This window comes from Cibotium barometz, chromosome 12 (assembly GCF_041138505.1).
Source record: "Cibotium barometz isolate CiBa-2024 chromosome 12, ASM4113850v1, whole genome shotgun sequence".
Classification (NCBI taxonomy): Eukaryota; Viridiplantae; Streptophyta; class Polypodiopsida; order Cyatheales; family Cibotiaceae; genus Cibotium; species Cibotium barometz.
Genome location: NC_141057.1, coordinates 25,362,205 through 25,434,293, shown reverse-complemented (window position 1 = coordinate 25,434,293; position 72,089 = coordinate 25,362,205). Strand labels below are relative to the sequence as shown.

Genomic DNA, 72,089 nt, shown 5'->3' with positions numbered 1-72,089 from the left:
ACAATTACTTGTTACCCCCGGGGCATGTTGTAGGGAGTTAATTCATGGAATATATATTCTCACATTTATCATTTTTTATAAATTGGAGTTAATATATGAAATATGTATTCTCACGTTTTCCATTTTTATAAATTCTCTTGGGATGCCTTTCTAAATCTACGATGATCGTAGTTTACTTGATGCATACGTAGGTGAATTTGTACATGTGTACATTGTCGTGATATTATAAGTGTAACCACTATGTGGATGGCATTATTTTGCTTTGGGATATTTTATTTTGGATGCGCCTTTTTATATCATCTACCAGGATTAATGCGCTTGATCAAGCTATGTGCACTGGTATAATGTCTACCAGGATTAATGTATTTAATTAGCTGTGTGCACTGGTATGATATAATCAAAATTAATGTGCTTAATAGGCTGTGTGCAGTGATGATGACTAATATTATTTTGGATGAAGGTAATGATTGAGTGACTGATTATGTGTTAATGGTGGAACATGTGTTGGACCACTATGAGATATTTTGGAAGACATGTGAACACCTTTTATGGTTTCATATTTTGTTATCAATATTTCTGTAAGGCTAAGGCTTCATACCTTTGTACATACCAAATAGTATTTTATGCCCAAGACTTTATATCATTGCTTGCTATATTTTTGTAGAGCTGGCATGCTCATAAACTCATAAGCACTTGTGCTTCCAATAGGCCTAAAATTACACAAAAATAACCAACAAAAGTTCTAAAAATTCCCCATAGCTCTTGCGACAAATTGGCCATGTTATAGACCACTTACACATGTTGGGTTAAATTCAAGTAACTATTTTTCATTATTTCTTTTTAAGCCTTACATATTTGTAACTTTATTTTTGCCAAAATATTTAGTACATAATCGCAATGACTCTTCCGTCGCCTCACAATCTATGACAACCATCCGAACTTCTACAACTCATGGCAGAATGTATGTGACTCGCTTATATATCCGCATGCAATGCACACTTAATCAAGGTATTGTTACACATATTTAACGACAGACCTGAAGACAAATGGTCAAAGATCTGGACGAACGATCATGAAGCATGTTTTGTCATAATCGCCATTGGAAACACTCACATATTTCCTCCTAATATTCAATTTTGTCAAGTCATGGAACAACACGGAATTATTCACGGATACAGAATCAAAGACGACACCACCATAGCCCATGAACCCTTTTTTTCTCACTTACATTTCCTTCAATCTCACTTACCCCCCCACCCCCTAAAAAGATATTTATCGTGATGCATACACATGTCTTTCGAAGATTATAGAATCACACTTTAATTTGTAGCACATCAACCACACATTTGAGATGATAACTCTTTTACTCCAATTTTCTTTTCACATATCATTATAGCATCAAACTAATTCATAATACTTATACATTCTTTTCTTGAATACATTTTTGAATTATTAACCTTTTTTTTAATAACTTTCAACAACAATAATAAAGGTAATATTTACCATTGGATATTTAATCAAGTATAAAGGCCACCCCATCAAAGATTCTTAATGGTTACCTCATCATGCCCTCGTCGCCACCTATCCATCCTTGATTCCATCTTATGTTCATACTAGCCCACACTACTACAAAAGATGCAAGCCATCCCATTGAACAAAACCTTTCAATGTCTTCATAATCTCTCGAGGAAAAACATCCATCGACTATGAACAACACCTCCTATAGCAACCTTGTTAACCACATGAACAAGTAGGTACAATTGAATGGTTAAGAAGCTTGTTGGAAAGAATTTCTTTGCCATTGTAAATGCTTCAATGGAGTTTAGACGAGCTGCTTCCAACGTATTTCTTATAATCTCCTTCTTTGATATCCATCGTACCACTGCACTAATCTTGTATATTGTCGCTCTTAGGTCTTCACCAAGGCAATCCTTAATGGCTATTGGCAGCACAAATTATAAGATCTGTGCCAGTCATGAGACTTCAAGCCACTAAGCTCTTCATCCTTTGTGAATGATCCCTTCAAGCAATGCATACAACTAGTGGGAGTACAAAACTCACTTATGCACTTCTTTACATTCCGCTGCTCTTCTTTCGTTAAGACCCAAGGTGCTCTAGGGAGAATCACTTTCCCATCAGGTCTGCTCCGCGGCCATAAGTGTTGCACATGCGATCCACCTCTTGTAGATCATCCCTTTGTGCCTTGCTCTCTTTAGCACCATTGATGGTTTTCCAAAGCATATCGGCTATGTTCTTGAAAATGTGCATAGGGTCAAGATGATGATTGACTAAAAGATCAATCCAGTGATGCAAGATGGATAGCCTTTTCATTTTGGGGGTGAACAACTTGGATCCACTTCCCATTCCCTCCTCCAATCACTTGGCTTTAGCACACGAGGAGGCCTCCCTAGAAATCTCTCTCTCGCAACTCATGGTTGTCGGGAAGATACTTTTTGTGGCCTTCGTAGACAACCTTCTTCAAAGCTATTGAGTATCAAGCCTCTAATCTAGGCCCACATAACCAGATATTGAAAGCCTTGCCAAACATGCTAATCATTATGATGAGATATGCAAATAATACAAAATGATTAAAATTGTAAAATTAAATCAGATCAAGAAATCTAAAAAAAAATTAACTTACCAAAGCACTCTCCATAGAGCTCAGCCAATCATGCATGGTCCACATAAGTATTCCTCGCACTGTTGCATCCCTGTATCCAAAACCCTTAGATGCATCATGTAATCAAACAAAATTTTTGTGGGCTATATTTTCAAAGCCTTGATGTGGTTCTATGCAGGAAGAGAGAGAGAGAGGGAGATTTTTCTCAGAGACTTTTTGCGATTCGGGCCGACCGGTACTGTTTACCCGTCGGATAGAGAACAAGATTGAAGCCCTCTAGAAACCATGTGGTAGAACCCAGAGAGTACGAGATCGAGAAGGAGGCATACCCGAGATAGCCGTGACATTAAGTGTGGACAAGCATCGGAGAAAGCCCTAGATTGGCTAGATTTTTTGTTGGTGATTAACTCTCTAGATTTGCATAATTGTATTAGCGATTATTATTATTTTTGGATTGATTAGACTTCGAAACAATCATAGATATTGGATAAATCTCTTCTTTCTTATAAAGTATGAAGTAATTTGTTAGATCTGGTCAGGTGCTATTATTTTTGAATATTTGATAAATATTATGAATTTTTATGATTAACTAAATGGAACAAAATATGGGATGTATTACATCTCAGCCCATTAAATACCAAAGGTAGAAGAAGAATCTAGAGTGGATAATATTACGGTGATATGTAGCTTTTCCACCATTGTTGAAATGAGTTAGAAAAGGTGTTCGGCTTCCCGCTCTCCTCTAATTGTGATAAATATAGAAATCATGTCATTTCCATTATAGGACCTACCTTGTAGAAGAAACGCCTAGAATCAAAGATGATTTTCTTAGATGTTCATAATCCACCACTGCTTTTACCACTCTTTTGCTTCTTAACCGTGAGTCGGCAGGTCCATACACACAAGAAGAGAATTCAAATAGGACAGGATTGTCCATTAATATGAGCATGGAAAGATGAAGAAATCCCATCATGTCGAGAATAAGAAACCATGGAATGGATAGGCAAAGCCCCATCATGTATAAAAACATCATGAAGATCGTCATGGACCATAATGGCATCATCAAGAAATATATCATGAAAATCAGCAACATGTGAATCATCAATATCGCATAAAAGAGCAGCATGTCAATGCTCATTGTGAGGTGAAAAAAAGAAAGAAAACCGGGCCTCTACAGCTCTTCCACCTCGCAAACTTGGAATAACACACATGAACGGGGGCACCACCAGCCACCGGCTGGAACACTCCTCACTCTTCACCACCCAACCCATGCCAGACAGACAGCACCAAACAGGGGCACAATAGACAAAGATAAACACCCAGCAATATATTTCCAGAAAACACTTCATACAAGCTTCTCCCGACACAGAGGCCTTACTCACACAACTCACAAACACTTACTCAGACCTGTCAGCCGAGGATACACCACATCCCCAATCACCACAAACCTCTCGCCTGCCTGCTGTACCAATCACACCAGAATGAACCTAGCCACTCACTCTAGAAGGCGCCCACACTAGCTACCTGTCAACTCTCTGCAGCCCATCTACTCTGCATGTGTCGTCAGCAGCAGCTCGACCATCATCTCTCTCTCTCTCTATGCTGATCCTCTGTCAACTCGCAACAAACCCACTTCCTCTTGCAGCTTATCTGCCCTGCTACTACCGGCCCACCACCAAGCAGCAACACTGTCCCCTCTGTGCTTTACTCGGCACCCTGCTCTATCCACAACCCTGTCTTCAGCACCTACCTGTGCTTTCGCATCCGGCTTCACCCATGCGGCCCTCTCTGCCTCTGCGTTGAAACCCTCTTCACTTACGCGGCCCACACCAGCCCCCGTAGATCACTTGTCCACAACCACACTTCCAGCTCATTCTCATCACCTCCAAGGCCTCCCAGTAGCTCTACGCCAGGCCACCCACTTACATGTCCTCTCTACTATCGCCTAGCCCCTTAGTGCTCGCCAGCAGCCATACACAAAAGCCTCCTGTCCTCTGGCAGCTCTCCCCGTGTCAGTCAGCTGCGCTACCCACTTCTCTTCTGCGCATCCAACTGCTGTTCTGCCCACAGTTTCCTTTGCTACCACAGACGACGCCCTGTGCAACTGACATACCCAGCCGCTGCAGCACCTCCTAGCCTGCTAAATCCAGGGCTCTAGTCACCAGCCGACGGCTCTCCACACTACCTCTTCTCTTGCGCTGGCAGCCACGCCATCCTCTGCAATTGTGAGCTCTCCAAGACCTAACACCTTCACCAGCCCACGCTCAGCTTCTCTGCGCACTCACTACAGTCACCTAGATGCCACCTTTCCCCTTCATCTCTGCGCCACCACAGACGCTAACCAGCCTTGCCTTCTCCTCTCGCACCTGCAGCAACAACTGTGCTGCTTTTTGACGTGCCAGCCGCCAGCCGCACCTTTCTCTGTCAGCAGCTACGCTGCTCTTCACACGGGAGGTCTCCAGCTGCTACACCTTCATACGGATAAATACCCATCTCCATCTACTTCATACGGATAAATACCCATCTTCATCTACTTCATACTCTTGCCTTCCTTTTCCCTAGCAACCCTAACTGCATCATCAAATGATCTGGGATTCTTTAACTCAACCCTGACCCTCAAATGAGGTAGCAGACCATCAATAAACAAGCTCTTCTTTAGAAACATAGGAGGAACTTCCTGCTTTAATGTCATACACCACTTATCCCACAAACATATAAATACCTTCACAAAATAATCCAGTGATTGCCCACGAACCTGCTTCAAGATGCTCAGCTCCTGCCAAAGCACACTAGGATCCTCCGCTTGCTGAAAATGCTCCAAAAGGGTTGGGTGGTGAAGAGTGAGGAGTGATCCTCCGCTTACTGGATTGAAGGAAGGCCTTTTGGAGCATTTTCAGCAAGCGGAGGATCCTAGTGTGCTTTGGCAAGAGCTGAGCATCTTGAAGCAGGTTCGTGGGCAATCACTGGATGATTTTGTGAAGGTATTTATATGTTTGTGGGATAAGTGGTGTATGACATTAAAGCAGGAAGTTCCTCCTATGTTTCTAAAGAAGAGCTTGTTTATTGATGGTCTGCTACCTCATTTGAGGGTCAGGGTTGAGTTAAAGAATCCCAGATCATTTGATGATGCAGTTAGGGTTGCTAGGGAAAAGGAAGGCAACAGTATGAAGTAGATGAAGATGGGTATTTATCCGTATGAAGTAGATGGAGATGGGTATTTATCCGTATGGAGGTGTTGTTTTCGTACATGGTAATCAAACAAAATTTTTGTGGGCTATATTTTCAAAGCCTTGATGTGGTTCTATGCAGGAGGAGAGAGAGAGAGGGAGATTTTGCTCAGAGACTTTTTGCGATTCGGGCCGACCGGTACTGTTTACCCGTCGGATAGAGAACAAGATTGAAGCCCTCTAGAAACCATGTGGTAGAACCCAGAGAGTACGAGATCGAGAAGGAGGCATACCCGAGATAGCCGTGACATTAAGTGTGGACAAGCATCGGAGAAAGCCCTAGATTGGCTAGATTTTTTGTTGGTGATTAACTCTCTAGATTTGCATAATTGTATTAGCGATTATTATTATTTTTGGATTGATTAGACTTCGAAACAATCATAGATATTGGATAAATCTCTTCTTTCTTATAAAGTATGAAGTAATTTGTTAGATCTGGTCAGGTGCTATTATTTTTGAATATTTGATAAATATTATGAATTTTTATGATTAACTAAATGGAACAAAATATGGGATGTATTACATCTCAGCCCATTAAATACCAAAGGTAGAAGAAGAATCTAGAGTGGATAATATTACGGTGATATGTAGCTTTTCCACCATTGTTGAAATGAGTTAGAAAAGGTGTTCGGCTTCCCGCTCTCCTCTAATTGTGATAAATATAGAAATCATGTCATTTCCATTATAGGACCTACCTTGTAGAAGAAACGCCTAGAATCAAAGATGATTTTCTTAGATGTTCATAATCCACCACTGCTTTTACCACTCTTTTGCTTCTTAACCGTGAGTCGGCAGGTCCACACACACAAGAAGAGAATTCAAATAGGACAGGATTGTCCATTAATATGAGCATGGAAAGATGAAGAAATCCCATCATGTCGAGAATAAGAAACCATGGAATGGATAGGCAAAGCCCCATCATGTATAAAAACATCATGAAGATCGTCATGGACCATAATGGCATCATCAAGAAATATATCATGAAAATCAGCAACATGTGAATCATCAATATCGCATAAAAGAGCAGCATGTCAATGCTCATTGTGAGGTGAAAAAAAGAAAGAAAACCGGGCCTCTACAGCTCTTCCACCTCGCAAACTTGGAATAACACACATGAACGGGGGCACCACCAGCCACCGGCTGGAACACTCCTCACTCTTCACCACCCAACCCATGCCAGACAGACAGCACCAAACAGGGGCACAATAGACAAAGATAAACACCCAGCAATATATTTCCAGAAAACACTTCATACAAGCTTCTCCCGACACAGAGGCCTTACTCACACAACTCACAAACACTTACTCAGACCTGTCAGCCGAGGATACACCACATCCCCAATCACCACAAACCTCTCGCCTGCCTGCTGTACCAATCACACCAGAATGAACCCAGCCACTCACTCTAGAAGGCGCCCACACTAGCTACCTGTCAACTCTCTGCAGCCCATCTACTCTGCATGTGTCGTCAGCAGCAGCTCGACCATCATCTCTCTCTCTCTCTGTGCTGATCCTCTGTCAGCTCGCAACAAACCCACTTCCTCTTGCAGCTTATCTGCCCTGCTACTACCGGCCCACCACCAAGCAGCAACACTGTCCCCTCTGTGCTTTACTCGGCACCCTGCTCTGTCCACAACCCTGTCTTCAGCACCTACCTGTGCTTTCGCATCCGGCTTCACCCATGCGGCCCTCTCTACCTCTGCGTTGAAACCCTCTTCACTTACGCGGCCCACACCAGCCCCCGTAGATCACTTGTCCACAACCACACTTCTAGCTCATTCTCATCACCTCCAAGGCCTCCCAGTAGCTCTACGCCAGGCCACCCACTTACATGTCCTCTCTACTATCGCCTAGCCCCTTAGTGCTCGCCAGCAGCCATACACAAAAGCCTCCTGTCCTCTGGCAGCTCTCCCCGTGTCAGTCAGCTGTGCTACCCACTTCTCTTCTGCGCATCCAACTGCTGTTCTGCCCACAGTTTCCTTTGCTACCACAGACGATGCCCTCTGCAACTGACGTACCCAGCCGCTGCAGCACCTCCTAGCCTGCTAAATCCAGGGCTCTAGTCACCAGCCGACGGCTCTCCACACTACCTCTTCTCTTGCGCTGGCAGCCACGCCATCCTCTGCAATTGTGAGCTCTCCAAGACCTAACACCTTCACTAGCCCACGCTCAGCTTCTCTGCGCACTCACTACAGTCACCTAGATGCCACCTTTCCCCTTCATCTCTGCGCCACCACAGACGCTAACCAGCCTTGCCTTCTCCTCTCGCACCTGCAGCAACTGTGCTGCTTTTTGACGTGCCAGCTGCCAGCCGCACCTTTCTCTGTCAGCAGCTACGCTGCTCTTCACACGGGAGGTCTCCAGCTGCTACACGAGACGGACACACACCCCAGCTGCGCCTGCTCTGCAACACCTGCAGTTGCGCCCAAGAGAGCCTCTTTTGCTCTGTCTTCTAGCCGCGCCCGAGAGCAGACCAAACAAGGCGACTTTTTATTTTCTGTCTTCGCCAGCTTTCCGCCAACTTCCAGAAGGTGCGCTGGCGGCCACTCTTTCCTCCACGTAGCTTTTCAATAATTAGCTATATTGATTATTTTATTATTATTTTTTTGTAAGGCCTAATGGATGGCCACCCTCACTCTCTTCACACCAATGCTAATGGTTGCATACACTGTTTCAAATGCAACTTAGTGCCCGCGGCCCTTGGACGCATACACATTTCAAGGCAACATTAATCCCCCATGCTTCCACATCTTCAAACACAACCAGGTGCCCATTGTATTTTGACGTGCCCACACATATCAAGCGGCCGAACAGCTGAAACCATCTCCATCGAACCATGTTCCGAACAGGCCTGCAACAAGCCCAAGACAAATCCTCGGGGGGGTCACTCGTATAAATATGTAAGTATCACATGGGTTCAACAGAAGGACATTTTAAATATTTAAAACTTACAGAAATATATTTACAGAGGGGATTTATTTATTGTATTTTAAAAAAAATTCACAGATTTGAATAGGAAAGGATACATTATATTCACTAAAAAATTCACAGATAAGGGACTTTTTAAATAGGCCTTGAATGCACGTGATATAGAGGATTTACATATAGTGACCCCCCCGAGGACAAATCCGTCCACCCTGTACACCTGGCAACCCCCTCCAAATCAAACTCTCCACACAAGCCATGCACACGTATGTACACAAGCCATTAAAACCACTCAAAAAAACGCCTGACATACTTTGCCACCCCCCCATCTGCTAGAGCATTCATGCTGAGCAGCAAAAGCATATGTCCAGTAGCTATCCACCAGGATCAAAAGGGAACATCTGCTCACCATCCCATTCCCCAGCATCTCTGAAACACCATGGCTTTTTCACTGTATACCATACATCAACCATAGCCACAAAATCATTTCCATTCATCATCATCAGCATTTACAGACTCTGACCACATCAAGCCTTTGCTCTTCACCCACAACCAACCTCCTCGTTTTCAAAACCTGTGGCATTCAAGCATCTAGCATCCCATCCATCAATACCAATGAAGGCCAGGTTCCAGCATCTTGACCTTTCTGCACACTAAAATCCACATCCTCTCCAATGGGAGTGTCCACCAGCACTTCCAGCTCCTGAAATTCAGGTATCTCTTCACAACCATACAGCTTAGCTGGTTCAGAATCCTTATCCTCCATGGACTTTGCTTTTAGCATCTCAGCAACCCGCAAAGAAGCCTTTGTCACACTCTCGACCATATTTGCATCCATCTCCACCTTTGGCTCCTGTTCATCAAGGCTAGCAACTTCCCAGATACCATCCTCAGGCACAATACTTTCCTCACAACGCCCTTCATCAGTCAAATCCACATGCATACCTTCTTGAGTGCTGCCAACCCCCCTGGTATCATCGTCCAAAGACTCCCCAGCACGTAATCCATCCACATCATCCATTCCAGCTGTCCAAGAAAATCCATAATGATAGGATCTTCCTCCACGCTCTCCACATCTGCATCACAAGCCATCTTCACTTCATCAGAAGTCTGTACCCCATCCTCCTCCCTTGCAGAATCTGGCAAAAAATCATACTCTAAGCATCCTATATCCAGCTCCTTTTCCTTCTCATCATCAGCCAATCCCAAGGCATCATCCCCTTTGCTTCCCTGTGCATGCATATCATCCAAGTCCAAATGCAAATGATCTTCAATAGAACCTTTCAAATCACTGTCCTGTACAGCTATGACCTCCCTATCCAGAGAAGAATCCACTGGCAACTTCTCATCTGTACTTTGCTCCTTCACCTGCTTTTCATCCACCTTCTTTTCATCCACCTGCACATGCTTAAAAAACTTTGGGAAAAAATCAGAAGGCACATAAAACATCCCCCTTTGCACCTGTATCGGCCTTTGAGGTTCCTGTCTAATCAGACGTTGCATAGGACTCTTATCCACCTCAACCAAATTTACCTGCATATCCCTTGCAGCAAACACAACACCTTCATACGGATAAATACCCATCTCCATCTACTTCATACGGATAAATACCCATCTTCATCTACTTCAAAATCTTGCCTTCCTTTTCCCTAGCAACCCTAACTGCATCATCAAATGATCTGGGATTCTTTAACTCAACCCTGACCCTCAAATGAGGTAGCAGACCATCAATAAACAAGCTCTTCTTTAGAAACATAGGACGAACTTCCTGCTTTAATGTCATACACCACTTATCCCACAAACATATAAATACCTTCACAAAATCATCCAGTGATTGCCCACGAACCTGCTTCAAGATGCTCAGCTCCTGCCAAAGCACACTAGGATCCTCCGCTTGCTGAAAATGCTCCAAAAGGCCTTCCTTCAATCTCTCCAAGGTCAAAACACCAGCATCCTGTGCTTCAAAATCCTTAAGCCAGCTTTGGGCATCTCCCTTCAAGAAAATCCTTATTAACTTCAGAACCTGCTCTTCATCTGTCACGTGGTTGCTAATGCATGCCAACTCCATCTGTTCCAAAAAGTCACACACATATTCAGCCTCCCTGCCATGAAACTCCGGATAGGACCACATCATGACAACCTGTAACAATCCCTGAGGCCTCCTTAGTGGAACACACGCCCTTCTTGGCAAAGAACAATGCCAGAGCAACTCCTTAGTGGGGGCACCAGAAGGATGTGAGGTGAAAAAAAGAAAGAAAACCAGGCCTCTACAGCTCTTCCACCTCGCAAACTTGGAATAACACACACGAACGGGGGCACCACCAGCCACCGGCTGGAACACTCCTCACTCTTCACCACCCAACCCACGCCAGACAGACAGCACCAAACAGGGGCACCATAGACAAAGATAAACACCCAGCAATATATTTCCAGAAAACACTTCATACAAGCTTCTCCCGACACAGAAGCCTTACTCACACAATTCACAAACACTTACTCAGACCTGTCAGCCAAGGATACACCACATCCCCAATCACCACAAACCTCTCGCCTGCCTGTTGTACCAATCACACCAGAATGAACCCGGCCACTCACTCTAGAAGGCGCCCACACCAGCTACCTGAACTCTCTGCAGCCCATCTACTCTGCATGTGTCGTCAGCAGCAGCTCGACCATCATCTCTCTCACAAACACTTACTCAGACCTGTCAGCCAAGGATACACCACATCCCCAATCACCACAAACCTCTCGCCTGCCTGCTGTACCAATCACACCAGAATGAACCTGGCCACTCACTCTAGAAGGTGCCCACACCAGCTACCTGTCACCAACTCTCTGCAGCCCATCTACTCTGCATGTGTCGTCAGCAGCAGCTCGACCATCATCTCTCTCTCTCTCTGTGTTGATCCTCTATCAGCTCGCAACAAACCCACTTCCTCTTGCAGCTTATCTGCCCTGCTACTGGCCCACCACCAAGCAGCAACACTGTCCCCTCTGTGCTTCACTCGGCACCCTGCTCTGTCCACAACCCTGTCTTCAGCACCTACCTGTGCTTTCGCATCCGGCTTCACCCATGCGGCCCTCTCTGCCTCTGCGTTGAAACCCTCTTCACTTACGCGGCCCACACCAGCCCTCGTAGATCACCTGTCCACAACCACACTTCCAGCTCATTCTCATCACCTCCAAGGCCTCCCAGTAGCTCTACGCCAGGCCACCCACTTACATGTCCTCTCTACTGTCGCCTAGCCCCTTAGTGCTCGCCAGCAGCCATACACAAAAGCCTCCTGTCCTCTGGCAGCTCTCCCCGTGTCAGTCAGCTGCGCTACCCACTTCTCTTCTGCGCATCCAATTGCTATTCTGCCCATAGTTGCCTTTGCTACCACACAGACAACGCCCTCTGCAAACAACTGACGTACCCAGCCGCCGCTGCAGCACCTCCTAGCCTGCTAAATCCAGGGCTCTAGTCACCAGCCGCGACTGCTCTCCACACTACCTCTTCTCTTACGCTGGCAGCCACACCATCCTCTGCAATTGTGAGCTCTCCAAGACCTAACACCTTCACCAGCCCACGCTCAGCTTCTCTGCGCACTCACTATAGTCACCTAGACGCCACCTTTCCCCTTCATCTATTGGCCACCACAGACGCTAACCAGCCTTGCCTTCTCCTCTCGCACCTGCAGCAGCTGTGCTGCTTTTTGATGTGCCAGCCGCCAGCCGCACCTTTCTCTGTCAGCAACTACGCTGCTCTTCACACAGGAGGTCTCCAGCTGCTACACGACGGCCACACACCCCAGCTGCGCCTGCTCTGCAACACCTGCAGTTGCGCCCAAGAGAGACTCTTTTGCTCTGTCTTCCAGCCGCCCGAGAGCAGACCAAACAAGGCGACTTTTTATTTTCTGTCTTCGCCAGCTTTCCGCCAACTTCCAGAAGGTGCGCTGGTAGCCACTCTTTCCTCCACGTAGCTTTTCAATAATTAGCTATATTGATTATTTTATTATTATTTTTTGTAAGGCCTAATGGATGGCCACCCTCACTCTCTTCACACCAATGCTAATAGTTGCATACACTGTTTCAAATGCAACTTAGTGCCCGCGGCCCTTGGACGCATACACATTTCAAGGCAACATTAATCCCCCATGCTTCCACATCTTCAAACACAACCAAGTGCCCATTGTATTTTGACGTGCCCACACATATCAAGCGGCCGAACAGCTGAAACCATCTCCATCGAACCATGTTCCAGATAGGCCTACAACAAGCCCAAGACAAATCCGTCCACCCTGTACACCTGGCAATGCCCTCCAAATCAAACTCTCCACACAAGCCATGCACACGTATGTACACAAGCCATAAAAACCACTCAGAAAAACGCCTGACACTCATCATCAATAGAAGTATCATTTTCACCACCACGATTATGAAGAGTATCATCAATAGAAGTATCATATTCACCACCATGATTATGAAGAGAATCCAAGAACTGCATAATCGTTGCATCATCATCTCACAAAAAAAAGAGCATCATGACAATGGTCATCATCAATAAGATATCATATTCACTAGTGATTATATCAAGAGAAGCTAAGAATTTCATAATCATCATGACAAAAAGAATCATCACAAGTAAGCACGTCATCCATGCACAATGCATGGTCTAGAAGAACACCATCAATATGATTAATATCATGAGAACCTAAAGAACCATCAAATAAGATCACACCAATGTGATCACCACCATCATGCATAGTAAGCTCACAACAACAAATGGAACCTCCAAATCTTGATCACAAGTAACTAGAACATCTACAAGACTCGTATATCTGCATCAATGCTAGCCAAAACTAGCTTCTTGAGATCATCATCAAGAAGCTTAATGAAATCTTCTACGGCATCATAACACTTCTCACTATACATGATCTCCTCATGTGTAAAAGCATCATTGTAAATATGAGAAGAAACATGGCTATCATCAACCACATCTAAAATACATCATGTGATGAAGTAGACTCAATCACATATGAGTCACACATAGCCTACTCCTCTCCGTGTAAATAATGTCACAAAGAGCTCTCCCACAAAAGACATGTGTGCTACCACAGTTTTGCACATCCATAAATTGGTTAAATTGAAACATGGATATGCCCTCCAATATGGACTCATGATACATGTCCTCATGTCCATGTGACATAGCATCATCACTCCCAACGTAGGAAGTAAAGCCATGCATGCTCATATCTGGACCATCCGCCAAACCTTGAGAATCAACTATTGCAAAGAGAGAGACATCGGAGAACTCTTCTTCCCTCTTGGTTCTCCCATGCACCCTCAACCTCCATCGTATCCATACCAACCGTATGGTAAGCAAGGTCAACATCGTTGTCTAACTTTGAGTCACTCCCATAAGTCTCCTCTAGTTCCTCTAGAGCTAATTGCAATATAGCTACGAAGGTCAACATCAATGTCTCAACTTTGAGTCACTCTCGTAAGTCTCCTCTAGTTCCTCTATAGCTAACTCCAATATAGCTATCCTCTTAAAATAGCTAGAATATAATTTGTGTCCACCCCCCTCATAATAGTCATAGGCATCATCTAGGGTATCTAAGAAACCCACCAATTTCTCTCTAGCTTTCTCCAATTTCTTGGATGATGAGGGTCTCTTTAGGGATTTGATAATGCTAATAAATCCACCATGCAAAAAATACTCACACTTGTCACCCTTTCAACAAGGCTCACACAAATATGAGCACACTTTTGTTTTACGATCCCTCTCTAAGAAAATGACACACCTCCTCTTCTTCTTCTTTCCCATCACACAAGACATTGAGATGCAAGGCTGTCACATCAATGCACCATGCTAACAAAAGACCAAGCATGCACATGACAAGGAGTGCTTGGCGCTATGCCAAGATCAATGCCATGCGCAGATATCCAATAATTAAAATGATGTAGCATGCTTATACACATCACTCCCATCTCTCCTCCCTTTAAAAAATTTAGCACTTGTCTATCTCCAACACATTAACCAAATAACTCTCTTTTTCATGTAAACTTTAGAAATTAAAGTATAAATTTGAAAGAACCTACAGACCTCGTGCTACTGGATGATCTGCTTGACAAAGAAGTTCAAGGCAATCTACATCCAGCTAATCAAGCAAGACGTGTTGCTCTATAAATGAGAATTCTACATTAGATAGTCTAGACCCCTTTCTCTATAGTCCTTCCAGTTATGGATGGATCCGGACAGCAAAATCATGATACCACCACCTTTTATTTTTGTTTCTTCGCTTTTTTTGCTGCTGTGTGGCAATTTCTTGCTTCTACAAGCAGGCATGCTTCATAATCTTTAGAGAAATTGCATAGCATCTTCATCAACCATATAGTGCCAAGCCAAAACCATCGTGCTAGGAATCGATGAAGCACGATTGTCGTGTTGACATAGAATTGTCAACATGAAGGATGCATATACACACGCTCAAAAAATTGTCAACATGAAGGATGCATATACACACACGATTGCTCCAAAAATTTTCATATCTTCTTGTATTACATGAGAGATAAATATTATATTACTTACCTCATCCTGAGAAGATAAGAGGTAGCTCATAGGTACACAGAGGTACCTGTGCTCTAAAAAAACACAATCAAAGGGTACATCTTCCTAAGGCTAAAACACTATACAAATGTGAATAGAATAAGATCAATGATGTCTTTAATAATATCTATGCTAATGTGCATGTGCATCCACTAACATTTGGGTATTCTGCAAAACGACTTCCATTTTCCATGTTCAAGCCTTTTATCTTACTCCTGTGTTGGCTATCTACCGAGATGGCATTTCCAGTGAGTGTTCTTTGTAACTTCTTCTACAGGTGGAGCACAACAACAATGACTCTTATTAAGCCCAACAATTGGTGTTTTAAACTTCATTTATGGCAACTAAGAGCGAGGTTCTTCTAGAGGTGGAGCACAACAATGACTCTTATTAAGCCAATGATTTGTGTTTTAAACTTCCTTTATGGTAGACTGAGAGTGAGGTTATAACACTCACCATGGGCATTGATGCCGTGCCACAGAAATGACTCACATTGGGAGCTATGTTTAGAGAATTTGTGGGAGGATGAGCTCATGAAAGAGGAATATCAAGGTGCTAAAGAAGAATATGAGCTAGAAGAAGAAGAGGATGAACTCATAGAAGATAAAGTCAGTGAGCATACTGAGGATAACTACCTACAGTCGGAGCCACCTTTAATTTCCTCGAAAGCAACTAGGAATCTCTTGTTTTTCAGCCTTCTAATTTTTGGATTAGGTGCATTTTTTCCTTTGCCACATCATGTAGTAGTGTTTGGCTTAGCCGGTCATGCAGCGATGCTCATCTACCAGCATCTTCAAGTCCAGTTGGCCTTACGAGTGTGTCATTACCTCAATAGTTATATCGATCGTATCCCTCAAGTACCCAAAGTTTCATGGTAAAAGGAAGAAGGATTTAAATACACGTCACAAATTTTGAAAACATCTGGCCTAGAAAATGGCATGTGTTAGCTACCCTTTAAGTTATATTTTCACATTAATGAACCATGGGAGATGTAATAAGACATACAGTATACATGTGCAAGGAACTCATATTGTAATAGAATATAACTACAGTTCTATAGTAATATAAACTATTTCTAGAATCAAACAACTATATCTTGGTTTTACAGTTCTACAGTAATACAGACTATTTCTAGAATCAAACAACTACATCTTGATGTTCTTTTGTGTAATGAGCTTTATCTTTGTTTTATGTGCAAACCTTAGTATATGTGTTGGCTGACCCCCAACACTTTTGGTGATCTTGTTATTACTTTCATTCTTCATAGTGGGCAATAATGTGGCTGCCCTCCTTATGATACAATGTTTCTATTTTTGGCTAATGGTAGTCATATCCCTGACACCCGCATCAATGCACCCTGATGAGGGAGGCACATGCCCCCTTCCATGCCTCCATGCATGTTTCCTATCTCCACTTTGCAAATCCCCAAGGTCACGTGGGGTGTGATGATGTAAACAATTCTACCAGTCTCACCACTCACTAATAACTATAAAGAAAAGGAAGAGGAGGAGATGAAGAGGGAGTTGGGGTTCTCTCTAGGAAGTATACATGATCCCTACCTAGAATTACAAGCCTTTTGTTCACTGTCACTATCTGCTGAGCTATTTGACTACCTTTCACTACATAAGTCTTCAAGTCAGCCACACTCACCTCACACCATAATACTCCAGCAACTCATTGTAAAAACATAAACAAGATGTGAGCCATGCCAACCATATGTTCATTCGTCTCATGAGATTCTACAATACATGAACTATCATCCTCCTAGCTCAAAGAGGAGATTCTACAATACATAAACTATCATCCTCCCAGCTCAAAGAGCAGATTCTACAATACATAAACTATCATCCTCCTAGCTCAAAGAGGAGATATAAACCACACAATATGCTAGGCCTATCTCTAGGGGTGGAGTCATTCGATAATACACACATTGTGCACTATATAGCTACAACCTCCTGGTAATTGCAATTGGTTGGCTCCTTGATGATCATTCAGTTCTTCATGGGCTGGGTTATTAGAATAGGCATAGATTGGGTGATTGCCATCTTTTGAGGGGCAATCAAAGGCTTGCCACCATGATGTACTACCTTTTTGTACTATATGAATATACAGAAACTCAACTATCTCACTCTCTTGTCTCCATCAATCTTGCTTGTGCTTCGCAGAGCAAGTTGTTCTAGGATGGTGTTTAGGGTTGAAAGAAGACTCCCAGAGCTTCCACATGTAACATCTTTCCAGGTGTGCCAAGAAGGCTTGCTTGTAGAGCAGATCCCTAAACCATCTACGTGCCTAGTGGGCTACCCACAATATTGCATATTAAGGGGTAGGCCTCCAAAGAAGCAAATATCAAATGAGGAGCTAGAGGTCTACTTCTAAAAAAGAGAGGCCAAGGGATGGCAGCCCCAATCAGGGATGATGGAGCGGCTACCATGGAGTCCTCTTGGGGGTTCAAGACTAGAAGATGCCAAGTCTTGCCACATAGAAAATTTCCCAAAATCTAAAAGCACCTACTGGGGAAGAGGGCAAGGAGGAGGGGAAGCAGATGGGAGTGTGGCTTACATATTTTTGGGATTCCAAGGCCCTGAATCCCCCTCTAATGCATGTACTCTATCAATGAGACCAACTCATAAGGTGTAATGATGTCCCAACCATCTCCATGGGTACCCCAATATCTTGTAATCTCTTTATCAGGACCATGTCAAAAGCTTTGCAAAAATCCACAAAGTAATAATAGATCCTCTGTCCATGGGCTTTTCCCTCCTTTATAATAGCCTAGAGTCTAAATATATGATCTAAGGTGGTGGAGTGCCCCATCTAAAGCCAACCTATCCTGGTGCTCTAAGCCTTTTCTCCTTAGCCCATCTACTGCTAACTTTATGCTCCAAGATAGATCTATAGATCTTGGCCAAAGTATGGCCAGTCTCATGATGTTCTTGTAATTACTGGGATCCATGGGGTCTCTCATTTTCAAAACGCACACTATAGTACTAGAGGACCAATTTGTGGGTAAGCCCTCACCTAGTGCTCCAAGATGCTATAATCTTGAACAAACCTTATTTGTGTATCATGCACTATCCTAGGAAGAAGTGGCTGCACTTAATCATTGATCACTATAACAAACCCCCCTTAGTGAGACGCGGCCAAAATGACACATTTTTCCAAACGCGTAGCTTAAGCGATGACAAACATCACTTAAGCGACGCATTTTAAATGTCAAAAAATGGCATCACATAGCCTATCGCAATATGGGTTGCATAAACAACAAATAATAATGCCTCATATAAGCGATGCTAGCAAACTGCATTACGTCGTGTAAGCGACGTCATTTATAGAGGTCCATCGCACTTACATGACACTCTGGGATTTTTTATTTTTATTTTAAACCAAAAGAGATGGCTCCTATGAATTCACAGGAGCCATCTCCTTTGTCTACATTGCTTCCCTCCACCTGCATCCAGATGTTTGCCAAGCCCATCGCCGATGCCCTTCTCCACCCATCCACACCCCCGGTTGCTTCGTCTATCCAGGTATGTCAATACTAAATATAGACATTCTCTCCTACTATTGGAGTTGAAAATGAGCATCTTGTTCCCATGTTGTCCCCTTGCTTGCATATCCCTCTCCCTTAACACAATGATGACTTCTTACTAGGGTTGATCAAGGCACCTAACTGAAGCTGCACATCCTATTCCGAAGAAGCCACTGAGGTACTCCTTTGAGGACCTAACTTTCATGGGTTAAAAGCTAAGGATTTACCTAATGCATGCTTGAACTTCCTAATGCTTCCTAAATTTGCAATTGTCTTGCTTCAATGCCCTTGTGGTGCAAGTATGATGCCCCTAATGTTGAGGATTCACCTAATCCATGCTTGACCTTTCTAATGCTTGTGTTTACCTTGCTTCAATGCCCTTGTGGTGCAAGTACGATGCCCCTAGGGTGGAGGTTGATCCTCATGCAATGAAGTAGGGTGGGTGCTGTGGCTACTAATCCTTGTAGGGATACTAGTCAAGGGTATTTGGGAACATCATTTTTTGATATATGCTTTATGGGACATGCAGTGCTCATCACGCGGCTACACCTGCTGCTCTGATACCAATGTGACATGGCAGAAGTCTTTGTGCCTTAATCGCAACCCTTAAGCACCCTATAGGTGTTGGAATGGGCAGCGAAAAATGAGAAACACCTAAGAGAAATGAAACACAGAAGTGTTGAGAGAGAAACATTGTATAAACTCTACTATTTACACTGTATATTGGGTACAAAACTAGTGTGGGGGGATGATGTGCTGTATATACATGTAGGAGCAACCAGTCAGCCAATAGGAACTAGGCTGACAGCCCTTGAATAGGCCCACGATTGGATAATATTGAGTCGGCCAGCAAAAGCCAGGCAGCTAGCCCACCATGAGCACCACCTAGTCGGCCCCATGACTGTGACATGCGAGGGATTGATCATAGTAAAACAATCTTAGGCTTCACTTAGAAACACTTAAGAGAAAGAAAATGGTTTCAACGCAAATGCAATACAGCTATATTAAATGTGATGTTTACAATAAGATCTATGTATAAATCTATCCTAAATGAGTATCCTTCTTAAGAAGAGAGAGATATGATAAATGGTGATGATGACTGACTGTTCCTTTCTCCAATGTTGAGGTCCACCCTTTTGATGTTGGTTTTCCTCTATGTAGGAGGCAAGAGATGAACTGAATGCCAAATGCTAACTATATGCTGACTATGCCTGATTCTCTTGCTCCTTAGGCTGGAAACGGTGAGGAGAAGGAGATAATTGAAATGAATAATTCACTTTTCTATTTATATGGAATGATGCTTCTGGTTGGCCAGGCTTATGCCATCGACCTGCATGTCTGGATCTTCACGACCTCATATAAGCCCCATCGATGTTGTCGATTGGTTTCCCATGCCCCATCTATTGTCGACTGGTTCATCATGCCCCGACGTGGTCTGATGCATGTCCTAAATTTTGTTGATGCCTTGTGTACTGATGTAGGTGCTATAAAAAATAGGGCCATACAATGCTACACACTGTAACTACTATGATCTAAGCTTGTTAACATTGATTTAACTGCTTAGTAAATGTTGGATTAATGCTTGAATGCCTAGAATTCCATATCACATGTACACCAACTGGGTGTGCACGTGACATCCCCCTTTGGCTAAACTGCCAGGTGGTACACCTAACAACCCTTTGACTCCTGTATTGATCCTCCCCCACTGAAACCACTACCCCATTTTGTCCTCTTTTGTCCGGATTGAGTAGGACTATAGGAGTTGAATCCTTTGAGCCAAATGCTTCTCCACTACACAGGAACTACATGGAAAATGCTGATAAGTCTGCTTGGAAAAACGTGAATCACCATTGACCTGTCTCTGGAATCCTTTCACATGGACCTCTGAACCTCCTCAGGCAATGTTGGAGCCACTTCCGTCTTCTTATATGGAAGAGAACCCCTATTGATGCCATTTGAAGCCCAAAACTCCATTTACTCCTTTGATGATGGATGTCATTCTTCCCTAGAAAACTCATGGGTAAATCATGTATGCCTTGCAGAAACAAGATACTTAGACTGATTATCTTTATTGGATTGCTAGGATTACTATGCTGATGCAAGCCATGTGCTACCCTATATGCTATGGAAGAATGTAAATGAATGGGTTACTCATGCATGCTTAAGGGGAAAACCCTAAGGATGGCCTGCAAGATCTTAAGAAATGGATTTAACTAAGGGGAAGCAACTGTCATGATACTTTACTGAATGACTTAAGAGAAGAACTAAGGTTGGTTACCCTCTGTAACGCTCTGACACCAATGTGACATGCGAGGGATTGATCGTAGTAAAACAACCTTAGGCTTAACTAAACTTCACTTAGAAACACTTAAGAGAAAGAGAATGGTTTCAATGCAAAAAAAAATGCAGCTATATTCAATGCGATGGTTACAATGAAATCTATGAATAGATCTATGCATGTCCTAAATGAGTATCCTTCTTGAGAAGAGATAGATATGCTGAATGATGATGATAGCTGACTGTTCCTTTCTCCAATGATGAGGTCCACCCTTTGGATGTTGGTTTTCCTTTATATAGGATGCAAGAGATGAATTGAATGTTGAATGTTGACCGTATGCTGACTATGCTGCTCATTCCCTTGCTCCTTAGGCTTGAAATGTTGAGAAGAAGGAGATAACTGAAATGAATGATGCGCTCTTCTATATATATGGAATGATGCTGGTGAGCCAAGCTTATGGTGTCTACATGCATGTCTAGATCTTCACAACTTCATATATGCCCCATACCTGTTGGCTGATTGGTTCCCCATGCCCTAACCTAATGTGATGCATGTCCTAAATGTTGTTGATGCCTTGTGTATTGTTGTAGGTGCTGTAACAATAGCACCATACAATGTTGCACATGCTATAACTACTGTGATCTAAGCTTGTTAACATTAATTTAACTGCTTGGTAAATGTTGGATTAATGCTTGAATGCCTAGAATGCCATGTCACCTATACACCAACTAGGTGTGCACGTGACATTGACCAGCTCTGGTCGGCTAGCAAAAAAATAGGCCCTCTTGGCTAGCAAGCTACTACAACCAACCAGGGAAAAGACTACAGAACCCCCACATGGAGCAAAAGTGGGAAAAATGGACAATGAGGAAAAAATGAAGAAACTCCTACACGGGCAGGCACACCCACAATAATGGCCGTCACACTCCCTACTACAACTGAGTAATATGTACAGAAAAGAGATAACTGCTAACATCCCCTCTTAGCTCGTGGGGGGATGTGGAACCAATCCTAGTGAGCTGCTGGAGTGCTGATAGAGAATCCGCTGAGGTAGAAGCTTCATGAAGAGGTCCACCATATTGTCCTTCATTGAACAAAAGACTAGCAAGATGTCACCAACCAAAATCTTCTCTCTAAAAAGGTATAGTTTCGGTAAGAAGATTTTGACTGAGGCGGAGCAATATTAGAGTCTTGTATTTGTTGATGCCTTCATGTATCCTGCCTATGAATTGATTATGAGTCATGACCTAGAATAAGGTAGTGTAACTTAGACAAAGTTGTGATTTGGAATGCAATACCACCATCAAGGTTGTTGAGTGGCAAAGACAGCCAAGTGAGGTTACTGATCCTAGCTATGGTATCGAGCAAAGGCCTACTGAGTGCATTTTCCCCTAGATCTAGTGCTTGCAATAAGGTCAATGAGCCCAAGGTTCTTGGTATAGTGTTAGTCAAGTTGTTTTGTTATAAGTACAAGGATCGAAGGCTTTCGCAAGGTCCAATCTCAATGGGAATGCTTCCAATTATGCGATTTCCAAAAGCAAAAAAAAAAAGCCAAGCTCTTGAATACTATGATATCCAGCAATAAGGTGCCATTAAGATGAATCATTTGAAGCTGTAGTGTCACAAGGTTGGTGGAGTTGTACAGGGAGGTGGGAATGGGGCCATTTAGAGAGTTCAAGAAGAGCCTTAGATTGGTGAGAAGTTTCACGTTCCCAATTTCTAAGGAGATATAGCCTTCTAGCTTGTTTTGATCAAGGTAGAGGGCAGAGAGACTGCAGCAATTTCTAAGTGGGGGGAATGGTGGTTGTTAGATTGTTGTCATTCATAAGTAGATCTATAAGGTTAGTGAGCTTTCCCAACTCTAGGGGTATGGGAGTGCTAAGATCATTACGAGAGAGGAGAATGTGAGGGAAAAAGGACGAAAGGACCAAATGTATGAGAGATCATAGCAAAACAACATAGAATGAAATGGGTGAGTGAGTGTATATATGATGGTGAGTGAAAATATGTACAAGAGGTCCTCTAATGTGAGGAGACTCTGAGTAGAAGACCAATGCAGAAGCAGAGATGATGTCAGAGTTGAAGCACGATCAATGAACGAAGGCTCGCATTGATGTGAGGCAAAGGCACTCCGTGAGGTGGTCGGTGTTGAAGGCTCGATGCAGAGGAATTTCAAGGTGGTAGTGGGCAGAGGAAGATGAAGTGATGATACAGATGCGGATGCAAACTCTAGTGATAAGGGTGCTAAACTCTAGTGATAAGGGTGTTGTGGTACCTAAAAAGAGTAGAGAGGGCTGCCATCCCGAGTGGTGCAAGCTTTGGTGACAAGGGTGCTACAATACCTGAGGGGTGGTAAGGAGTAGAGATGGCTACTGTCCCGATGATGTGAGATGGCTGATATCTCGAGAGGTAAGCTGTTTAAGAAAAATGATGATATATTGTAGAAGAGAGTGGGATGTTGTCCCAAGATGTGTACTGATGCTAAAACGCTGATGTGTTGTACAACAGCATAGAGTGGGTTGTCGTTCCAAAAGAGTGAACTGAAGATAAAATGCTAATGTGCTGAAGTGTAGCAGAGAGGGCTGTTGTCCCATGAGCTAATGTAAAACAATGGTATAGAGAGGGATGTTGTCCCATGAGCTGATATGAAATGATGGTATGCTCTATGTAGCAGAGAGGGCTACTATCCCATGAGATGATGTGAAACACTAGTGTGCTAGAGCTGATAGTAGCCGATGATGATGAAGCAGATGATATGTAGGCACTGGGGCAACATAGCGGGCAACGTAGCAACAGATAACCACATGGTACCTGATATGGTCAATGGAGCGGCACATTGTGATGAATGATGAGGATATCCTATATATAGTAAGTGGGGCTGTTGTGGTCAGCTAGAGGCCAGGGGCTGTTGGCCACAATAAGACCCACAAAAGAAATAATAAAACCAAAAAATTCCAAAAAACTTTCCTTTTTAGGGCTAGATAAATACCATTTTCACACAGAGAAGAGTGTCAAGGCTGGTATAGTTTGTGAGTGTAGTTGGGATATGGCCGATGAGCTTGTTACGAGCTAGGAAGAGAGATTGGAGGCTTGTGAATGAGCTAAACTCATATGGTATGGGGCCTGTAAAATAGTTGCAATATACAAAAAGATAAACTAAGCTACAGCAGTTTACAAGGCTTGATAGTTCTCTGCCACTAAGACTGTTTGGGCCCAAGAGAAGGTATTTTAAGGTTGGAATTATGTAAAGGTCAAGAGGAACATGCCCTATTAGAGCATTGCTATCAAGACATAATGCTTGTATGGTTGTAGAGTTGCCAAGAGCTTTGGGGAGGACCTAGTCAATTGATTCTGAGAGAGATCTATGAGCGAAATCTGAGGCACTGTGACATGAAGTGGATTGATCGTAGTAAAACAACCTTATCCTTAACTAAACTGCACTTAGAAATACTTAAGAGATAGAGAATGGTTTTAATGCAATGCAATGCAGCTATATTAAATGCAATGGTTACAACTGCAATGCAACTATATTAAATGAAATGGTTACAACTGAGATCTAAAAAGATCTATGATGATGATGATGCTAACTTTGATTGAATGGTTCTGAATGCTGACTTAAAATGTTATATTGTTGAATGTTGAATGAAGAATTGAATGTTATGACTGCTTCTTCTCTTAGTGGGCTCTATGGCTAGATACTGAAGAGAAAGAGAGGATGGTGACTATGAATGATTCCCCTGCTTCTTAGGCTAGAAACGTTGAGAAGAAGGAGATGATTGGAATGAATGATGTGTTTTCTTTATATATGGATTTGTGCTGTTGGTCGGCCAAGATAATGTTGTTGGCATGTTTGTCTCGATCCTCCACGACCTCATAAATTCCCAAAAGCCTCTTTCTATTCTATTAGATGGTTCTACAATGCCTGACATGCTGTGATGCATGCCCTAAATGCTTTTAATGCCTTATGTACTGTTATAGATGTTGTAGAAGCCCCACACACAATGCTGCACATGCTACAAATATTGTGATCTATGCTTGGGTACATGATTTAACTATTGTAAATGCTTGGCTAGGCTATGGTAGATGCTGGAGATGCTCTTTATTCTTGAATGCCATGCTTAATGCTCATGAGTGTTACAAGACACTAAGCAAACATAAATGAGCAAGCCCTAAACTCGAGTGACTGCAAAAACTATACAGTGCTCTACGTGATATGGTCTAGACCTCGATGTCAATGTCGTGTTGGAGATATGGTGTTTTGGTTATGGTGGTTATGATGTCCCTAGTCAATGACCTCCACTAGGACAAGATCAGCTAAGGGTCAATAGTGGTCAGTTCGTGTCAGCTAAGTGTCACGATAAGTCAGCTGAAAGTGTAGAAGGGTAGAAATAAGACTTTTGGGCCATTTAGGGTCAAATCTAATAGCCAGAAGTCTATGAGAGTCAGACAGAGTTTTGTGAGCTGGAGGATGTCAAATAGAGTTTTGTGAGCTAGAGGATGTCAAACAGGGTCAGTTGGAGATCAACTGATGTTAGATAAGGGACTGAAAGATAAAAATAGATTATTACTGAAAGAAACATACAAATCCATAATTACTGCGAAAAGAAATGTTCAAACCAATCTTCCTCGTTGTTGAAAGGGTAACTCGCTCTGATACCATGTTGACAGATATGAGAAAGAGCAAGAGAGAAAGAGAGGTACACAAGACATCACTCCCAAAGTAGTGTGTATTATTGATAGTGTAGAGGTATATATATGTGTGAGATCTATATCAAGCTAGGTTGAACTATATATAGTCCAACAGACATAATATTGATAATGACAGCATGCATGGTTTTACTTCTTATATTAGGAGTGACGATGATGTGTCACATGAACATGAGGGCGTGCATTATGAATCCCTCTAAAATAGCTGTTGGACTAAAGATAGGCCCTATTTTTTTGCCTTGATGTGGCAATGGAGAGCTCCGTTTGTGTTATGGAAGGCTCACTATTAGCAGCACTATTGGTAGACTCATTACTTGCTAAAGTGCCACTTTTAGCATCTTCATGAACTCTTTAACTATTTTTCGCTTCTTGTCATAATTTTGTTAAATTTAAAAGAGGATGTCAAGTCTTTACCTAAATTTCCTTTTTCCAAAAAAAGGAAAAATATCCACTATCGTGATGAATGTTCATTCTCAAGTCATTCGTTAGGTTGAACTCCTAACAGGTAAGAGGTGTGCTTTGTTGGATTTAAGGATGTCACCATTGTGATGAACATTTATCCTCAACTCCTCCTTTAAGTTAACCTCCTTAAAAGCACGAGGTGTGGATTATTAGATTTAGGGATGTCACCAAACTATCATGATTGGAAGCCAACACCCTAACATATGTTTTAGCCATGTCTTTGTTTCTACCAAATCTTTATTGATAGGCATACCAATTTTGTTGGCATCTATCCCCAATATCTGTGACTCTTATCAATGACCGTTGTTGTTGAACACTCTCCTACTCTAAGTTTTTATGCTTGAAGTTAGTTCTCATATAGAAATTTTTGTTGGGTTAGTTATCTCTAATCATATGAGTGTTAGGGACCCTCCTACCCCTTTTTAAAATCAAGGGTTGGACTCATCTTCAACATGTAGAGAGTGTAATTTATGCCCTCTACCTTAGTTTTCTCATCGATTTGTGGTGGGTTTGGTTTATTGGAAACCATTTCTCAAAAAAATTGTTTGTTAATAAAACGTGCAAAGAAGTTGTGTTTAGAACCTAATGTTGTTATACCATATGTAAGTAAATCTATAATAATGGCGTAAACACAAAACCCTCACAAAATGAAAGATCAGTTTTTTAACATAGGTTAAGCACCATAGAAGACAAAGAAAACAAGTGAAGAAGTGTATGTAAAAGCTAACATGATGGTTGTGATTAGAGAGATAAAATGATGGTTGTGTTTAGAGAGAGAGAGAGAGACGGTGTGAGATCCCAGTTCCCACCGCGCAACGGATTCGGGGTACTAGCAGCGGAAGTAGCACTTCTTGCGCGAGGCAGGGTCCCACACTCGGGGTCTCGTCCACGGATATCCGGACAAAAGACTAATCCGTCGGTTTTTCCAAAACCAGACCCGGAAAAACTTCCCTTATACGGAAAGCACGGGCGATTCCACCAGGATAATTTTTACTCTAACGTAGTCAAAACTCTTACTGATCAAACAGATCCGACTGAATCTATAAAGATACTTGGTCAGATCAAGGAAGAAACTTGCACTTGGATCATTGGGATCAACGCTTTTTTCCCCACCAAGGAGGCACAGCCGTTGATTCCTATCCATAGAACAATTACTATCCGGGATTTACTTTATCTATCGTAATAACAGAAATTGAGTCTCGATTTACGGATCCATCAGTCCAGCCTAACCCCATCCGATCCCATGGGTTAGCCAACCGCCCAACCACTGTAGTGATGGGATCCAATTTGGAATTTGGTTAGGTTTTGTCCCGGGTACCAAGGAAAAGAGTTCCAAGGCCCCCTAGCCGGAATTTCATGCAAACATAAAACTAGCCACACCACTTACACACCCAATATGAAAATTGCCTTTTTCTTAGCATCAGCTAACTTTAAAACAATCCTTTAATGAAACCATAGTACCACTGATCACAATCTCCCAAATTATCCAGTTGATTCATAATTTCCCATCATTCCTTCATCAGAGTATCTATGGCATCATTGGCAACTAGAACGCTCACCACCTGTCCACACAGGGGCCGTTTCAATAGTTCCTAGCCCATAATACTCAACAATATAATCACTTATCAAGATGGACTCTCGTTGAAGATCAGCAAGATCAACCAACAGATCCATATAAAAGAGCCATGGACTCATCCGTTGAGGACCAGCAAGGTCAGTCAACCAGATCCATGCCCGGTTCCAGAAAACAACTCTTACTCCTTGTTCCAATATCTTCCTCGACGCACGCGTGGGTATCCTGGGCGACCCAGAGCCCGAGCACCGTATGGTCAGCACCCTCTAGGATCCTTCGCAGGTGACCTAGCGCTTCACTCATAGGCCGCTTCCTTGGTCCCTCATCCACCGTACCGGAAGCTCACCATTTTAATCGAACCGAGGCTGGTCAAGACCTCGGCCGACCTTGCTACGCGAGACGTCCTCCATTGACTCTCCGTCAGCAGTTGCAACTTATCAGTTAGGTCTCCACGACCTTAATCACAAGACGGTCAAAATGCTTTCCCAGCATTCTTGACATAAAACAGCCATTTACAAACAGCATTTACAAACAGTTTACAAATACAATTTCTATATTAACTCTCATTTTTCCACATTATCCCTCATGCAATCCACATTACTTATTCCACATTTCATTTATATGTGTACTCATCCAATCATATCATTTTCCATCTCTTCACTTCAGATTCCTTCACATCACATATCATATATTCACATCTATATCCACATCCATACATCCACATCCACATCCACATCCACATCCATACACCCACATCTACATGCTTATCTCCATTTTCACATCCTCATTTATACATCCACATCCCATATCCACATTCATACATACACATCCATATCCACATCCATATCCGCATTCATACATACACATCCATATCCACATCCACATGCATACATTCATTATCACGTCCTCATTCATACATCCACATCCACATACATACATACATACATCCACATCCACATCCACATTCTCATTCTCATCTATACATCCATATCTACATGCACATTCACATCCATACATCCACATCTATATCCTCATTCACATCCATACATCCACATTCATGCATCCACATCTACATGCCTACATCCATACATACACATCCACATTTACATCCATGCATCCACATCCACATCCTCATTCACATCCATACATCCACATTCATACATCCACATCCACATCCACATTCACATCCATACATCCACATCTACATGCTTATCTCCATTTTCACATCCTCATTTATACATCCACATCCCATATCCACATTCATACATACACATCCATATCCACATCCACATGCATACATACATCCACATCCACATTCCCATTCACATATATACATCCATATCTACATGCACATTCACATCCATACATCCACATCTATATCCTCATTCACATCCATACATCCACATTCATGCATCCACATCTACATGCATCTTATCATATCTTATCACTTCCCATATCTTTTATGCATACCTCTATGCATGAAATTCAATTATGCTAAAAGTAACACTTTTATAATAAAATATTCAACTTTTATGCATACCTCTATGCATGAAATCCAATATGATAAAAGTAACACTTTTGATATAAAAAAATTATCCTTTATGCATACTTCTATGCATGAAAATTAAAAATGATAAAAGTAACACTTTTAATATAAAAAAAATATCCTTTATGCATACTTCTATGCATGAAAATTAAAAATGATAAAAGTAACACTTTTGATATAAATTTTTTTTTCCTTTATGCATACTTCTATGCATGAAAATTAAAAATGATAAAAGTAACACTTTTGATATAAAAAAATTATCCTTTATGCATGATATTAAAATTCAATTTCTCCATGATTATAATGAAATTCTTTCAATTAATCTAGGATGATAATTCCTAGAATATGGTAGGAAGTCCTCTTTTTATGCTTTGAATGAAATTATTTTATGCATAATTTTTATAAAAATTTTGCCATAGCTCCGCTGCTATGACTGATAAATCTCAATTTTTTTAAAGGGATAAAGCTTATCATTAAGGAAATAATTAAAATGATCTCTAATTGGATCATTAATCTATAATGGATTGAATCATCAATATGCATAAACTAAAAGCATAGGAAAAAGCCATTAATTTGGTCTCAAGCATAGCTTAATCTTGGATTAAGAAAAAGCTTTATGAAAAGCTTCATGTGGATTGAGAATGGGTCATGAGTATGACCATTTCTTGAGTGAGAGAGAGAAATTACATAAAAACCATTAGAGTCTAAACATAAATAAAAATTAACTTCAATAGCATTTATTAAATTATGTAACTCTTCACTACTATTCACCAATTAACTTTAATAGCATTTAAAAAAACCATACCAATTAAGCTTCTCAAGCTTGAGAGGGGTTGAGAAGAGAGAAACATTGAGAAATTATAGAAAGATCAATATTCACTAATTACCTTACAAATTGCTTGATTCTTTGTTCACGGTAGAGGCCCCCAACCAATCAATTGGTTAAGTATGTTGATGGAGCCACTAATGGGGATTGAAGAAAGAGGGAAGCTCCAAAAACTAGTGAATTATTAAATGAATTCACAGTTCTTGGCTTAGGTGGAGTAGAGTAACGATGCATAAACACTAACTATTTTTCAACAAGGGGGAGGCTTCTATTTATAGGAAAAATTGAGCTCCTAACCAAACAAACTGATTCTAGAATTTTCTAAATCAGTTTGGTCAATATTTGACCATTTTTAGGTCAGTTAAGCTAACTTTTTGGAACTAGACTTGAATGAGGAGAGAGGAGAGATGAAATATCTCAATTTTTATGAGTTTAAAACTCATTCAAGCATGTGAAATATGCACCTCCTTTAAAGAACTCCCCTTCCTTACATATGTGTCATAATGGAATCATTTTAATATTGCTCATAGTTTTTTTTTTACTAATAAACCTTGTACATTTTCAACTCTTCATCTTATGTGAAATATGCACCTCCTTTAAAGAATTCCCCTTCCTTACATATGTGTCATAATGGAATCATTTTAAAATTGCTCATAGTATTTTACTAATAAACCTTGTACATTTTCAACTCTTCATCTTATGTGAAATATGCACCTCCTTTAAAGAATTCCCCTTCCTTACATATGTGTCATAATGGCATCATTTTAATATTGCTCATAGTTTTTTACTAATAAACCTTGTACATTTTCAACTCTTCATCTTATGTGAGCATTTACTCATTTTTGGATACCCAAAATATCTCATATTTTTAATATTGCTCATAGTTTTTTACTAATAAACCTTGTACATTTTCAACTCTTCACCTTATGTGAGCATTTACTCATTTTTGGGTATCTTCTTTTTTACAAATTTGGATTTATCTCTTCCCTACACATGGATTGATGCTATTGGCCCATAGGAACCTTAATTGGACCATAGTCTAAAGATTTCTGAAAATCTAGACCCTTAGACTAAGGTTCTTTATACCTATTTCCAATTAATTCCAATTGCACATTGGAAAATTAATGTAAGATTCCTCCCCAGCCTTCGAGGTATACAGGAGTAAGAATCTCCCTTTCTGATCTTATAATTATTCCCTCTCTAAAATAAAAGAAAGTTCTGTTTAACAAAGGAAGACCCTTTTCCTAGAATACTTCTCAAGAGTCCCACCTGTTTTAAGGATTCAGAACAATGAGTTCAGAAGTGAGAATTGATGTTTTGGATATCAAGGTTTTGGTCTTCATTCGAGTACGGCCCAAAAGAAGTTCTTTATCTCTTGGGGAGTATATGAAGTTATCCCCCAGATATTGTGAGCCTTATATCTGAATTCAATGAAAGTAGGTGACTTAGCCTACAAGCTTCTTTTATCTCTTCATCTCAAAATTCTTAATGCCTTCTATAGAAAAATGTGTCAAACCCAAATCATGGAAAGACGGTAAAACTTCAGTGGCAAGTTACCGTTGGCTTCTAAGTTACGCTAGCTCCTTCCTTTATATAAGTCGTAACTTTTACTTGTCGCTCACAGTAATCTTACTTCCATCGATCTCCTTTCTTTCTTAATCTCCTTCATGGCTTGGCAACAAGAACTAGTTTTATCCCTAATGATTTCTCACCTTCAAGACGCAAGGGAGTCTGTGAAGAAAGATTTTATAGAGAAGTATGAGCGCTCACTTTTCCCTCACTTGGGAACTTCTGTAGCGCAGACAAAATGGCGGACCTATCAAGACATAACTAGGGTAACACCCTGGGGTCAGCAGCACTTTCGTAACAATGTCCGCTTGGCCATGGTTATTGAAGCTTTGGGTTTGGGTCCCCGATACTACTGCGTCATGAGATCAAGGCATCCAGGGTTTTCTGAGCGGGTCTTCTTACTGGCGTGTTTTCTTCCTCATGAGAAGATATGCCTTTACCCCATTTTTGGCTTGCCTCTCAGAGGTCCTTTTGTTAGAACACCTCATACCACTGAGATAGGCGCAGCAATAACCCACAGAATCATTCCCATAGATGAGTTACCTTATACTTGTGCAGCTTGTGAGGACTGCTTTTGTGATCATATGATGGACGGGCTTATGGAAGTGTAAAGAGTTCTTCTATCTTTACTGTATAAGTTCCGAGAATGAATAAAGTTTAAATCTTGTTCTTATTTTGAATCTTGCTCTCTTTAAGACGTTTCTTGGTGGTTAATCTTGATTAAAATTTTTCTCTAAGTCTCATATTCGTGAATCTTGCGAAATTATCACAAGTTGCGAGATGAGGACATCTCGCGTTTTTTAAGTGGGGTAGAATGTAAGATTCCTCCCCCAACCCCTTTTTTGATGTCTAGTATCTTCCCCTGTAATCGACCCTCTTCAGAAATATAAAGACCTTGTTTCAATCCGTTTTAGCCTAGAGAGAGAGAAATATTCTAGAGAGAGAATATTCAGATTTTGAATATTTTTGGATACCCAAAATATCTCATATTTTTAATATTGCTCATAGTTTTTTACTAATAAACCTTGTACATTTTCAACTCTTCACCTTATGTGAGCATTTACTCATTTTTGGGTATCTTCTTTTTTACAAATTTGGATTTATCTCTTCCCTACACATGGATTGATGCTATTGGCCCATAGGAACCTTAATTGGACCATAGTCTAAAGATTTCTGAAAATCTAGACCCTTAGACTAAGGTTCTTTAGACCTATTTCCAATTAATTCCAATTGCACATTGGAAAATTCTTTTTGAATTTCTATTTCAGGGGAACTCATCTGAATTATAAGAGATATTTTTCTATCCAAAAATATTCAAAATCTGAATATTCTCTCTCTAGAATATTTCTCTCTCTCTAGGCTAAAACAGATAGAAACAAGGTCTTTATATTTCTGAAGAGGGTTGATTACAGGGGAAGATACTAGACATCAAAAAAGGGGTTGGGGGAGGAATCTTACATTCTACCCCACTTAAAAAACGCGAGATGTCCTCATCTCGCAACTTGTGATAATTTCGCAAGATTCACGAATATGAGACTTAGAGAAAAATTTTAATCAAGATTAACCACCAAGAAACGTCTTAAAGAGAGCAAGATTCAAAATAAGAACAAGATTTAAACTTTATTCATTCTCGGAACTTATACAGTAAAGATAGAAGAACTCTTTACACTTCCATAAGCCCGTCCATCATATGATCACAAAAGCAGTCCTCACAAGCTGCACAAGTATAAGGTAACTCATCTATGGGAATGATTCTGTGGGTTATTGCTGCGCCTATCTCAGTGGTATGAGGTGTTCTAACAAAAGGACCTCTGAGAGGCAAGCCAAAAATGGGGTAAAGGCATATCTTCTCATGAGGAAGAAAACACGCCAGTAAGAAGACCCACTCAGAAAACCCAGGATGCCTTGATCTCATGACGCAGTAGTATCGGGGACCCAAACCCAAAGCTTCAATAACCATGGCCAAGCGGACATTGTTACGAAAGTGCTGCTGACCCCAGGGTGTTACCCTAGTTATGTCTTGATAGGTCCGCCATTTTGTCTGCGCTACAGAAGTTCCCAAGTGAGGGAAAAGTGAGCGCTCATACTTCTCTATAAAATCTTTCTTCACAGACTCCCTTGCGTCTTGAAGGTGAGAAATCATTAGGGATAAAACTAGTTCTTGTTGCCAAGCCATGAAGGAGATTAAGAAAGAAAGGAGATCGATGGAAGTAAGATTACTGTGAGCGACAAGTAAAAGTTACGACTTATATAAAGGAAGGAGCTAGCGTAACTTAGAAGCCAACGGTAACTTGCCACTGAAGTTTTACCGTCTTTCCATGATTTGGGTTTGACACATTTTTCTATAGAAGGCATTAAGAATTTTGAGATGAAGAGATAAAAGAAGCTTGTAGGCTAAGTCACCTACTTTCATTGAATTCAGATATAAGGCTCACAATATCTGGGGGATAACTTCATATACTCCCCAAGAGATAAAGAACTTCTTTTGGGCCGTACTCGAATGAAGACCAAAACCTTGATATCCAAAACATCAATTCTCACTTCTGAACTCATTGTTCTGAATCCTTAAAACAGGTGGGACTCTTGAGAAGTATTCTAGGAAAAGGGTCTTCCTTTGTTAAACAGAACTTTCTTTTATTTTAGAGAGGGAATAATTATAAGATCAGAAAGGGAGATTCTTACTCCTGTATACCTCGAAGGCTGGGGAGGAATCTTACATTCTACCCCACTTAAAAAGTGCGAGATGTCCTCATCTCGCAAGGTAGAGGACAACTCTTTTTCTTAACATCCAATTTTATTTTGGGGTTCCTTATATTCTGGTCAACCCAGCAGAACACTGGGATAAATATCCCTTATATAGAACTCATCATTAATATTCAGATCATATCATTCATATCTTTAACATGATAATGGTCCATTAGACCGAAAAATTTCCTTCTGAACATTCCTCCACGGGAATTTCAGTCAAGCAAGTTCTCAATTTGTCATCCCTTAACTTGATCTACTGATCAAGTGTTAACAGTAACAATTTGACAGCACAACCCACTAATCTCATAGTGATTTGCTGAATTCATTATCATCATTCTAGTTATGAATATCATCACTGGGACTCGTCCCATTCATCCTCATTGTGGTTTTGTTCAGATTTTTATATTTCAACTAATTTCAGAAATCATCATTTTTCAATCAGAATTTTCAATCAGAATCCAATTCAATTCATCAATTCTCAAACAGAATTAAAAATCATATCAACCACATTCGAATTCATCATCTGGATAGCATTAACGCTTATAATTTCAAGTCTTAGATTTACTCGTATATACTGTCAGTAAAGAGCTGCAGTATACTCTCGGTATATACGGGTAGTCGTGGCTCTTGGAATTATAAGGTAAATACCATCATGTCTAGGCCTCAAGCAAGTCAGGGATTCTATATAATTGCGGTACTTCCATCTGAAGACCCAATTACCAAATTACGAATTTCAGTTTGAATATCAAATTGTATGAATTATATCACACAATTACAACCTTTTTGTGCTTCTTGATAAATTTTTGACATATTTGTCTTCTCAGTTGATCTTTATTAACCAAATGCTCTGATACCAACTGTGAGATCCCAGTTCCCACCGCGCAACGGATTCGGGGTACTAGCAGCGGAAGTAGCACTTCTTGCGCGAGGCAGGGTCCCACACTCGGGGTCTCGTCCACGGATATCCGGACAAAAGACTAATCCGTCGGTTTTTCCAAAACCAGACCCGGAAAAACTTCCCTTATACGGAAAGCACGGGCGATTCCACCAGGATAATTTTTACTCTAACGTAGTCAAAACTCTTACTGATCAAACAGATCCGACTGCATCTATAAAGATACTTGGTCAGATCAAGGAAGAAACTTGCACTTGGATCATTGGGATCAACGCTTTTTTCCCCACCAAGGAGGCACAGCCGTTGATTCCTATCCATAGAACAATTACTATCCGGGATTTACTTTATCTATCGTAATAACAGAAATTGAGTCTCGATTTACGGATCCATCAGTCCAGCCTAACCCCATCCGATCCCATGGGTTAGCCAACCGCCCAACCACTGTAGTGATGGGATCCAATTTGGAATTTGGTTAGGTTTTGTCCCGGGTACCAAGGAAAAGAGTTCCAAGGCCCCCTAGCCAGAATTTCATGCAAACATAAAACTAGCCACACCACTTACACACCCAATATGAAAATTGCCTTTTTCTTAGCATCAGCTAACTTTAAAACAATCCTTTAATGAAACCATAGTACCACTGATCACAATCTCCCAAATTATCCAGTTGATTCATAATTTCCCATCATTCCTTCATCAGAGTATCTATGGCATCATTGGCAACTAGAACGCTCACCACCTGTCCACACAGGGGCCGTTTCAATAGTTCCTAGCCCATAATACTCAACAATATAATCACTTATCAAGATGGACTCTCGTTGAAGATCAGCAAGATCAACCAACAGATCCATATAAAAGAGCCATGGACTCATCCGTTGAGGACCAGCAAGGTCAGTCAACCAGATCCATGCCCGGTTCCAGAAAACAACTCTTACTCCTTGTTCCAATATCTTCCTCGACGCACGCGTGGGTATCCTGGGCGACCCAGAGCCCGAGCACCGTATGGTCAGCACCCTCTAGGATCCTTCGCAGGTGACCTAGCGCTTCACTCATAGGCCGCTTCCTTGGTCCCTCATCCACCGTACCGGAAGCTCACCATTTTAATCGAACCGAGGCTGGTCAAGACCTCGGCCGACCTTGCTACGCGAGACGTCCTCCATTGACTCTCCGTCAGCAGTTGCAACTTATCAGTTAGGTCTCCACGACCTTAATCACAAGACGGTCAAAATGCTTTCCCAGCATTCTTGACATAAAACAGCCATTTACAAACAGCATTTACAAACAGTTTACAAATACAATTTCTATATTAACTCTCATTTTTCCACATTATCCCTCATGCAATCCACATTACTTATTCCACATTTCATTTATATGTGTACTCATCCAATCATATCATTTTCCATCTCTTCACTTCAGATTCCTTCACATCACATATCATATATTCACATCTATATCCACATCCATACATCCACATCCACATCCACATCCACATCCACATCCATACACCCACATCTACATGCTTATCTCCATTTTCACATCCTCATTTATACATCCACATCCCATATCCACATTCATACATACACATCCATATCCACATCCATATCCGCATTCATACATACACATCCATATCCACATCCACATGCATACATTCATTATCACGTCCTCATTCATACATCCACATCCACATACATACATACATACATCCACATCCACATCCACATTCTCATTCTCATCTATACATCCATATCTACATGCACATTCACATCCATACATCCACATCTATATCCTCATTCACATCCATACATCCACATTCATGCATCCACATCTACATGCCTACATCCATACATACACATCCACATTTACATCCATGTATCCACATCCACATCCTCATTCACATCCATACATCCACATTCATACATCCACATCCACATCCACATTCACATCCATACATCCACATCTACATGCTTATCTCCATTTTCACATCCTCATTTATACATCCACATCCCATATCCACATTCATACATACACATCCATATCCACATCCACATGCATACATACATCCACATCCACATTCCCATTCACATATATACATCCATATCTACATGCACATTCACATCCATACATCCACATCTATATCCTCATTCACATCCATACATCCACATTCATGCATCCACATCTACATGCATCTTATCATATCTTATCACTTCCCATATCTTTTATGCATACCTCTATGCATGAAATTCAATTATGCTAAAAGTAACACTTTTATAATAAAATATTCAACTTTTATGCATACCTCTATGCATGAAATCCAATATGATAAAAGTAACACTTTTGATATAAAAAAATTATCCTTTATGCATACTTCTATGCATGAAAATTAAAAATGATAAAAGTAACACTTTTAATATAAAAAAAATATCCTTTATGCATACTTCTATGCATGAAAATTAAAAATGATAAAAGTAACACTTTTGATATAAATTTTTTTTTCCTTTATGCATACTTCTATGCATGAAAATTAAAAATGATAAAAGTAACACTTTTGATATAAAAAAATTATCCTTTATGCATGATATTAAAATTCAATTTCTCCATGATTATAATGAAATTCTTTCAATTAATCTAGGATGATAATTCCTAGAATATGGTAGGAAGTCCTCTTTTTATGCTTTGAATGAAATTATTTTATGCATAATTTTTATAAAAATTTTGCCATAGCTCCGCTGCTATGACTGATAAATCTCAATTTTTTTAAAGGGATAAAGCTTATCATTAAGGAAATAATTAAAATGATCTCTAATTGGATCATTAATCTATAATGGATTGAATCATCAATATGCATAAACTAAAAGCATAGGAAAAAGCCATTAATTTGGTCTCAAGCATAGCTTAATCTTGGATTAAGGAAAAGCTTTATGAAAAGCTTCATGTGGATTGAGAATGGGTCATGAGTATGACCATTTCTTGAGTGAGAGAGAGAAATTACATAAAAACCATTAGAGTCTAAACATAAATAAAAATTAACTTCAATAGCATTTATTAAATTATGTAACTCTTCACTACTATTCACCAATTAACTTTAATAGCATTTAAAAAACCATACCAATTAAGCTTCTCAAGCTTGAGAGGGGTTGAGAAGAGAGAAACATTGAGAAATTATAGAAAGATCAATATTCACTAATTACCTTACAAATTGCTTGATTCTTTGTTCACGGTAGAGGCCCCCAACCAATCAATTGGTTAAGTATGTTGATGGAGCCACTAATGGGGATTGAAGAAAGAGGGAAGCTCCAAAAACTAGTGAATTATTAAATGAATTCACAGTTCTTGGCTTAGGTGGAGTAGAGTAACGATGCATAAACACTAACTATTTTTCAACAAGGGGGAGGCTTCTATTTATAGGAAAAATTGAGCTCCTAACCAAACAAACTGATTCTAGAATTTTCTAAATCAGTTTGGTCAATATTTGACCATTTTTAGGTCAGTTAAGCTAACTTTTTGGAACTAGACTTGAATGAGGAGAGAGGAGAGATGAAATATCTCAATTTTTATGAGTTTAAAACTCATTCAAGCATGTGAAATATGCACCTCCTTTAAAGAACTCCCCTTCCTTACATATGTGTCATAATGGAATCATTTTAATATTGCTCATAGTTTTTTTTTTACTAATAAACCTTGTACATTTTCAACTCTTCATCTTATGTGAAATATGCACCTCCTTTAAAGAATTCCCCTTCCTTACATATGTGTCATAATGGAATCATTTTTAAATTGCTCATAGTATTTTACTAATAAACCTTGTACATTTTCAACTCTTCATCTTATGTGAAATATGCACCTCCTTTAAAGAATTCCCCTTCCTTACATATGTGTCATAATGGCATCATTTTAATATTGCTCATAGTTTTTTACTAATAAACCTTGTACATTTTCAACTCTTCATCTTATGTGAGCATTTACTCATTTTTGGATACCCAAAATATCTCATATTTTTAATATTGCTCATAGTTTTTTACTAATAAACCTTGTACATTTTCAACTCTTCACCTTATGTGAGCATTTACTCATTTTTGGGTATCTTCTTTTTTACAAATTTGGATTTATCTCTTCCCTACACATGGATTGATGCTATTGGCCCATAGGACCTTAATTGGACCATAGTCTAAAGATTTCTGAAAATCTAGACCCTTAGACTAAGGTTCTTTATACCTATTTCCAATTAATTCCAATTGCACATTGGAAAATTCTTTTTGAATTTCTATTTCAGGGGAACTCATCTGAATTATAAGAGATATTTTTCTATCCAAAAATATTCAAAATCTGAATATTCTCTCTCTAGAATATTTCTCTCTCTCTAGGCTAAAACAGATAGAAACAAGGTCTTTATATTTCTGAAGAGGGTTGATTACAGGGGAAGATACTAGACATCAAAAAAGGGGTTGGGGGAGGAATCTTACAGACGGGGAGCACGGGTGGGTTATTTCTCGGCAGTGAAATCAATAATCAACGAAATGACCTTACTTGAATATTTATTTATTCGTCGCCTATACACTACTTTACAAAAAAGAAAACCCTGGATTACTGCATTGTTTGCCATCCTAGAGACAGAACTCAACACTTCTCTGTTGTGGGCAGGCCTACACATCAAAACTTGTGCAAGGTGAACTCTAAAAGGGTTTATCCCCCCCCAAAAAAAAGAATGGTTCTCCCTTCCCATATTGCACCACAAGAAGCTCCTAATAACTGTGCTCAGTGTCCAGCCCCTAATTCCTTCGTTAACTAACAGCTTAGAGCTAAGCATTCCTGTTGCAGGCTGTTGCCGGCGTTTTTAGTTGGACTTGTACTCTGGGTATGATGCTGTTGCACATGATCTTGTAGCCAAGGGTGAGCCAGCTGCTGCAGGTCCCTGAGTCTCATCCGTCTGTAGGGGTTCCGCTGCAGCATTCCCTTGATAAGCTCCTTGGCTGGGGCTGAGATGGACGGCCAGGGCTCCCTCTTCAGATCCAGCCTCCCTCGCTTCACGGCCTCGAAGATGTCTGCGGTGGTATCCCCGTCGAAGGGCGGATAGCCGCACAGCAACATGTGGAGTAGCACGCCCAAGCTCCACACGTCCACCTTCTGGTCGTGGGTGCCGGTGAGCAGGATCTCGGGAGCGAGGTAGCATGGCGTGCCCTCCACGTCGTCGAAGACTCGACGGTGGGAGAAGTCAGCAGAGGCGCCGAAGTCCGCGAGCTTGAGGTGGGAGTAACTTCTTCCTCGATCAGCGAAGAGCACGTTCTCTAGCTTGAGGTCCCTGTGCATGACACCTTGGTCGTGGCAGAAGGACACCCCTCTCACGATGGCCGCAAAAGCCTCAGCTGCCTGGGACTCCGGCAGGCGCCCATTGCTGGTGTTGTCCCTGAGATGCTCGAGCAGGTCTCCTCCCTCGCACAGCTCCATCACCACGTGAACGCACTCCTCGTCCTCGAAGCTCTCTTCCAGCCGAACCACGTTGGGATGACCCTTGAGCCTTTCCAGCGTCGCAACTTCCGTGCGCACATGGCGAAGGGCGCTCCCTGATTTGCGCACGGACTTGCAGGCGTACTGCTGGCCCGTGCGCTTGTGCGTGCACAGCCTCACAATGCCATCCACGCCCTCGCCCAACTGGCGGCCCAGCGCATAGGAGGAGCAGCTGCTGCTGCTGCTGTTACTTTCCATGTACGTACCTAAACTGTGCAAGATGATGAGAGAGAGCGTATGAGAAAGAAGTACACGATTATAGAAGGCAAAGAAAGGTGAAGAATCGCAAAGGATAAGATGGCAGAGACACAGTCGAGGTACTTTATATGTAGACAGACAGCAGTCGGACTTTCGTCGACGAGTCAAGCGGCCCGCATGGGCGACTCGGCGGACCGACAACATCATCCCTCCCTGATCGTCAACGTTCAAAAATTACACACTTTCTCCAAGGCCTTGTAAATTGTAACCAAACTAACAAACCTTCGACTCCAAACAAAAACTCTCGAGAGAAGTGCTTGTAGATTGTAAACAAACTAATAAAGCTTCGACCCCAAACAAAAGTTCAAACACAAACTCTCGAGAAGTAGTAAGCAGAGGGACCCCTCTCCGTGAGGGACTTTGTATTTCTCAAAACCACCCAAAAATCCAAGTGGCTTTCCCCTAAATCTAACCCTCTTCCTCATCCATCACTACCCCGATGATGCAATTCTCTCATCTTCGAAGCCCCAAAACCACCTTTGTTTTACTCCTCTGCTTTGCTTCACCTCTCTTCTTGCGTCGGGCGCACAAAACTCATCCTTGACTACTTTTTCGTAGCTGCGCAATTTGGCCACCTAACGGTCTTTATTGAAGCTATAGTATATAAACCTTTCAAGGCTTTAAAACCTTAAAGCTTTTAAGCTTTTCTAAAGGCTTTCAATGCCCTCGACCCCCGACTCAGTTTTTGTAAATTTTCCCTTTCTCAGAAATTTTTGAGAAATTCCAAATTGCTTTTAGCTGTCCAAAAATACTTCTTTTTGCCTAAAATTCCCTTTTTAGCCTAAAAATTACACAAAAATAACCATTAAAATTTCCCCATAGCTTTTACGACAAAGCGACCATGTTATCGACCACTTATGCATGCTCCCGGGATTAAATCAAGGTAACATTATTTATTATTTCTTTTCGAGACTAACATATTTGCAAATTTCTTTTCGTCATAATATTTAGTGCACAATCACAAAATGACTCTTCCATCCCCTCACAATCCACATCAACCATCCGAACATCTACAACTCATGGTAGAATGTATGCGACTCACTTATATATCCACACGCAACGCACACTTGCTTGAGGCATTGCTAAACATCTTTAATGAACAAACCTGAAGACGAATGGTCAAAGATCTCAACGAACGATCATGATGCATGTTTTGTCGTGATCCCCATTAGCAACGCTCAATATTTCCTCCCAATATTTAGTTTTGTCAACTCATGGAGCAACACGAAATCATATTCGGATAGAGAATCAAAGACGACATCGCCATAGCCCAAAGATCTCAACGAATGATCATGATGCATGTTTTGTCGTGATCCCCATTAGCAACACTCAATATTTCCTCCCAATATTTAGTTTTGTCAACTCATGGAGCAACACGAAATCATATTCAAATAGAGAATCAAAGACGACATCGCCATAGCCCATGAACAGTTTTTATCTCACTTACATTTCCTTCAATCATCACACTTTACCCCTGAAAAGATATTTATCACGATGCATACACATGTCTTTCGAGGATTATAGAATCACACTTTTATTTTGTAGCACATCAGCCACACTTGGAGATGACAACTCTTTTACTCCAATTTTCTATTCACATATCATTATAGCATTAAACTAATTCATAATACTTAGACATCCCTTTCTTGAATATATTTTTGAATTATCAACCTTTTTCGTCAAAACGTTAGACAATAATAACAAGCAAAGGTAATATTTATCGTAGATATTTAATCAAGTATGAAGGCCACCCCATCGAAGATTCTCGATGGCTACCAGGTCATACCCTCGCCACCTATCCATTGTGATTGCATCTTATGTTCATACTAGCTCATGATAATTATTTATCATTTTATGAGCAATTGAGAACAATTACTTGTTACCCCCGGGGCATGTTATAGGGAGTTAATTCATGGAATATATATTCTCACATTTATCATTATTTATAAATTGGAGTTAATCTATGAAATATGTATTCTCACGTTTTTCATTTTTATAAATTCTCTTGGGATGCCTTTCTAAATCTACGACGATCGTAGTTTACTTGACGCATACGTAGGTGAATTTGTACATGTGTACATTGTCTTGATATTATAAGTGCTATTATTTTGCTTTGGGATATTTTATTTTGGATGCGCCTTTTATTTTGGATGCGCATTTTTTATCAAGCTATGTGCAATGGTACAATGTCTACCAGGATTAATGTATTTAATTAGCTGTGTGCACTGGTATGATATAATCAAAAATAATGTGCTTAATAGGCTTTGTGCAGTGATGACTAATATTATTTTGGATGAACGTAATGATTGAGTGACTGATTATGTGTTAATTGTGGAACATGTGTTGGGCCACTATGAGATATTTTGGAAGACATGTGAACACCTTTTATGGTTTCATATTTTGTTATCAATATTTTTGTAAGGCTAAGGCCTCATACCTTTGTACATACCAAATAGTATTTTATGCCCGACTTTATATCATTGCTTGCTATATTTTTGTAGAGCTGGCATGCTCATAAACTCAAAAGCACTTGTGCTTCCAATAGGCCTAAAATTATACAAAAATAACCAACAAAAGTTCTAAAAATTTCCCATACCTCTTGCGACAAATTGGCCATGTTATAGACCACTTACACATGTTGGGTTAAATTCAAGTAACTATTTTTCATTATTTCTTTTTAAGCCTTACATATTTGTAACTTTATTTTTGCCAAAATATTTAGTACATAATCACAATGACTCTTCCATCGCCTCACAATCTATGACAACCATCTGAACTTCTACAACTCATGGCAGAATGTATGTGACTCGCTTATATATCTGCATGCAATGCACACTTATTCAAGGTATTGTGTTGCTTGCAAATGAAGATCAATACCAGGATGCAACAAAAACGATACTTAGGGCTCTTGAAAAGAGTTCCACTTTGTAGATGAATGTGGGAGAGGGTTTGATAATAATCCCACATGGGAACTTATGGGAGTCCTAGAATTTTTGTATAAAAGGTGGCTCATTTGAGAGCTTTAGACACTTTTGGGCTTAGTTCATGTAAGAGCTCCTTTGGGAGACCTACTCTCCCTCTTCTCCATAGAGGTGAAGACTCTTCTCTCACCCCATCTACATCATTGTATGAGGTAAATCTCTTCATTGAATCATTAGCAATGTCATGAGTCTTTCTCATCCTCTTCTCTAATCATTTTACTCTTATGCATGCTTTTAGTATTTCATTTTTGAGTACATGGATTGATTTGAAGCTTTCATGGAAGCTTGATGCTTGAATGTATGCATGCTTGTAGGAAGATAGGAGTGGAGTGAGGTCTTTCTCTTTGCTTGAGTGCATAGTGATTGTATTCCTCTTGCTTGTATTTGTGAATGAATGGGTGTGTAGGAATGAGGACAAGTTGAGCTTGTGTGTATGCTTAGTCTAGTGTCAAGTGATGGTAGCCATGAGCATTCTCTCCATTTGTGGATAAGCTCTTGTGCACCGGTACGGGTCGAATCCCTAGCTCCGAAAGGGATGCAAATCCCATTGGATTGAGCTTAGTGTGGATCGTACTCCTCTTGCTACAAGAGAGAGAGTTTTCCGTCTCTCCATTGGCGCCGCTGCCGGGGAGAAGACTCAAAACCGGTTGAGAAGCTTGCATTACTACCACTATTTCTTTTTATTTTGAGGTTTAGGGCATTGAGTGTGTGATCTCAAGGGCGCCTTGTGTGTTTTTATTTTTTTTATGAGAAGCAAGAAAAAAATTTTAACCCCATTGCGGTAGAGAAATCCCGCCATTATTCAGATTTAAGTACTTTCAGTTTTTTGCATCTTTGACGAGGTTGGCAAGAGGTAGGTAGTGTTGGAGGCGGTTTTTTGGTTTTGTTTTTATTTTGTTTTTATTTTGTTGTTTTGTTATTGGTGGGGAGGCATCTCCATCAAGTGCAGCAAAGAAAAGAATAGGTATATATATATATATATACTTGCAACCGTGGGCGGCCAGCTGAAAGCCTGCATAGAAGGCGGCCTTTTTAAAAAAAAATAATTCAATCTATATATATATATATATATATATATATATTTGCAGCGAAAGAAGGCGGCCAAAGGCGTGTGAGAGGCGGAAGTGGCTGGCGAGAGGCGGCTTTAAATATATATATATATATATATATATATATATATATATATATGTATATTTATACGTGGACGTGGTGGCAGCCTGCAGAAGCAATCTGGAGGACGTCGTCTGCATCGAGCGCAGCAGCTAGAAGCACTGCAGTGGGGGGGGCATCGTTTGCATCGAGCGTAGCAGCTAAGAAGTGCAGACCGGGTTGACGGGCTGCGTGGAGGCGACCGGCAAGAGGCGGAGAAGCTGACGGACGTAGAGGCTCTGTGGTGGGCGGCCAGCTGGAAGTGAAGGCGGCTGAGGAGAAGTAGGCGGTTGTGCTGGTGTAGAGTGGCCAGTTGCAAGAAGGCGAAGCTGTTGAAGACCTTTGCAGTAGGTGAAGCAGACGACAGCTAAGAGCTGTGGAGCAGCAGACGGCGGCAACAGAGATTGACGACGGCAGCAGCAGGGTGGCCGTCGGCAAGAGCACAGGCTGCAGCAGTAGTGGAGGGAGGTGGAAACGGCTGAAAGCAGAGTGAGCAGAGCAGAGCAGAGCGGCTGGCATTGAAGAAGCTGTAGCTGGCAGCTGTGAAGGCAAGCGAGACAACGAACGGTGCGGCGACGAACCCGGAAGCGAGCGGCGAGCAACACGATAAGGTAGGTGGAAATTTTTTATTTTTTTTATTTTTTATTTTATTTTATTAATTTTTATGTTTTTTTGTATTTTTAAATAAAACAAAAAACAAAAAAAAATATATATATATATATATATTTTATTAAAAAAAAGAGAGATTAAAAAAGAAGAAAAGAAGAAAAAGAAAAAGAAAAAAGAAAAAAAAATAAAAAAACAAAATAAATAAATAAAAAACAACAAAACAAAACATTAGGCAAAAAAGAAAAAGAAAAAAGAAGAAAAAACAATTTTTATTTTGAAATCATTGTTCATCATTTAAAATTTTGCATAATTAGCTTGCATTTTTCATTTTTTATTTTTTATAAAATTTTTGTAAATGATGCATAATTAGTATAGTCATATTTTTTTATTTGGCACGAAATTTATTCATTTTATTAAAAAAAACAAAAAAACAAAAAAAACCAAAAAAAATTTGAAAAAAAAAAAACAAACAAACAAAAGGAGGAAAAAACAAACAAACCAAAGAATTTTTTTTTGATTTTTTAGGAGTCTATTATTTTTTTGCATATTCTGTAGTTCTTCATTTTTTTAATTTTTTGCATAATTAGTGTAACCTGCATTTTTTCATTTTTGTAACTTTGTGCATAGTTAGTATTTTTTAGTGTGATTCATAATTTTTGTGTAAATTAAAAGAGGAAAAAAGTACAAAAAATTATAAAATCATAAAATCATAAGAAAAAAATATAAAATATAAATAAAAATATAAATAAAAATAATAAAAAAATAGGTTAGATAAGTACACCGTACATTTTCTTTTTTAATTGTCTCTAGTGGTTAGGTAGGGAAAAATATATATATATATACATATATATATATATTTTTATCAAAAAAAAAAAAAAACAAAACACAAAAACCAAAACCAAAACAAAAACAAATAAAAACCCAAAAAAACCAACAAAATTTGACCTTATGCACTTGCGGTCGGGACGTCTTGTAGAGTCTAGGGCACCTTCTCGAGTACCTACGCAAGAAAGTGGGACCCAATCGGTAGGCAATTTGGCAGATATTGCTGAAACCCTTTCTGAATCCCAATCCGATACCCTTTCCTCTAGAACAACTAGTTCATTGTCCATGGACAATCTAGGGCCATCAACTAGTCATCCCGTAGTCCAAAATAGGACACCCTCAAGATCCTTTAATCCATTTGAAGCCGACACCATGGGGTTAACATTCAATGTGAGACTCCAATATGTCTACACAAATGCTCAAGGAGCTGAGATCTTTAGGGACCCACAACAAAGGTACCTTGTTAAGATCGCCGACATATTCTCAGAACTTGATAGAGCACCTCTAGTCAATGACCAGGGTAACATGTACATGGGTGGAGATGGTGTTCGCTATGAAGTCACCTACCATCCGGAAAAGGTAGACAAATTAGGGGAGCTCTCTAAAACTGAGTTGTTAGACTATTCACAACTTTCCAGAGCAAAAGAGTCTAGAGATGACTGGCTTATCGAGCCGGACATGCCTGGACCATCCAATGCCCAATCCTCAAAGCCATCCACCAGAGATGATTTACTTCTTGTAGATCTCAATTTGGACAAGGATAGGAAAGGCAAGTGTAAAATGGATCAGGGGGCTGAAAGCCAATGGGAGTTTGTACGACAAATTCCTGTGACTAAGGTCTTACAGGATGACCCACTTCAAGAGGTCTATAAGGACTCGTTAGAGGGATATTATGCCACGACTAAATTGCCACAGCTGGATCTTCCTCTAGCTTATGTAGTGGTAGTTGAGAAGTGTGCAGGACACATGAACAGAATAGTTGATAAATGGGCCAATGAATATCGAACGTTAGATTGGAAAGAGATTAGGGAACTCACGTGGAAAGGACAACCATTATTTATGGAAGTGTTCTCAACACATACAGCCAAACCAGGAGAGACAGCCTTTCTTGGAGAAACTGTTGCTCCTCCCCTACGAGAGTTCACTAGAGAGGGACCTTCAACATCTAAGTGGACCACTGCTAGTAGCCCAACTCTAGCACCACGATATCGTCCTACACCAAATGTGCGACCACAGGTCACACCACAACAACATCTTTCCCACTATGACAATCGGATGAGAAGGGAGCCAACTCGGCCTCCTATAAGTGCACCTCCTGAAATGAGGGTGACAAGATCTTTGGAGGGGTTTGGTGAGGCTGGTAATAGGGTACCCACACCAATTTTGGAAACATGTGGACCATCTTTCCAAAGAGAGGAACAATTCCCACTGAGAGTGAGAGGCCGTAGGCCCTATGATGAGTATTCACGACAAGTAAGGCCATCAACTCTTCAGAAACTGGTTAAGAAGTATGAAGGGTCGGGAGATCCATACGACCATGTAGCAGCTTTTAGGCAAGCAGTTCGAGCTGAGCAAGTTGCTGATAAGCATACTCAAATAGAAGGGTTTGGACTCACTTTTGAAGGAAAAGCCCTGGCTTGGTTTCAGGCATTAGAGGCTTCAGACAAAACTTCTTTACGAGTTTTGGAAGAGAGATTCATTGCTGCTTTTTCTTTGATGGGAATTCAACATGACACGGTAGCACACATCTACTCTTTCAAGCAAGGAGAGAATGAGAGTGTTAGAGACTGTGTAAATAGAATGAAGCAGTACATTAATCGTTGCCCAGAAGATGAGAAACCCGCCCAAAGTCGATTAATTTCTCTCTTCTTAAAAGGCCTTAAAAATTCGACACTGCATACACATCTCTATGCAAAGAAGCATACAAGTTTCAATGAGTGTTGCCATGATGCTATGGATTTCACCGATAACTTCAAGTTCCAAGATGGTTCTGGCCCTGAGGTGAAACCTAGAAATCAATGGGGTGATGATCAAAGTTCAGGGTCTAGCGCGCTGGTAAATCCCGATCAGATAGCTAGCCTAGTACTACGGAGATTGGGACAGACCTATCGTCCACCCATGCAGCCACAACAACAGCAGCAGAGAATGAGGAGTATACTTCCTACAGGTCCTCATCTTTGTGGAGCATGTGGCGGTGACCATAAAACAGAGGACTGTAATACCTTTTCTCCTCTAGTCACAAACCAACCCACAAAAAAGTGGTGCCAAGCCTGTGCTTGGAACTTTACTCATACCACACAGGATTGTACTCGCATTGCGAGAATGAGACAGGAACGTGAGCAGCCGAGGGGTGGAGTGGCTCCACAAATGTATCAACAGTATACTAGTTTTGAACGTAAGCCACCGATGACACAAGAACAAGCACGACCTGTTCTTGGTGCTCAACCTCCTGCTCCAGGGACTGCTCCTGTGAGGGTTGTCGACTACGACAATTCAAATATGTGTAGAGAATTGGTAAACCCAGGCTATGTGGAGGAAGAATACGCATCATATTCATCCAAGGATAATATCTTTGAAAGTCCCATATACCCAAACCAAGCACTGGTGGAGACTCAACCAGGGGAACAAAGCTCTTTAATGTTGCTAGGCGGCTACCAACCTAGGACTCCAGGCCCCTCAGGTCAATGGCAGCCAAGGAAAGTAGAGGCCAAACCAATGGGCCCCTGTTATGAGTGTGGAGAACCCCATTGGGCTCGTGATTGTCCACATCGCTCAAGGCAAGCATCTAGGTCCAATACAACAGTGCAACAATTTCCACCAATAGAGAGATATTGTCTGGGGTGTTGTGTCGAACACTTCCCGAAGGATTGTCTGTTGAAACCACATGAGGAAGGCACCTCTCAACCAAAGGTTTCACTCAACCTTGTAGGTACAGTTCCATCGCCACCTTCATCTGAGAATGAGGATGTCGTACCACTTAGAGTCATGACTCGATCACAGACACGAAACGCTGAAATACAGACTGATGAGACACCTCGAACTAGGGACGCAAAGACAAATCTAGTGGACAAGACCCTACAGTCCAATAGAAAAAAAACCACTAGGAGAAAGAAGAACCGAAACAAACAAACTAAAAGTACATCGACTAGTTCTCAGGAGACCTCTAAACAAAACATACGGGATAAAACTTTTACATCCCAGGAAGTGCGTGAGGAACATCAACCTCAACCTGAGCCTAGTGCTAAACAAGATGAGGCTAGTACGACTGAGGTTAGTTCTGGGGGTTCTGTTTTTGTGGATAAAGTAAATGAGACTCTAGAGGCCATCATTGATGCTCATAGAAGTCGCATTGCAGCTTTATCTGAGCTACCCAAAAAGCTTCAAGAATACCCAAACCCTCGTGAGGAGAAGATCAATTTAGCTGTACATCAGCAACTCATTAGGGAAGCTCAGTCAATACTTGAGGGACCACCACCACCTATTCCTCGTGGCCCAGCCTCTCTTAAGCCAACATTAGAAACCATACCGGAAGTGTCATCAAGTAGAGAAATGAAAAGTGAATTCATTTCACAAGCTCAAAGCGAAAGATCGGCACCAAGTGACACTCCATTGAAAGAAGAAAGTCTACCATCACCTAGCCTTGTCTTCCCATGCAATGATGAAATTATTGATGCTAATGAGGACATGGCAAATGACATGTGGGCCGCTAAATGAGAAAATAAATGAGAACATGTCTTCTGTTAGTTCGCCTCCATTCTCTGAGGTGGATTTTACCAGAGACACGGAAAACAACTTTGGACGCCCAAGCATCCAGGAGGAAGGTCAAACAATGGTTTCTCCTAGAAGTAAGCATACAATGAAAACCTTACCGTCCTATCTGGGAGAATATGAGAACTGTTCTCAAACCTTGAGGATACCCTCCATGCATAAAAGGTTGACAAAGGAGAAGGATATGAGTATGGTGCAGGCTATTTTGTCAGCACCAGTGGCTTGTACCTTACCTTTGCTTGATTTGATAAAGATTAAACCTGAGTTGTGGAATGATATTGCCACATGTTTGTCAGAGCAGGTATTGCTACAAAAGGGTCACCATGAGTGTACTATACACCCTGAGACAAAGCATGTAATGCCAGTTCCTATCAACAAAGTAGGAAAATTTTGTGAAGACGATCAGGGAAATGCTACCCTCCCATTAGAAGTGCGAAAAGTATCTTCAACTGCAATACTTGATAGTGGTGCAGGAGTGGGCATTGTGACAAGGTCCATTTGGGAAAAGTGGGGCAAACCAGCTATTAGGAGTACAAGGATGCGCTTGCAGCTAGCAGATGGAAGCTTAGAACATCCCCTTGGGCTGCTTGAGAACATATTGGTCACCACATGTGGGATTGAATATGAGCATACCTTTGCAGTAGTGGATTTTGGAAAACATCCAAACTATGAAGTGATATTTGGTAGACCATTCATGCGACAATTTCAAATGATTCAAGATTGGGGATACAATTATTTGTACCTCCGACATGATTCTGTCATCACAAGGGTCAACCTAAGGAATCACTCATATCGTGATGTAACAAGGTCTCCAATAGATGAGTTTGATTCTGCTTCATCTGAGGGCTCAAGAGTTACATTGTCAGATGGGCGAGAAGATCTATGGATGTGTGGAGCCTCATGTAGGGATTTCAACACTGAGAGACTTAAGGGTAATCGAAGTGTATCTGACGAGGCATACATTCCACAACCCTTCCCTGAGCATTTAATTGATCCATTAGAATGGAGTCATGTCCTTGCAACATTATCAACATGTGCTCTACCGAAGCCAATTCAATTCTGTGACTCAGATGGATATGACATTATACCTATACGAATGGTACAACCACATAACCTTCGAGATGATTTGTACTATAGGAATGCATCCACAACAGCTATGCATGTCGAGGAAGTCTCAGTTGAGAATTTAACACTCAAATCTGTTAATGATGCTGATAAGAAAGAGACACAATCTCCAAAACAAATGATGTGGATAATTGATGAGTACTCAAGTGAGGGCCATGGCTGGTATGTTCCAACTACTCTAGTTGCTGCTCAAAGAAGGCCAGGCAAGAAGGATTCATCAATGTGGCTACCCAAAGCTGCGTACAAACTGGTACCATCTAGTCCAGTTGCTAAGACTCTTAAGAAGCACATCATTTCCAAGCCCAAACCTCGGATTGTTAATCGATGGGTCCCAAAACATGTGCTCAAAGCACAAGGCTATTATGAGGGTGCAACAGCAATTTGGCTTCCAAAATGCCATGCTTTGCTAGGGGTAAAAGATTGTATCAGAAAGATTCCAAAAGCCACCCTTGGGTTTCCATATCAGTGGGTGCAAAAGAAATCAACACAAACTCTTCAAGATAGGAAAGGTGGCTGTGATAGCACCTACAAAACAACTTGTGTTGATCTTCCTAAAACATGTATTGAGACACCTGTTGTCCCTATTTCTCCATGTTACACAATTCCATCATCAACTGGTGTACCTAAGACTCATCCAACTCCAAAGGAGTCTCATTTGAGCATAGATTCTAGCATTTCAAAAGCCTAAATCCTCTTATCTTGCTCAAATTCCTCGACAATTGATAAAATTCCCACCCAAGAAGGACATACCTAAAACCAAAGATAAGGCATTAGCACTACAAATGAAGCTCTTTGGTAGATCAATGTTTGAATAGTGTGGTGCCTTACGCCTTTAAAGGATTATGTTCTTTTTGAGATAATCTCCACCACCAGCGCAAGGGTAAGTTCAACGACTCCACAATAAGATCGACAAGCCAGGGCACTTTTCTCCCACTGGGTTTTTCCCCTCGGCTATATTCGGTGTTTGGCACCAATAGCAAATTTTATTTTTTTTATTTTATTTTTTTTTCTTTTCTTTTTTTGTGTTTGTTAATAAAAATTTTGCAGAGATCCTCGCTAAAACAAGAGCATCAAACATGCCCCACTAGTCCACCTACCTTGCACACAAATTAGGAAGGGGGGAGACATGCTACGCCTACAAAGATCAAGGAGGAACAATCTGCACCAAAATCAGTAATTATTCAAGGCAAACGAACAACATCAAATGGGCACTACAACAGGTGTATGCAAATCTTAATCTTTATTTCTTTAAGTGCTCTTATCTTTCGAATATATGGTTTGCATGTACACAATATTGGCTGGTTTGAGTTTTTGATTTGTAGTTAAAATATGGTGAGTGAATTCTAGAGTCTTAGAAGACTTAGTAAAAGATATGTCTATCCAAAGAAAGTGTAGGATATATACCAAGGGAGTATGCCAAGTACTTATGTCTTCAAGGTATATTAGTTATCCCTAGTGGTAGTTACCTCTTAGATATGAGCTAGGTGCTAGGAGAAATAAAAATTTACAAAAATATACCCTACAAAAATATATATACAAGGTGAATTGCGACATGAAGTGTCTACCGCCATGCGAAGTGCTTGGTAGGACCTGGGGATGTCTCAGCACCTTGGGGCCGATGCCTTGGTTTCCATGGGGTGAACACTGATGTCTAGAAGCTTCAGAAGAAGACCTTTGAGGAATCTATCGCCTTGATAGATGTTGGTAGGACTCGGGGGTACACTATGGGCCCTCAAGACCGATGCCCTCATCTTCAAGGGGTACTCCTTAGGTCATAAAAGAAAGAAAAAGGGTCTGTCGCCCTTGAGATACTTAGCGGTCTTTAGATTCTCTTGGCGGAGGTCTCTTGGCCATTGCTCGGGTCTCATGGGGATAGAACCTTAATCTTTATCACCTTCTACACACATATCAAAAAAAAAAAAAAAAAAACAACAAGAGAGAGCTCCAATCACCTTTGCTCATACTTAGGAGTAGGGTTGCCACTTAGGAGTAACTTACATACTGATAGGACATTGAGACTGCGGTCGTAACCGGAGGTGTACAAAGACACTTGCCTTTGCATAGCATTATCTACTACCTAAGTCTCACTTTGACTAGTTTTTACTCACCTCTTTTAGTACTCATTAAAACTTTAATCAGCCTTGCACTTGTATGCTCACGCGTGTAATTATTATTGCTGATTTTTCTTTTCTTTTCTTTTTATCAATAAAGGACTTTACTTGTATCAATTGTTTTTTTTGTTGCAGCTCTTGCTACTACCGCGCTCGAGGACGTGCGCAAAATAGGAAGGGGGGAGTGTTGCTTGCAAATGAAGATCAATACCAGGATGCAACAAAAACGATACTTAGGGCTCTTGAAAAGAGTTCCACTTTGTAGATGAATGTGGGAGAGGGTTTGATAATAATCCCACATGGGAACTTATGGGAGTCCTAGAATTTTTGTATAAAAGGTGGCTCATTTGAGAGCTTTAGACACTTTTGGGCTTAGTTCATGTAAGAGCTCCTTTGAGAGACCTACTCTCCCTCTTCTCCATAGAGGTGAAGACTCTTCTCTCACCCCATCTACATCATTGTATGAGGTAAATCTCTTCATTGAATCATTAGCAATGTCATGAGTCTTTCTCATCCTCTTCTCTAATCATTTTACTCTTATGCATGCTTTTAGTATTTCATTTTTGAGTACATGGATTGATTTGAAGCTTTCATGGAAGCTTGATGCTTGAATGTATGCATGCTTGTAGGAAGATAGGAGTGGAGTGAGGTCTTTCTCTTTGCTTGAGTGCATAGTGATTGTATTCCTCTTGCTTGTATTTGTGAATGAATGGGTGTGTAGGAATGAGGACAAGTTGAGCTTGTGTGTATGCTTAGTCTAGTGTCAAGTGATGGTAGCCATGAGCATTCTCTCCATTTGTGGATAAGCTCTTGTGCACCGGTACGGGTCGAATCCCTAGCTCCGAAAGGGATGCAAATCCCATTGGATTGAGCTTAGTGTGGATCGTACTCCTCTTGCTACAAGAGAGAGAGTTTTCCGTCTCTCCATATTGTTACACATATTTAATGACAAACTTGAAGACAAATGGTCAAAGATCTGGACGAACGATCATGAAGCATGTTTTGTCATAATCGCCATTGGAAACACTCACATATTTCCTCCTAATATTCAATTTTGTCAAGTATAGCCCATGAACCCTTTTTTTCTCACTTACATTTCCTTCAATCTCACTTACCCCCCACCCCCTAAAAAGATATTTATCGCGATGCATACACATGTCTTTCAAAGATTATAGAATCACACTTTATTTTGTAGCACATCAACCACACATTTGAGATGACAACTCTTTTACTCCAATTTTCTTTTCACATATCATTATAGCATCAAACTAATTCATAATACTTATACATTCTTTTCTTGAATACATTTTTGAATTATTAACCTTTTTTTTAAGAACTTTCAACAACAATAATAAGCAAAGATAATATTTACCATTAGATATTTAATCAAGTATAAAGGCCACCCCATCAAAGATTCTTAATGGCTACCTGATCATGCCCTCGCCACCTATCCATCCTTGATTCCATCTTATGTTCATACTAGCCCATGATGATTAGTTACACTACTACAAGATGACTCATTTTTGACACTTGGTATTTGACGGTTTACACGCCATGAATCGTCCTCTTCTATTTCAAGCATTAGAGGTGGTTGTGTTGAAAGTTGTTCTTCGTTCTCTTCTTCGAATTCTGGATTAGTTATTGTGTTTGCTTCTGGTTCAAGTGCTAGTAATTGTTGAATTACTATACCTTCATTTGATCCTTCTTCTAGTTGTTCAACTCGATCAATATCTATTTCTTGTACTTCTTGAGTGGGTTCCTCAACCTCTACTTCATTTGAAATTTCCATATCTTCAAATATTGTTTACTTTGTGGATCGATTTGCATTACAAACAACCATGTATGATCTCTCGGGTCCACCTTGAAGACAACCTACTGACAATGCTCTGGTAGCACAAATGTGTCCCTTTGGTTTGTCCATATCCTTGTGGAGCCTACTTGAATAAATCCGCTCTTATCTCTGTGCATGGTTGCTTGTGGTCCTTAAGTCACTACCTTGAACCACTTCACATCAAAAATGAACATAGAAAACTTTCTGAACCCAGTTCCTTGATAACGTGTTGTATCGTTCCACAGTAATCAAGCATGCCAACTTCACAACTTAGATCACTTGCACTAGAACGACTTTCTTGCATGAAATTTGTGTTGACACTGCAATCAAATGTTGTTCTCTTCTTATCTATTTGCTCCACTCAAAAGAGACGACCGCATGACCAAAGTGCACCAATTTGTGATATTGCAAGCAAAAGAAGATCATGAAATTGTATCAAGAACAAAAACTTATATACAAGACTATGTCTTACGGTTTCTTGTGTACATATAAAAACTCACTTACATGGTAATCACAACCATATGCAAGCTCCTCCTCCTCCTCGTCGCTTATAACGTCACCACTGTATTTTTCTTGTTGCATGATTTGTTGAAGACATCTACTAGAACGAAATTCTGGAAGTTGAGAAAATGAATCTGGTTATGGCAATGCTCTAGTTGTTCGACTCTTTCTAAAATTCAAACGATCTCGGTCTCTTTCCTTCTTTGCGACCCTATATCTCTCGATCCATTTCTGCATAGCACTTAAGTTGAGGATGCAAAATTTATTAATCTTCTTTCGCAATGCCATATCCATTGTTCTCTAAAGCCCTTGTCCCCTTGAGGATCTTCCCCAACAAGCTGATCATCCTCTTCTTGTGTCCACAATGGTGGCATATCAGGGTTTGACGTACTAAGAAATTATGTTATGTATACAAGAGATTCAAGCCATCCCACTGAACAAAACCTTTCAATGTCTTCATAAATATCTTGAGGAAAAACATCCATCGACTATGAACAACACCTCCTATAGCAACCTTGTTAACCACATGAACAAGTAGGTACAATTGAATGGTCAAGAAACTTGTTGGAAAGAATTTCTTCGCCATTGTAAATGCTTCAATGGAGTTTAGACGAGTTGCTTCCAACGTATTTCTTATAATCTCCTTCTTTGATATCCATCATACCACTGTTGTAATCTTGTATATTGTCGCTCTTATGTCTTCACCAAGGCAATCCTTAATGGCTATTGGCAGCATAAACTATAAGATTTGTGCCAGTCATGAGACTTCAAGCCACTAAGCTCTTCATCCTTTGTGAATGATCCCTTGAAGTAATGCATACAACTAGTGGGAGTACGAAACTCACTTATGCACTTCTTTACATGCCGCTACTCTTCTTTGGTTAAGACCCAAGATACTCTAGGGAGAATCACTTTCCCATCAGGTCTGCTCCGTGCCCATAAGTGTTGCACATGCGATCCACCTCTTGTAGATCATCCCTTTGTGCCTTACTCTCTTTAGCACCTGTGATGGTTTTCCAAAGCATATCGGCTATGTTCTTGAAAATGTGCATAGGGTCAAGATGATGATTGACTAAAAGATCAATCCAGTATGGGAGTAGATGCAAGATGGATAGCCTTTTCATTCTGGGGGTGAACAACTTGGATCCACTTCCCATTCCCTCCTCCAATCACTTGGCTTTAGCACACGAGGAGGCCTCCCTAGAAATCTCTCTCTCGCAACTCATGGTTGTCGGGGAGATACTTTTTGTGGCCTTCGTAGACAACCTTCTTCAAAGCTATTGAGTACCAAGTCTCTAATCTAGGCCCACATAACCAGATATTGAAAGCCTTGCTAAACATGCTAATCATTATGATGAGATATGCAAATAATACAAAATGATTAAAATTGTAAAATTAAATGAGATCAAGAAATTTTAGAATAATTAACTTACCAAAGCACTCTCCATAGAGCTCAGCCAATCATGCATGGTCCACATAAGTATTCCTCACACTGTTGCATCCCTATATCCAAAACCCTTAGATGCATCATGAACTTGGATACCATCCATAACGTCTGTAGCTCATCAACTAATGGAGTCAAGTAGACGTCCATGTTCTTAACCTTGTACTTCCCTAGAACTATGAAGGAAAGTAAAATGTGCCTAGTAACAGCTTTGTATAAGGGGGTAGTTAACTTTATTGTTAGAGACAAGAACTAAAGAAAGATAGGTCATAATAAGAGGAACAAAGTCTGTGTTCAGACCATTTGGAGATTCCTCATGGTTTGGCCGATATTTTGTAAAACAAATTCGACACCACTTTCGAGTGTTTTTTTTACATATCATCTCTATTTTGGTTAAAGAATGTGTTTTTAGAAAAAAAAACTATCTTTATCTTTTTCGTACATGTTAATCAAACAAAATTTTTGTGGGCTATATTTTTAAAGCCTTGATGTGGTTCTATGCAGGAAGAGAGAGAGAGAGAGGGAGATTTTGCTCAGAGACTTTTTGCGATTTGGGCCGACTCGTACTATTTACCCGCCGGATAGAGAACAAGATTGAAGCCCTCTAGAAACCATGTGGTAGAACCCAGAGAGTACGAGATCGAGAAGGAGGCATACCCGAGATAGCTGTGACATTAAGTGTGGAGGTTGGGTGGATGAGCATCAGAGAAAGCCCTAATTGGTGATTAACTCTCTAGATTTGCATAATTGTACTAGCGATTATTATTATTTTTGGATTGATTAGACTTCGAAACAATCATAGATATTGGATAAATCTCTTCTTTCTTATAAAGTGTGAAGTAATTTGTTAGATCTGGTCAGGTGCTATTATTTTTGAATATTTGATAAATATGATGAATTTTTATGATTAACTAAATGGAACAAAATATGGGATATATTACATCTTAGCCCATTAAATACCAAAGGTAGAAGAAGAATCTAGAGTGGATAATATTACGGTGATATGTAGCTTTTCCAACATTGACTATGCTGCTCATTCATTTGCTCCTTAGGCTCCAAACGTTGAGAAGAAGGAGATAACTGAAATGAATGATGTGCTTTTCTATATATATGCAATGATGCTATGGTGAGCCAAGCTTATGCTGTCTACATGCATGTCTAGATCTTCACAACTTCATATATGCCCCATAGCTGTTGGTTGATTGGTTCCCCATGCCCTAACCTAATGTGATGCATGTCCTAAATGTTGTTGATTCCTTGTGTATTGTAGTAGGTGCTGTAACAATAGCACCATACAATGTTGCACATGCTATAACTACTGTGATTTAAGCTTGTTAACATTAATTTAACTGCTTGGTAAATGTTGGATTAATGCTTGAATGCCTAGAATGCCATGTCACCTATAATACACCAACTAGGTGTGCACGTGACATTGACTAGGTCTGGTCGGCTAGCAAAAAAACAGGCGCTCTTGGCTAGCAATCTACTACAACCAACCAGGGAAAAGACTATAGAACCCCCACATGGAGCAAAACTAGGAAAAATGGACAATGAGGAAAAAATGAAGAAACTCCTACACGGGCAGGCACACCCACAATAATGGCCACCACTCCCTACTACAACTGAGTAATATGTACAGACAAGAGATAACTGCTAACATCCCCTCTTAGCTCATGGATGTGGAACCAATCCTAGTGAGCTGGAGTGAGAATCCGCTGAGGTAGAAGCTTCATGAAGAGGTCCGCCATATTGTCCTTCATTAAACAAAAGACTAGCAAGATGTCACCAACGAAAATCTTCTCTCTAAAGGTATAGTTTCGGTAAGAAGATTTTGACTGAGGCAGAGCAATATTAGAGCCTTGTAGTTGTTGATGCCTTCATGTATCTTGCATATGAATTGATTATGACCTGGAATAAGGTAGTGTAACTTAGACAAAGTTGTGATTTGGAATGCAATACCACCATCAAGGTTGTTGAGTGGCAAAGACAGCCAAGTGAGGTTACTGATCCTAGCTGTGGTATCGAGCAAAGGCCCACTGAGTGCATTTGCCCCTAGATCTAGTGCTTGCAATAAGGTCAATGAGCCCAAGGTGCTTGGTATAGTGGTAGTCAAGTTGTTTTGTTATATAAGTACAAGGATCCGAGGCTTTCGCAAGCTCCAATCTCAATGGGAATGCTTCCAATTATGCGGTTTCCAAAAGCAAAAAAATAAGCCAAGATCTTGAATACTATGATATCCTGCAATAAGGTGCCATTAAGCTAATTCACTTGAAGCTATAGTGTCACAAGGTTGGTGGAGTTGTACAAGGAGGTGGGAATGGGGCCATTTAAAGCGTTCAAGAAGAGCCTTAGATCGGTGAGAAGTTTCACGTTCCCAATTTCTAAGGAGATATAGCCTTCTAGCTTGTTTTGATCAAGGTAGAGGGCAGGGAGACTGCACCAATTTCTAAGTGGGGGGAATGGTGGTTGTTAGATTGTTGTCATTCATAAGTAGATCTATAAGGTTAGTGAACTTTCCCAACTCTGGGGGTATGGGATTGCTAAGATCATTACGAGAGAGGAGAATGTGAGGGACAAAGGACGACAGGACCAAATGTATGAGAGATCATAGCAAAACAACACAGCATGAAATGGGTGAGTGAGTGTATATATGATGGTGAGTGAAAATATGTACTAGAGGTCCTCTAATGTGAGGAGACTCTGAGTAGAAGACCATTGCAGAAGCAGAGATGATGTCAGAGTTGAAGCACGGTCAATGAACGAAGGCTCGCATTGATGTGAGGCAAAGGCACTCCGTGAGATGGTCGGCGTCGAAGGCTCGCATCGGTGGATGTAGAGGAATTTCAAGGTGGTAGTGGGCAGAGGAAGATGAAGTGAGGATGATATAGATGTTGATGCAAACTCTAGTGATAAGGGTGCTAAACTCTAGTGATAAGGTGTTCTGGTACCTAAAAAGAGCAGAGAGGGCTGCCATCCCGAGTGGTGCAAGCTTTGGTGACAAGGGTGCTACAATACCTGAGGGGTGGTATGTGAGATGGTGAGCAGAGATGGTTGCTATCCCGAGAGGTAAACTGTTTAAGAAAAATGATGATATGTTGTAGAAGAGAGTGGGATGTTGTCCCAAGATGTGTACTGATGCTAAAACGTTGATGTGTTGTACAACAGCATAGAGTGGGTTGTTGTTCCAAAAGAGTGAACTGAAGATAAAATGCTAATGTGCTGAAGTGTAGCTATATAGGATATCCTCATCATTCATCACATTGTACCACTCCATTGACCATATCAGGTACCATGTGATTATCTGTTGCTATGTTGTCGGTGCCTACATATCATCTGCTTCATCATCATTGGCTACTATCAGCTCTAGCACACCAGTGTTTCACATCATCTCATGGGATAGTAGCCCTCTCTGATACATAGAGCATACTATCATTTCATATCAGTTCATGGGACAAGATCCCTTTGCCTACATATCATCTGCTTCATCATCATCGGCTACTATCAGCTCTAGCACACCAGTGTTTCACATCATCTCATGCGATAGTAGCCCTCTCTGCTACATAGAGCATACCATCATTTCATATCAGTTCATGGGACAACATCTCATGGGATAGTAGCTCTCTCTGTTACATAGAGCATGGGACAACATCTCATGGGATAGTAGCCCTCTCATGGGATAGTAGCCCTCTCTGCTACATAGAGCATACCATCATTTCATATCAGTTCATGGGACAACATCTCATGGGATAGTAGCCCTCTCATGGGATAGTAGCCCTCTCTGCTACATAGAGCATACCATCATTTCATATCAGTTCATGGGACAACATCCCTCTCTACTACATAGAGCATACTATTGTTTTACATTAGCTCATGGGACAACAGCCCTCTCTGCTACACTTCAGCACATTAGCATTTTATCTTCAGTTCACTCTTTTGGAACAACAACCCACTCTATGCTATCGTACAACACATCAGCGTTTTAGCATCAGTACACATCTTGGGACAACATCCCACTCTCTTCTACAACATATCATCATTTTTCTTAAACAGTTTACCTCTCGGGATAGCAGCCATCTCTGCTTACCATCTCACATCATCGGGACAGTAGCCATCTCTGCTCCTTACCACCCCTTAGGTATTATAGCACCCTTGTCACCAAAGCTTGCACCACTCGAGATGGCAGCCCTCTCTACTCTTTTTAGGTACCACAACACCCTTATCACTAGAGTTTAGCACCCTTATCACTAGAGGTTGCATCAACATCTGTATCTCATCACTTCATCTTCCTCTGCCCACTACCACCTTGAAATTCCTCTGCATCCACTGACGCGAGCCTTTGACACTGACCACCTCACGGAGTGCCTTTGCCTCACATCAATGCGAGCCTTCATTCATTGACTGTGCTTGAACTCTGACATCATCTCTGCTTCCGCATTGGTCTTCTACTCAGAGTCTCCTCACATTAGAGGACCTCTTGTACATATTTTCACTCACCATCATATATACACTCACTCACCCATTTCATACCAGTGTGTTGTTTTGCTATGATCTCTCATACATTTGGTCCTTCATACTTTTTCTGTCACATTCTCCTCTCTCGTAATGATCTTAGCAATCCCATACCCCCAGAGTTGGGAAAGCTCACTAACCTTATAGATCTACTTATGAATGACAACAATCTAACAACCACCATTCCCCCCACTTAGAAATTGTTGCAGTCTCTCTGCCCTCTACCTTGATCAAAACAAGCTAGAAGGCTATATCTGCTTAGAAATTGGGAATGTGAAACTTCTCACCGATCTAAGGCTCTTCTTGAACTCTCTAAATGGCCCCATTCCCACCTCCCTGTACAACTCCACCAACCTTGTGACACTACAGCTTCAAGTGAATCAGCTTAATGGCACCTTATTGCTGGATATCATAGTATTCAAGAGCTTGGCTTATTTTTTTTTCTTTTGGAAACCGCATAATTGGAAGCAGTCCCATTGAGATTGGAGCTTGCGAAAGCCTCCGATCCTTGTACTTATAACAAAACAACTTGACTAGCACTATACCAAGCACCTTGGGCTCATTGACCTTATTGTTGCAAGCACTAGATCTAGGGGCAAATGCACTCAATGGGCCTTTGCTCGATACCATAGCTAGGATCAGTAACCTCACTTGGCTGTCTTTGCCACTCAACAACCTTGATGGTGGTATTGCATTCCAAATCACAACTTTGTTAAGTTACAATACCTTATTCTAGGTCATAATCAATTCATAGGCAGGATACATGAAGGCATCAACAACTACAAGGCTCTAATATTGCTCCGCCTCAGCCAAAATCTTCTTACCGAAAAGTCTATACCTTTAGAGAGAACATTTTGGTTGGTGACATCTTGCTAGTCTTTTGTTCAATGAAGGACAATACGACAGACCTCTTCATGAAGCTTCTACCTCAGCGGATTCTCTGTCAGCACTCTAGCTCACTAGGATTCGTTCCACATCCACGAGCTAAGAGGGGATGTTAGTAGTTATCTCTTGTCTGTACATATTACTCAGTTGTAGTAGGGAGTGACGGCCATTATTGTGGGTGTGCCTGTGTAGGAGTTTCTTCATTTTTTCCTCATTGTCCATTTTTCCCAGTTTTGCTCCATGAGGGGGTTCTGTAGTCTTTTCCATGGTTGGTTGTAGTAGCTTGCTAGCCAAGAGGGCCTATTTTTTTGCTAGCCGACCAGACCTGGTCAATGTCACGTGCACACCTAGTTGGTGTATAGGTGACATGGCATTCTAGGCATTCAAGCATTAATCCAACATTTACCAAGTAGTTAAATTAATGTTAACAAGCTTAGATCAGAGTAGTTATAGCATGTGCAACATTGTATGGTGCTATTGTTGCAGCACCTACAACAATACACAAGGCATCAACAACATTTAGGACATGCATCACATTAGGTTAGGGCATGGGGAACCAATCAGCCAACAGCTATGGGGCATATATGAAGTTGTGAAGATCTAGACATGCATGTAGACACCATAAGCTTGGCTCACCAACATCATTCCATATATGTAGAAAAGCGCATCATTCATTTCAGTTATCTCCTTCTCAACGTTTCGAGCCTAAGGAGCAAGGGAATGAGCAGCGTAGTCAGCATACGGTCAACATTCAACATTCAATTCATCTCTTGCATCCTATATAAAGGAAAACCAACATCCAAAGGGTGTACCTCATCATTGGTGAAAGGAACAGTCAGCTATCATCATCATTCAGCATATCTCTCTCTTCTCAAGAAGGATACTCATTTAGGACATGCATAGACCTATTCATAGATTTCATTGTAACCATCGCATTGAATATAGCTACATTTTATTTGCATTGAAACCATTCTCATTCTCTTAAGTGTTTCTAAGTGAAGTTTAGTTAAGCCTAAGGTTGTTTTACTACGATCAATCCCTCACATGTCACATTGGTGTCAGAGCGTTACAGAGGGTAACCAACCTTAGTTCTTCCCTTAAGTCATTCAGTAAAGTATCATGACAGTTGCCTCCCCTTAGTTAAATCCATTTCTTAAGATCTTGCAGGCCATCCTTAGGGTTTTCCCCTTAAGCATGCATGAGTAACCCGTTCATTTACATTCTTCCATAGCATATAGGGTAGCACATGGCTTGCATCAGCATAGTAGTCATCCTAGCAGTCTAGTAAAGATAGTCAGTCTAAAGTCTCTTGTTTCTGCAAGGCATACATGATTTACCCATGAGTTTTCTAGGGAAGAATGACATCCATCATCAAAGGAGTAAATGGATTTTTGGGCTTCAAATGGCATCAATAGTGGGTTCTCTTCCATATAAGAAGACGAAAGTGGCTCCAACATCGCCTCAGGAGGTTCAGAGGTCCATGTGAAAGGATTCCACAGACAGGTGAGTGTGGTGATTCATGTTTTTCCAAGCAAATTTATCAGCATTTTCCATGTAGTTCCCGTAGTGGAGAAGCATTTGGCTCAAAGGATTCAACTCCTACAGTGGAACTCAATCCCGACAGAAGAGGACAAAATGGGGCAGTGGTTTCAGTGGGGGAGGATCAATAGAGGAGTCAAAGGGTTGTTAGGTGTACCACCTGGCAGTTTAGCCTTTCCAAAAAAAGGAAAAATATCCACTATTGTGATGAATGTTCATTCTCAAGTCATTCTTTAGGTTGAACTCCTAAAAGGTAAGAGGTGTGGTTTGTTGGATTTAAGGATGTCACCATTGTGATGAACATTCATCCTCAACTCCTCCTTTAAGTTAACCTCCTTAAAAGCATGAGGTGTGGATTATTAGATTTAGGGATGTCACCAAACTCTCATGATTGGAAGCCAACACCCTAACATATGTTTTAGCCATGTCTTTGTTTCTACCAAATCTTTATTGGTGATAGGCATACCACTTTTGTTACAATCTATCCCCAATATCTGTGACTCTTATCAATGACCGTTGTTGTTAAGAATTATTGAACACTCTCCTTCTCTAAGTTTTTATGCTTGAAGTTAGTTCTCATATCGAAATTTTTGTTGGGTTAGCTATCTTGTATTGGTTCTACAAAGCATCACAAATTTCTAAAGCAAAGAAAAGGTATTTTGCCATGGTTAGCAAGGTGTTCTCATTAATGCCACTAATGATTGAGAGCGTATATAACACATATGCATGTCTACACCTTCAAGCCTCTAGAATAGTATGGTTTTACATGGCATCATTTGTTTGCATATCTTTTGCTACCAACTTTGGGTTTATCTCTGAAACTACTATCTGTAAAATAGGTCAAAATTTCACATGTGAACATCCCTTACTAGTTTCATTCATCCTTGCCTTTAATCATGAGTGTTAGGGACCCTCCTACCCCTTTTTAAAATCAAGGGTTGGACTCATCTTCAACATGTAGAGAGTGTAATTTATGCCCTCTACCTTAGTTTTCTCATCGATTTGTGGTGGGTTTGGTTTATTGGAAACCATTTCTCAAAAAAATTGTTTGTTAATAAAACGTGCAAAGAAGTTGTGTTTAGAACCTAATGTTGTTATACCATATGTAAGTAAATCTATAATAATGGCGTAAACACAAAACCCTCACAAAATGAAAGATCAGTTTTTTAACATAGGTTAAGCACCATAGAAGACAAAGAAAACAAGTGAAGAAGTGTATGTAAAAGCTACCATGATGGTTGTGATTAGAGAGATAAAATGATGGTTGTGTTTAGAGGGGGAGAGAGAGAGAGAGAGACGGGGAGCACGGGTGGGTTATTTCTCGGCAGTGAAATCAATAATCAACGAAATGACCTTACTTGAATATTTATTTATTCGTCGCCTATACACTACTTTACAAAAAAGAAAACCCTGGATTACTGCATTGTATGCCATCCTAGAGACAGAACTCAACACTTCTCTGTTGTGGGCAGGCCTACACATCAAAACTTGTGCAAGGTGAACTCTAAAAGGGTTTATCCCCCCCAAAAAAAAGAATGGTTCTCCCTTCCCATATTGCACCACAAGAAGCTCCTAATAACTGTGCTCAGTGTCCAGCCCCTAATTCCTTCGTTAACTAACAGCTTAGAGCTAAGCATTCCTGTTGCAGGCTGTTGCCGGCGTTTTTAGTTGGACTTGTACTCTGGGTATGATGCTGTTGCACATGATCTTGTAGCCAAGGGTGAGCCAGCTGCTGCAGGTCCCTGAGTCTCATCCGTCTGTAGGGGTTCCGCTGCAGCATTCCCTTGATAAGCTCCTTGGCTGGGGCTGAGATGGACGGCCAGGGCTCCCTCTTCAGATCCAGCCTCCCTCGCTTCACGGCCTCGAAGATGTCCGCGGTGGTATCCCCGTCGAAGGGCGGATAGCCGCACAGCAACATGTGGAGTAGCACGCCCAAGCTCCACACGTCCACCTTCTGGTCGTGGGTGCCGGTGAGCGAGATCTCGGGAGCGAGGTAGCATGGCGTGCCCTCCACGTCGTCGAAGACTCGACGGTGGGAGAAGTCAGCAGAGGCGCCGAAGTCCGCGAGCTTGAGGTGGGAGTAACTTCTTCCTCGATCAGCGAAGAGCACGTTCTCTAGCTTGAGGTCCCTGTGCATGACACCTTGGTCGTGGCAGAAGGACACCCCTCTCACGATGGCCGCAAAAGCCTCAGCTGCCTGGGACTCCGGCAGGCGCCCATTGCTGGTGTTGTCCCTGAGATGCTCGAGCAGGTCTCCTCCCTCGCACAGCTCCATCACCACGTGAACGCACTCCTCGTCCTCGAAGCTCTCTTCCAGCCGAACCACGTTGGGATGACCCTTGAGCCTTTCCAGCGTCGCAACTTTCGTGCGCACATGGCGAAGGGCGCTCCCTGATTTGCGCACGGACTTGCAGGCGTACTGCTGGCCCGTGCGCTTGTGCGTGCACAGCCTCACAATGCCATCCACGCCCTCGCCCAACTGGCGGCCCAGCGCATAGGAGGAGCAGCTGCTGCTGCTGCTGTTACTTTCCATGTACGTACCTAAACTGTGCAAGATGATGAGAGAGAGCGTATGAGAAAGAAGTACACGATTATAGAAGGCAAAGAAAGGTGAAGAATCGCAAAGGATAAGATGGCAGAGACACAGTCGAGGTACTTTATATGTAGACAGACAGCAGTCGGACTTTTGTCGACGAGTCAAGCGGCCCGCATGGGCGACTCGCCGGACCGACAACATCATCCCTCCCTGATCGTCAACGTTCAAAAATTACACACTTTCTCCAAGGCCTTGTAAATTGTAACCAAACTAACAAACCTTCGACTCCAAACAAAAACTCTCGAGAGAAGTGCTTGTAGATTGTAAACAAACTAATAAAGCTTCGACCCCAAACAAAAGTTCAAACACAAACTCTCGAGAAGTAGTAAGCAGAGGGACCCCTCTCCGTGAGGGACTTTGTATTTCTCAAAACCACCCAAAAATCCAAGTGGCTTTCCCCTAAATCTAACCCTCTTCCTCATCCATCACTACCCCGATGATGCAATTCTCTCATCTTCGAAGCCCCAAAACCACCTTTGTTTTACTCCTCTGCTTTGCTTCACCTCTCTTCTTGCGTCGGGCGCACAAAACTCATCCTTGACTACTTTTTCGTAGCTGCGCAATTTGGCCACCTAACGGTCTTTATTGAAGCTTTAGTATATAAACCTTTCAAGGCTTTAAAACCTTAAAGCTTTTAAGCTTTTCTAAAGGCTTTCAATGCCCTCGACCCCCGACTCAGTTTTTGTAAATTTTCCCTTTCTCAGAAATTTTTGAGAAATTCCAAATTGCTTTTAGCTTTCCAAAAATACTTCTTTTTGCCTAAAATTCCCTTTTTAGCCTAAAAATTACACAAAAATAACCATTAAAATTTCCCCATAGCTTTTACGACAAAGCGACCATGTTATCGACCACTTATGCATGCTCCCGGGATTAAATCAAGGTAACATTATTTATTATTTCTTTTCGAGACTAACATATTTGCAAATTTCTTTTCGTCATAATATTTAGTACACAATCACAAAATGACTCTTCCATCCCCTCACAATCCACATCAACCATCCGAACATCTACAACTCATGGTAGAATGTATGCGACTCACTTATATATCCACACGCAACGCACACTTGCTTGAGGCATTGCTAAACATCTTTAATGAACAAACCTGAAGACGAATGGTCAAAGATCTCAACGAACGATCATGATGCATGTTTTGTCGTGATCCCCATTAGCAACGCTCAATATTTCCTCCCAATATTTAGTTTTGTCAACTCATGGAGCAACACGAAATCATATTCGGATAGAGAATCAAAGACGACATCGCCATAGCCCAAAGATCTCAACGAATGATCATGATGCATGTTTTGTCGTGATCCCCATTAGCAACACTCAATATTTCCTCCCAATATTTAGTTTTGTCAACTCATGGAGCAACACGAAATCATATTCGAATAGAGAATCAAAGACGACATCGCCATAGCGCATGAACACTTTTTATCTCACTTACATTTCCTTCAATCATCACACTTTACCCCTGAAAAGATATTTATCACGATGCATACACATGTCTTTCGAGGATTATAGAATCACACTTTTATTTTGTAGCACATCAGCCACACTTGGAGATGACAACTCTTTTACTCCAATTTTCTATTCACATATCATTATAGCATCAAACTAATTCATAATACTTAGACATCCCTTTCTTGAATATATTTTTGAATTATTAACCTTTTTCGTCAAAACGTTAGACAATAATAACAAGCAAAGGTAATATTTATCGTAGATATTTAATCAAGTATGAAGGCCACCCCATCCAAGATTCTTGATGGCTACCAGGTCATACCCTCGCCACCTATCCATTGTGATTGCATCTTATGTTCATACTAGCTCATGATAATTATTTATGATTTTATGAGCAATTGAGAACAATTACTTGTTACCCCCGGGGCATGTTGTAGGGAGTTAATTCATGGAATATATATTCTCACATTTATCATTATTTATAAATTGGAGTTAATATATGAAATATGTATTCTCACGTTTTCCATTTTTATAAATTCTCTTGGGTTGCCTTTCTAAATCTACGATGATCGTAGTTTACTTGATGCATACGTAGGTGAATTTGTACATGTGTACATTGTCGTGATATTATAAGTGTAACCACTATGTGGATGGCATTATTTTGCTTTGGGATATTTTATTTTGGATGCGCCTTTTTATATCATCTACCAGGATTAATGTGCTTGATCAAGCTATGTGCACTGGTACAATGTCTACCAGGATTAATGTATTTAATTAGCTGTGTGCACTGGTATGATATAATCAAAATTAATGTGCTTAATAGGCTGTGTGCAGTGATGATGACTAATATTATTTTGGATGAAGGTAATGATTGAGTGACTGATTATGTGTTAATGGTGGAACATGTGTTGGACCACTATGAGATATTTTGGAAGACATGTGAACACCTTTTATGGTTTCATATTTTGTTATCAATATTTTTGTAAGGCTAAGGCTTCATACCTTTGTACATACCAAATAGTATTTTATGCCCAAGACTTTATATCATTGCTTGCTATATTTTTGTAGAGCTGGCATGCTCATAAACTCATAAGCACTTGTGCTTCCAATAGGCCTAAAATTACACAAAAATAACCAACAAAAGTTCTAAAAATTCCCCATAGCTCTTGCGACAAATTGGCCATGTTATAGACCACTTACACATGCTGGGTTAAATTCAAGTAACTATTTTTCATTATTTCTTTTTAAGCCTTACATATTTGTAACTTTATTTTTGCCAAAATATTTAGTACATAATCGCAATGACTCTTCCGTCGCCTCACAATCTATGACAACCATCCGAACTTCTACAACTCATGGCAGAATGTATGTGACTTGCTTATATATCCGCATGCAATGCACACTTAATCAAGGTATTGTTACACATATTTAATGACAGACCTGAAGACAAATGGTCAAAGATCTGGACGAACGATCATGAAGCATGTTTTGTCATAATCGCCATTGGAAACACTCACATATTTCCTCCTAATATTCAATTTTGTCAAGTCATGGAACAACACGGAATTATTCACGGATACAGAATCAAAGACGACACCACCATAGCCCATGAATCCTTTTTTTCTCACTTACATTTCCTTCAATCTCACTTACCCCCCCACCCCCTAAAAAGATATTTATCGCGATGCATACACATGTCTTTCGAAGATTATAGAATCACACTTTATTTTGTAGCACATCAACCACACATTTGAGATGATAACTCTTTTACTCCAATTTTCTTTTCACATATCATTATAGCATCAAACTAATTCATAATACTTATACATTCTTTTCTTGAATACATTTTTGAATTATTAACCTTTTTTTTAATAACTTTCAACAACAATAATAAAGGTAATATTTACCATTGGATATTTAATCAAGTATAAAGGCCACCCCATCAAAGATTCTTAATGCACTACAAGACAATGCTGCCATACACGCGTTTCATACACGCGATAAATTACGAACGCGTGTATGGTCGCGCTTGTATTTGAATAGAATCGGGCGCGTGTATTTTAGCATTTAAGTTCGCGTGTATATTTGCATTTATAAAGGCGTGTATAAACGCGTTTATATACACGCAGTAATACACGCATAAATACACGATAATATTCACGGGGTAATACTCGCTATTATACACGGATAAATACACGCTACTATACACGGATTAATACACGCATGGCAGAGAAAAACTAAAAAAAAAACTGAATTCCTTTACAAAATTAAAAACTATTTTCCTTAAACCATCTCATAGTACATTACAGTATACATCATTACACAATCCCACTACATGCATTTAAAACAATGAAATATATTCAAAAATAAATCATGCATATGAGATGATAGAAATGTCATCAATTTAGGACATACAGTGACGGATTGGTTAGGGTTCAATCTCATCTTCAATAAGATCCATCCTTGCCAAACGATCAACATCAATATCCATTTGATCAATTGGTAAGGCTACGATTAAATTTATTCCACTATCGATATTCTGTACTCCATTGATAATGGTATCGATGTCCTGATCATCCTCATCAACATCACCATCATCCTCAATGGTAGGGTCATTCTCATGATCATGAGAAATGGCATGCTCATCCTCATTATCATGATCATCTCTTATTTCTTGATCATCGATCACAACATCTTCAATGGCATGTTCGACGTCATCTTCATTGCGGCTTGTTACATTCTCCATATGCTCCATATCAGTGAATGTATTATACATCACTTTGGAACGTGGTGCAATAGGGATGACGTACCACCATTTGATGTCATGCACCATTGGTAGATAGATAACCTACTCAAATACACACAGTACAGTAATTAATTAGCATATCAAAAGTCAAGGGGTACGCTGTCGTGCCACAGCACGTCTATGGTGTGAAACCATGCATGAGAGGCTATTAAATGCAAATCTAGATGCGTGGGATTAAGTGTCTGTGTACATACGGGATGTATGGCGTGTGTGAAGGTTTTGCCTGTGAATGCATTGGCAGAGTAATTTTGTGGATGATTTTGTTTTGAGGCCGGTCTGGAACATGGTCAGCTTGAGTTGATATCAGCTCTTCGATGGCCAGATATGTGTACGCGTCCCCACGGATAAGTGGGTTGTGTTGAAGGTATGGAAGCATGGGCACTGGAAGGCTGGGTTTGAATGTGTGGAAACCGGCAAGCAATTGATGATGTGGCCAATGTGCCTTAACATGGTATGAAAAGAAGTATAATTGGATGGCCATCTCCCAGGCATTAAATAAAATAAATAATAGTAAATATGGCCATTAATAAAAAAAAAGCTACGTGGAGGTTAATGATGCTGCCAGCGCCTCTTCTAGAAAGGTGGCGAAGCTGGTGAGTTGGAAGGCTGGTGTAGAGGCCGCCTATGAAAAAAAAAGAGAGGACAGCCGGCTCTCGGGAGGGATAGAGCGAAGGGAAACAGCGGCAGCGCAGACCC

The 72,089-nt window shown here is 40.8% G+C and overlaps 2 pseudogenes; both read right to left on the bottom strand.

The window, feature by feature from the left end:
• Nucleotides 1-40,275: 40,275 nt before the first annotated feature.
• Nucleotides 40,276-41,193, bottom strand: LOC147633216 (calcium-dependent protein kinase 7 pseudogene; annotated as a pseudogene).
• Nucleotides 41,194-66,145: 24,952 nt separating this feature from the next.
• LOC147633215 (calcium-dependent protein kinase 7 pseudogene) lies at nt 66,146-67,063 on the bottom strand (annotated as a pseudogene).
• Between the last annotated feature and the right edge of the window lie 5,026 nt (nt 67,064-72,089).